The following is a 54,304-nucleotide window of genomic DNA, read 5'->3' on the forward strand; positions in this document are numbered from 1 at the left end:
GAAAACTTAAACAAAATCACATTTTCTATGAAAACTGTACAAAGAAACCTTGTTTTATATCAAGTCTATTAGTTGGCGTTTTCGCAAATATATTTTTCTGTCATTCGTGGACATTCTGTCATATTTTGTCGAGAAAAGTGGTGTATATACTTTACTTTGTTTTGTTTTACGCCACTTCCATTTCTCTTATTAATGTCTTCCGTTTCCAACGGAAGACCTTCTACTGATTCTGATGTATTATTACTTTGAGGCCTCATATTTCACTCATTTCTCAACGGATTTTGCTCAAATTTTCAGAGTTTATAGACGTTACTAAACTCTATCAAAATTTTGTTTAGCATTTAAAAAATTCACTTCCGGTTTTGAGTTATTTCCCTTTAAACGAAAATTTATAGGCTTTCATTTCCATACAAAGGCTCAGAGATGGCAAAAGCTTGAGCAGAAATTTTACTGATTTTACACAATAGAAGGATTGAAGTTGTGCACAGCGGTTTTTGTTTTTCTATTTCTCTATTCAAGATGGCGCTATATTGGGGTCAAAAATTAGAACGCTTAAAAGAGCAAAAATTTACACATATTTTGCTTTTTATCTTCTAAACTAAAAATATTTTTTTAAAACATATAGAACAAAATTTGTGCAGAATTGCAAGATCTTTTGAATGATATCTCAAAAAAGGGCTGACCCCTAAATTAAGGGATCTAGAGGGGCCAAATTTTTTTTCCAGATATCTCAAAAAGTATTGAGAATTTGTAACACGTCCAAGAAGCAAAGTTGTGCAAAATGTCAAGCTTAATCTGTTGAAGACGTCAAAATCCGTCCGGCGACGTCACTTCCGGTCAAACCGGAAGTCGTCAAAAAATGCATATTTTTGCCTTTCTTGACAAGTTTTTGGGTAACATATGTCACTGAAAGCACAAAACTTAATTTTCCGTCCGTCGACATCACTTCCGGTCAAACCGGAAGTAGCCCAAAATTGCTTATTTTTTAGGTTTTGATGCAAAATTGAAATTTTAAAGTGACTGAAGAGGACTTAGATCATTGCTTTCTTTTCTTGACGTCACTTCTGGTCAAAACAGGACGGAAGACCTACTCGTTGCTTTGCTCTAGTTGTATTATCCAATGTAATTTCTGGTGTCATGGATAATTTTTCAATAGGGTTATATGTAGCCATTGCAAACAAACAAATAAATAAAAATAACTTTCAACACCATAATTCGGAGAATATATAAGAGTTTCACAATTATAATAAACTCACTGCTTCCCAAACATTGAAACGTACACAGCCAATTGTGCCTAACGTTAATTTAACATGAAAATAACGTTAACTTAACGTTAAATATTTAACGTTAAATTAACGTCAATCGAGCTTATACATGAATTTAACGTTAAAAATTTAATGTTAAGGTAACGTTATTTTTATGTTAAATTAACGTTAAGCGTTAAATTAACGTTAATTAGTTCACACTTATTTAATGTTAAAATGCAGAAAAATTGTGTGCATATTTTTGGAATTTTCCTTCCTAAAAAAATACATGTTATTGCTTCATAGCAGAAGCTTAACTGATACTACATGTAATCATAATTATTTCTCTAAAGGTACACCAGAAGCTCATCAATTTTGCACTTTTCCTTGTAGCACTGCAGAAAGCTAGGCTTGCATGTTGACTTCATCCCTGGTGTCACTTTCTTTTCAATTTGAATATATCCAAAAGGATGAAGGGACCCATCAGCTTTTTCAACAAAATCTCTAAAATTCTGAGCATTGCCTCCGATTTCCAATTTTCTGAAGAAAAGAGAAAAACACCAATTCATCCATTAATACTTTTAATCAGGCATATTCAATACAATGCTACAAATCTTCTTTCTTTTTCCAATCTGAAAAAGAAGAGAGGCAAATACATATATTATAATAATTATAAAATACATATATTATAATAATTATATGAAAATGAAATACTTCAGCAATACATTAACAACTCAAATTTGTCTCAAATATAATGAATGAAACAAGAGGTCCATTGGCCACATCCCTCACCTGAGCACATGGGCTAGCTAAAAAACACAGATCAGTCAAGTATTGAGAAGCTTACTTTATACTTATTGGGGGAGGGGGATTTGAATTTTCTATTACTTGAAAATGTCACTATTACAATACAGCATACATACATGTATATTATTTTGCCATACTTGAAAAGAAGATTTTTAAAGATTTTTCCAACACATTACCTGATCTCCCATTGTGACCCCTCGCTAACCCCCAATCCCCGGGCATTATTTAAATTTTTACTACTTGCAGATCATGTTAATTCGGAGAAGATTCTTTTTCCTATGTATTCTTATGCAAGTCTGTGATCCCTAATTGTGGCCACACCCTAACCCCGGGGGTCATGATTTGAACAAATTGAATCTACATTTAGTACCTATGGATGCTTCCACATCATGTCATGAGATTAATCATTCCTGTCCTAATGGTTCTGAAGAAGATTTTTAAAAGGTTTTTCCTATGCATTCCTATGTAAAATTTTGGTCGGCCATTGTGGCCCAATCCTACCCCCGGGGATCATGATTTGATCAAACTTGAATCTACACTACCTGAGGATGATTCCAAATAAGTTCGGAGAAGATTTTAGAAAAGAGTTTCCTATGCATTCCTATGTAAAACTTGGGATCAAATTTCAGACCTGTTTACCCAAATCGTCGTCTCTCAGTATTTTTGATTAGATTTCTCCGTGAGATTTGGATTTTGCCAGTAAGATTTAACTTTCCATCGATTTTACATATATTAATGCTTTTCTTATACTCAAAATGGTCTTTGTCATTTTGTTATACCAAAGAGTTTGCAAACCCAACATCACTTGAGTGTTTGAAATCTTTCTCTTTTTTAGTGATTCAAAAGCATGAAACGAAGACAGATCATAAAGAAAACTAACTGCTAAATTCCAAATGAAGTTTTTCCGATTTCTGTATTCTCATAAAAGCAAAACGTGAGACGTATTTTAAACTAAAAATCTGTACAAAATACGGCGAAATCGTAAGAGTAAACAGGTCTGAAATTTGAATCTACACTACAGGGGTCAAGAGGTCATAGATGTGCGTATCGATAAATGTTCAACGGAATTTCTCAGTGACGACATAAAGGGTCGACACGCATTCAGTGTCTTGTATACTGTTTACATGCCATTAGTTTTGAAAAATAATGCATTTCGCATGTTAAAAGCCACAAACAGCGTGATCAGGCAAATATAAAGTATGAATAAGTCATAAATGTAAATATAAGTAATAAGATATCATTTTAAAACATCCAACGGGCTATAAATACGGGTTGGTACGATATTAAATTCATTATAAAGCCCTTCAGGCTTTATGGAATTGAATCTTGTGAGTCATGACTAACCGATATTTGTTTAAAAATACCTTATTTCTTAAGTAAGACTGAAAGTCCATTGGGGCCCCCCTACCCCCCCCCCCCCCCCCGGGTTAAAGAGGCCTGAAAGTACACTATCTGAGGATGCTTCCATTTAAGTTCCATCTTTCCTGGCCCAGTGGTTCTTGAGAAGAAGTTGAAAATGTGAAAAGTTAACAGATGGACAGACAGACGCCGAACAAAATGTACATGTGATCTGAAAAGTTCACTTGAGCTTTCGGCTCAGGTGAACTAAAAAGCTACTAGTATTTAAAAACTATATACTTTCATATATATTACTATACAGTGAGACTGGCAAACAGACATTGTGTTTCCAATATACTTTCAAAAAAAAATTAGGGGTGACATATGAAATGGTTTTTACCGGCCGCCAGGAGGCGGTCGGTTACCCAGATAGCATGAGGACATTGGCCCAACGTTGGCCCAACAATGTCGGTTATGTTGGGCCAATGTTGGCAGTTTTACGTTGGCCCAATGTCTTACTGCTCATTGGCGCGCCGTTGGCCCAACATGTTGGGCCAATGTTGGTACAATACTGTTTGTTCATTTGTCAACATTGGTACAACGTTATTCCAACATACCAACGCCAACGCAATATTTTTTTAACGTTGGCCCAACGTTGGACCTCAGTTCAAAATATAATCATGACGTTGGTCCGACGTTGGTCCAACGTTGGTACAACGCTTTTGTTGAAATGCCAACGTTGGTCCAACGTTATTCCAATGTACCGATGCCAACCAAATATTTTGTAACGTCGGCCCTACATTGGACCTCAGTTCAAAATATAGTTATTACGTTGGTTCAACGTTGATACAAAGCTGTTTCTTGAAATATCAATGACACAATTATTCCTCAATACAAATGTCTTACAAAATTATTTAAATTCTGTAATTTTTATTTCCCAAATTATACGACACAATTAATTTCACCATGTTTGGTCAAATACTTTTTTCCTCCTAAAATGTATCACAATATATTCTTTGCCACTTTCACTTTCATTAAAGTATTCCATGGAATGTAACTAAAAGAAGGAAGAGGTAGAAAGTTCAATGTTTCTCAAGTACACTCCACATCACTATGTCCACTACTAAATATCACTTTGATATAAGAATCTTCAAGTTCTAACTGTAGAGTTTTGAAAGGTCATATTTGCATCACTTATCACTTTTTCTGTTGTTTATCTGTTCTTAGAATCCATGTTTCCCACACATATAAATCAGTCCCTTCCATATACAGAAATGCCACATCAATAGTCTCAGAGTGAAGAGGGTTTTTCCATCCCAGCAATTCCTGCAAACGTTAAGATTGTCATCAATTAAAATAGTATTTTCAAATGTTCATCAGCATCACACATATTTTTAAAGCAACCCTTAAAATTGAATTTCACATTAGTAATTATTAATAACAAATACAAAATAGTTACTTACATTTCACTGGTTAACATTCTTGCGTTCACTTACAGATCCGGACATATCTGCTCTGTTCAAGCCCGCCAATTCCTATAAAAGTTAAGGTCGTCATCAATTACAATTGTTTAGTCAGCTACCTGGTACCAATAATTTGAAAGCCTACATGCAGGCCATTACAATGTTGTGTATTTCACATTATTAATTATTTCAATAACAAAAACAAAAGCTATACTTACATTGAAAGGATTAAAATTCTTGCTTTCACTTAAACAGACACATACGCTTTGAATTGTTAAAGTGCGCGGTTAAAAAAAACTGATTTAAAGATGACGGTTTCCTTGGAGACCTATGAGTCACCTGCCGAGCCAGTGAATTTCACCAGTGACCTATTTATTTTGGAGCCCAAAACTTGCAAAACACAGCACTTTAAATTTGATTCAATGATGCTTAATATAGAATCTACCAAGATATAAAATTACTATATGTATTTCACAGACTTATAAGGATTGTCTCATAATTTCCATTCAATATATAATATAGATCACATGTTTATAATTAGTTGCTTATTACATTACCATCGATTTACAATAGATAAATCTAAATTGATGAATACTTTTCGCAACATTGGGCCAACGTTGGACCAGCATTTCATCTCAAACATTACAGGCTACTTGTACTTGCACTAGTAATCCCAGTATTCCTAGTATTGGACCAACTCCAGTTCAGTCAAGCACGCCCAACACAGAGCAATGCATCATTATATTGTCAACATTTATTAAGCTGGGCCAACGTTGGGCCAATATTGAATAACCAGCAATAATCGGCAATGTTTTGCCACTAACGTGCACTCAGTTAGACCTACGTTGGGCCAACATTTCATATTTAACACACAATGGTCTTAATCCATGTCAACATTTACTCGGTTGGACCTATGTTGGGCCAACATCTTAATGTCCAACACCAAATCGCTATGTTTCTTGTCAACATGTAACTACAATGGGCCAATATTGGGCCAACATCACATGCCCAACACCGTTGGTTTAGCTTTCATGCCAACGTAAATGAACGTTGGACCAACGTTGAGCCAATATCACATGCCCAACACCGTTGGTTTAGCTTTCATGCCAACGTAAATGAACGTTGGACCAACGTTGGGCCAATATCACATGTCCAACACCGTTGGTTTAGCTTTCATGCCAACGTAAATGAACGTTGGACCAACGTTGGGCCTACATCTGTTCCCCAACGCCAACACTTCACCAACCATACAACCAAAAACCAACGTTGGCCCAACGGAGTCATGCTATCTGGGTATATGATATGAAAGTTTTCAGTCGCCGTGCGTTTCTGCGGAGTTAGAACAATTTGAATAAAAAATTTAACATTCATGTAATAGAATATTAGGAAAGAGTTTCTGAATGTAAATTAAAAACGCATGATAATCATCAAACTAAAATTTTATGAATAATGGGTTAAATGTTTCATCCAATCCTGATTGACAAATTCCTACGTAACTGAAGTGCGGAGAAATAAGCACACATGTTGGGCATAGTCTAAAGCAAGGACCGCGTTATATGATTGCCTAAACAAATTTTACTTTCTCTACTTCAACAGGATTTGTTGTATATATAATTTAAAATGACGTGTAAATATAAATACACAATGTACTTTTAATACGGAAAATTTTCAAAATCATAACTTAATCTTAATTTATTATCAGGCAGAATATTAGGAGATTTTTCTCCAACAGACAAGGATAAAGCGCGTTTTACAACATGCCAAGCCTTTTCCCGCCACATCTCACACCAAAACAAGACAGAGAAGAAATGTAGTGGCGGATTTAGAGGGAGCTGGGGGTTTCAACATCCTCTGAGCGAGCGAGGAGCCCCATATAGTTGTTACGTTTTATTTAATGTTAAACTATCTCTAGTTAGATAAGTTTAAACGTTAGTTTTAATGGTTAAGTGTTAAAACTACTTAAACATCAAACTTCCGCCAGAGTTCGTTAATAGTACCAACTTACTGGGTGCGGGGACGCAGAGGGCTAAGAGTAAGTTGCTTAAATACATTGTACATGTAGCAATGTACATGTATTATGTACTGAAGAAAATCCTGGGATGTCGGATTCAAATGTTTAATGTCACAGGGATATATATATTAATTAACAGATAAATATAAGAATTCAGTTTCTAATTTATTATATGAAAGAATTAATTGGTTTGCGGCCGATTTTTGACGCTTGCGTCAATATGTTTCTTGTAAATATTTGATATGTGTTCAGAATAAATGCACTTTACATGGTATTTTGAAGATTGCTTAAGGTGATGAAATATATCCACTTTCTTGTGATTATCATGTTCATGTCAGCAAGACTTTATACTGAGTTAACCTACAATTATAAATAAAAAAAAATAATTAAAAATCATTTATTTGAAATGTAATATCTTCAACATATATGATATTCATAGACAGAAATCAAATTTTATGTGCAGCGTCTGATTCAAAGCAAACTTTTAGTACAGTGAAAGCAACTTGGCTTTAAATTTGTCTCTTTAGCATAAACTCTAGATCAAGTTGTAAAATTTTTCTAAATGAAAATTATGAATAAACTATGTATATACTATTTTATAAATAACCTTTATTCCTGCATGGTTATGATCTGAAAAACATCAATTCAAGGAGGCACCAAGGAATGGTATATTGAGGCTGTAGTCTGCTCTTTTCTCCATGTCTTACATACAAGTATCTTTTCTGTATTATGCAGTAAAAGAAAAAAATCTTTATTTAATAATGCTTATAAAATGTTTCTGAACAAAATATTGACAAGTGTCAAATAATGACAAGTACTTAACTGGTATCTTAAAAAATCAGTTGGGGTGTGTGAATGTAAATTTCACTGTCATTACATTTACTGTAGGAATTGTTTACATTTTGTTCCACTTTCAATACCTGTTTTGTGTTTCACTGGCATAATAATTTAGGCAGCTGGGTTCTTCCGAGTCTCGACGACAAAGTCCGATTTGATCCATTTCAGAAGTGCGAGTCAGATGTGATACCGAGTTCCAGCTGTTTAAAATACAATAAAAATAAATATCAAATCGGGTTTTTTTTCTCGATAATGATGAAACCAATTAAGATGAAATGTTAGAATCAGGGAAAACATCGCTCACATTGCGTGTTTAACTTCAACTTCGAGATGGTTATTGTTAACTTGTACACGATTTCTACTTTTACTTTCGAATTTTTTCCGTATCGTACGTAGGGCGGCAGTACAGATGTACCGGCAGGCTTCAGTGTTCAAACAAATTTAACCAACTGAACAATAAATAGATCTAATAAAAATAGTATTGCTGATATACAAATATACAACATAGCAGAGATCTGGCACGTCGTTCACAGCCTACGACACAGTAATTTCAGCGAGATGTCGTAGGGACTAAAATATTTGGTCGGACGTCCACGTCGTAGTGGACGTCCGACCAAATATTTTAGTCCCTACATCTCGCTGAGATTAACGACACAGTAGCCTGCAATGACTGTTGAGTAATGTTGCTATACAAACATTTAGGGACCTCTGAAATCATGAAACTCTCAAAAACGTAATATTACAAAGACTACGAAATACTTACTTTTAACAGAGACTTGATAAATTCTTTTTCCTCTGTGTTACAGCTGGTGACGTCAAACATGACGTATAGTTTCGTCCGATAAAAACAAAACCGATCCTGAGAAAAGCTACGGACCATTTTTAGCCGGAAAAAAATCCAAATCCAAGTTGACATTTTGAAAGATAGAAATAGAGCTTATAATTTAAGTCTAGATAAATTACTTTTTTAAGAATGTATGAAAAAAAAATGGACGGGGTGAAGAGGGTGCTAACAGTTAGAGCACCTCCCTTTCCCAAACCCACACGTGTACACACCCTTACACACACACACACAGGCACTTGTGTCGGAAATAAATTGTGTCGGAAATAATTTTTGAACCTATGGTAGAATACTAACACAACTGTTATCTTTATATATTGGGGTTAAAAATTTATTTCCGACACAAGTGCCAATACCCCCCCCCCCTCCCACCCGCCAACCGCCAACCCCCAACTCCGGCGGTTTCGAGTATCCACATATGAACATCTTAACTAATTAATTAAATGTCACTAAAATGATTGGCAAGTATTGCTTAAAGTTAGGTCTAAAATTTGAATAATAACATTAATACCATGTTATTCTAATTAACATGAAATTAACATTAAAGAATTAACGTTAAATTCACATTAACATGAAATTAACATTAACTAATTAACGTTAATCTAATGTTAATATTTTGGTTCTAGTTTTTTAAGACAGAACCCAAGCTCACTTAAATTTTAATGTTAATTTAACGTTAAAAATTAACATGAAATTAATGTTAAGTTAAATTAACGTTAAAAATTAACATGAAATTAATGTTAAGTTAAATTAACGTTAAAAATTAACGTTGATTTAATGTTAACATTTTTAATGTTAACTTAACACGAAAGTAACATTAAACTAACATCAAGCTAACGTTAATTTAATGTTAATTGAGATTAACACTAAATTAACGTTAGGCACAATTGGCTGTGTACTGTTCGGATTATATATTGCTATACTGAAAACTCCAATAAGGACAAACAATATCATTATTATCTTCATTGCATTAAAAATATATAATGTTCAAAAATGATTCTCTTCAAAGGAAAAAGAAAATAAACTAAGTATAAATAGAGGCAAAGGAAGATACAATAGAAGCAGAAAACTGTTTGCCCTGCTTGATTTGAAATATTACAGCAGCAAAATTTCAGAAAAAAACATTAAAATAGATATTTTCTCCGAAAAACATAGAAGTGATTTCTCTGCATATAAGCTACTTCGAGTAGACGTATTTTTAATTCCTCCAAACAAAACAGAATTTACCCAACCACACAACTCCAACGTCAATCTATTCAACATAAAAAGAGTCAAAATATTGATTTCCAGAACACAGTCAATCTTAAGAGATTGAAAGCTACACAATGAAGAATTATGTTCCCATTTTACAAAACATTCCGTTCTAATATAAGCATTCCTTACTATAGCATAATAAAACCACAATTTGAAGAAATAAAAAGAAAGCCAAAGTCATTAGAAAACATGTTTCCTTTTTTGATAAAGCTCCTTGTTTTTGGACAACCTAATAATTGTTCTCCCCATTCAATCTTACTTTCGTCCATAGATAGGGAGAAAGTTCTGAAAGTGTCTAAAGGTAGATACCCCTCATTACATCGTATGCGTGGATCAGCACCATGCTGTACCAGAAATTCCACAGCATCAAGGCATTTCGGTACATTAGACATCCGTCCTATAATGGAATATAATGGAGGTTTTTCATAATTATCGGTGGAATTAAGACCCTTCCTAGCTAACAAATTAGTTGCTGCATAAATAAAGCTGAATGATGCAAAGAACGGTAGGGATTTCTTCAAGTTCTTAAACGTAGGAAAATGTATAAATTTTCCATCATGAGATTGTTCAATGTTAGAGCTCAAAAGAATTTCAATCATACTTTTATTATTGGCAAAATGAAGCGGAGTCCTGTCCTTCATATCTTTTGGAAATGAATTAGCACCAACACTTATCAATATTTTTGCAGCAATGACATCATCACATAATGCGGCTATATGAAGCATAGATAGACGTAAAGGATTTCCATTAAAATTTGCCAACGTTTGCGTTCTTGACACATGAAGTTGGGTGCGATAGAAATGTCGCCCTATTCCGTTGAATACGGTATTTTGAGGATAATGTCCGAATTGTTTTTATGGATTTCATTACAGATTTTAACAAAATCTATCCATAGAAAACTCTCAGACGAAACTTTATTAATGTCACTAAAACACAATTCAATTTGGTTCTTTATTACACATTTTGTACATATTCCGGATAAAGGCAAGGTATGAATGAGCTTATTTTTCACTGTGCCTGAAAATAAAAGCATTTCAACAATTTTTTTACTCTTGTTCAATAAAGCAACTTGCAAAACTAATGCTCTGTTAAAATGCACACGTGAATAAAAGACATCATCATAAATATCTGCACCGTAGCGCATCGAAACACACACAGCTTGTTCATTATTTCTTAACACAGCAATGGTAAGGAGTGTTCTAAGCTGAAAATCAACACAATTGGCGTCACATCCCTTGCTTCAAAGCAATTCTAACATTTCAACTTCATCAAACGAGGTAGAAACAAAGCGCAGGGAGTCCAACCTAGAAGCTCATCTGCCTGCTCCAAATCAGCACCTCTTTCGATCAAACAGTTAGCAATATCACAGTTATTTGTTTTTGCAATTTTACACAGCAAGGTTATGTCATAGCGGTCGCATGATTTAATCTTCCCATCTTTCGAGAGGAGTAATTTAATAATATCTAATTTTTCTCCTAGAACTGCCAAATGTAAAAGATCAGTAACCATTGAGAAATGTACAAACAATTATCTGAAGATATTGTTTTGACTTTGGCAAATGTGATGAAATAGAAAAAAAGCATCCGGTGACAACTAACCATTCAATAAATGTACTTTTATTTCTTTGTAAGACTTCTAGCATGACAAGTCTGTTTGTATTTGTAATATTTGTGGAATCCTTTCCAACCTGTTGCATTAGTTGTGGTAAATTGTCTGAGCAAGGCAATTGTTTCAATTTGATTAGAGAAAGTTTGCTTTCTAGAAGGAAGGTCACAAAATAATTCACGAATTCTCTGTTTTGAAGGGGATGACTCAGAAGAACATCTCGAAATTTTCCGTCCATAATCTCTGCCAAAGTTCTCTTCGAAAATGAACTATACAATGAACGCTCTATTATTAAAACATTGTCATCGTCCTCACGACGTTTATGCATTCTAACCCTTGCCATTTGCCATTATAAAACTTGCGATGGAAACCCATAGGTTAAGTCCCTAAGAAGCAGGGTGGTGGGCGGATGATAACTAATCTTTCATATACCCCCCCCCCCTTTAAGGAAGCAGTGTAAATGATTTTTATAGATCCTGATAAATGTTTAGAAAATTTTTCAACGTTTGGTGATGCAACTGCATTGATGCTAGGTGCATTACTAGCAAAATGGATATTTCAAGTGCATGTCGCTTTTTACCTGTTTTCCCACAGTATTTTTGTTTGTTGGGTGTCAAACACTTTGTGGCATATTATATTGACAAGGGTTTGGCGATAGAGTGTTTTAATCATGTACATTATTTTATAAATTTTCTACATTGTTGCATTTTCAATTGATCCGTAGGTCTAATATACATTCTGTTCTTCATAATTTAGATAATTGTGCTAGTTCATTTGAATGTATGAAGTGTATGAGGCTATTCAAAGGTTTGTGGTGAGATTAAAGTGTCCCTTTAGCTTTGAAAAAACTAAAGGGCCTACTCATTGTTTGACAAATTTTAAGTTTGGGAATTGATACTCTTTCCATGACTTTCTTTGCACCGTAGCAAAAAGTTTAAGAGCTTACAGAAAAATATTATGTAGTTTTGGAATCAAAAAGTTACCTTAAATAAATGCAATCATTAGCAGGAGCACTTGCTTTTGTAGTCAAAGGACTGTTAGATGGTAGGATTTATGGTTCCTTTGCAGGGGTTAAGAAATTGTATCATTTTATATGGATAACGTCAGAGATAAGGTCTGATTTGTTAATGTGAGTTTAGCTAGTTTCTCAGTCAGTGTCATGATATCGCTCCGATCCCATGTCTTATTTGGTAGGCATTGGTGCTGTCTCCATTGGCCTACTTGTTGGAATGAAGAAATATACTGGGATATTTCTTCATTAGAACTTATTCCCATAGTGTTAGAAATTATAATATGGGCCGAAATTTCGCTGGATATAAAGCTCGTTCTTCATATAAATAATTCAGTTTTAGTCTACATTATTTATAAATAATCTTCCAAAAAAAGAGAAGTGTTACTTTAGCAGAGCTGCCAACATTCTGAAATGACAAATAGTAAGGCGGGGTCCGGGAATCGCCTAGGCCCCAAGCCGTTGAAGATATTTTTGTAAATGGATATGTAAACGGAGCAATTTGAGGCATGTTTCTATTTTGTTTACTTTGAAACATTGACGTGAATACGATCGGCCTTCTAAAAGCGAGACAACAACAGAAGCAAGCGATGTAAGGATTATGAATATTTAATTATAATAGTAGAAATTGTAGACGGCCAGCTATGGAAATTCCGTTATTATAAACTTTGATCGAGAAAAACCAAAATCGGAAGAATATAGTCTAAGAGAGAAATCGTAAGGCGTAATTTATGTGCTAATTTATTAAGATCAAAATCGTAAGGGTTGGCAGCTCTACTTAGGATGTCGGTTTTGCATACTTTTAATATGCAATATTAGTTCAGTTTAATATTCAAATAAAAGTCGAGAACATTTTTGCTGTTACAAAAGCAATATTGTAGATGCCATTTCTCGGTTTCAGTGGTCCCGCTTTCGACAATTGGCTCCTTGGTCAGATCCATATCCTTTCATGGTTCCTATGGAGGTCATGAATGTTATTCATCAACTATAGACAGCCTCCTACAGGCCAGTGTTTCTCAAAATACAGCTAAAATGTACAACTGTTACTAAAAAACCCTGGTCCTTACAACAATCTTTTGGAATTTAATGGGTACCAATTGCGCCCCTTTACAGCATTTGTATTCATATGAAGTTAAAATTGTCCAACGTCTTCTGAAAAGAGGAAAACTCTCTCTGTGGCCTTCTTTTCTACATTTAGATATATCGACGATTTATTGTCAATTAACAAAGAATAATTCATATTTATTGCGATCCATCATATCCCTGTGAGCTTGAAGAAACAAACCCACAAATTTTGATACATCTATTTCATATTTAGAGATTTTTACCTGAGAAGGTCGTTAAAGGTAATTTTACAACCAAGCTTTATAACAAAGGAAATGACTCTTAACTTTTCAGTCGCCAACTTTTTCACTTGTGTAGCAATATACATGTACCTTCATCACCTGCACGAGGTTAATCTATCAGTTAATTCGAATTGCAATGGCATTCTATATGTACATGTATGAACAATTTTTTTTTAAAACAATATTTTTTACTGACAAACAAGTTAGTGAAAAAAGAATATCAGCTGTATCGTTCAATGTTATTATTCCGTAAGTTATAGGTCGATATAATGAACTTGCCAGTAAAATTTAAATCATCATTAAGTAGAATGCTGACTCTTAAGCTTTTTCTTGTAAGACTATTGTTGGGCCATTCTAAACACACTGAATTGTCAGCGGATATTATCGTTAAATCTCGAGCGTAACAAGGAGCACACGGCGGATGTGACCGGTCGGCAAGGGATCCACCCCTCCATGGCACTTGATCCCATATTTTATGCTTTTGAGGTCCATTTTTAACAGGGAAAGTTTATATTCATCTATAATTAACTATAGTAATAGATTACAATATCGTAAATTACAATATTTTTATGCGCCTAGATCGATAGATCGGAGGCGTGTATTTTTTTTGTCCTGTCTGTTTGTCTGTTTATCCGTTTCTCTCTATGTTTGCTAAAAGCTTTTACCTTCGTCATAACTTTTGAACCATGAGCGATAGAGACTTCATATTTGGAATGCTAACTCCACCTATAAAGTTCTCTTAAAGTACACCGAGGTCGATTACCTGGTGACCCTGATTGTGACCTATTTGCTAAAAATAGCTTTTATCAAACTTTCAACTTAATGTTTGAACCATGAGAGAGAGAGAGAAAGAAAGAGAGAGAGAGACTCCATATTTGATAAACATACCCCACCAATGACGCTCTTTCAAACTACACCAAGGTTAATGACCTTATGACCTTGACTGTGACCTATATGCTAAAAATTGATTTCGCCATAACTTTTGAACCATGAAAAAAAGAGACTTCATATTTAGTGTGCACACTCCACTAGTAAAGTTCTTTCATATTATACCAAGGTCAATGACCTTGTGACCTTGGCTTTGACATATCTGCTAAAAATAGTTTTTTAACTGTGTTGCCTCCGGGCGCATAGTGTTTCACAAACACATCTCATTCACTATAAATTCCAGATTGATATATCCAATTTTAAAACTTTTTCTTTTCTATCTGCATATTGTATTTTAAAAAATACATCACTGGAATCTTTTTAAAGATATATTAAATCTCATACTCCAAAAAAAATTCTTGAGTAAAGATCCATATATTTACTCTAGTAAACTTATAATAAGTAAACTATATTTAAGTTCCGTAAATTTTGTAAAGGGAAGTACTCTGTTCCTTTTTGAAATTTTCTTTGTTTTGAGACTTTTGGGCTCCAGTAGTGTTCGTTATTTCAATAAAGTTCAAATACTAATGAAAGAAATATATAATTTATTCCCTTATATAGGAACGTAGCATCAGGAAAGAGAGGAATCGAGCCTGTTCTTTTTTTTTCAAACATACATATACTTTTTACTATTGAAAATGGTTGTTGCTACGCAAGTTGGCTTTAAATATATTGTAGCATAATGCAAAAATGGTAACCTGGTCTTTTAATAAAAAAGAAATGCAATAAAATATGAAGAAATTATAACCCAGAATTCATTTAAGCAATAATAATTTTTCTTGAATTGTATTGCAACTTTTATTTGTTAACAATAACAAGATTATAAAAATGTATATACTAAAGCAACCCCCCCCCCCCCCCCCCCCCCCCCCCCCCCCCCAAATTAAAAAATATTTATCTTTTCATTTTTTTTTTTTTTTTTTATTAAAATTAGGTGTTAGATCCGCTCGCATACTCGTACACTAACATCTAACAATATCCCATTGAGGGTCACGTAAGAGGTCAAATTCGGAACGGCTCTAGACTTATTCGCTTCAACAATATACGATGATTCTGCCAGCGACGATTTGATTGGTTGATAGAATTTGACTTCTGACGTGACCCTCAATGGGATGTTGTTAGATGTTAGTGTACGAGTATGCGAGCGGATCTAACACCTAATTTTAATAAGATCCCCCCTCCCCCGAAATTCAGATTTCTGGATCCGCGCCTGGTGCATTATTAGTTTCATTCACTTAATTACTTAGAACTACAGTATATTAATTATGTTGTAGCACATTTGTTTAAGTGGCAAGTCAGAGCTCCCTGATTTAATTTGTAGAATTATTAAATGTATAAATGTATACTGAAGCAAATACAATATGTCAATATGGATATAAAGATTTGATTGCTTATTCTTAATTATGTGTATAGAAGATTCTTTTTTTATGGAATATCCATCACACTGTAATGACGATTTTATGAGTTTATACAGGCTAGACCTTAGAAATATTTCATTTCACATGCTGAATACTATCATACACTAAAAAAACGTATTTCGGGAAAAAAGGAAAGAAAATGGATCATATGGGAATCGAAACCGCGAACTCTCACAGGTGAAGCGAGAGGCATACCACTACACCACGGATCTGCAGAACATTCACTATAATACATGCAAAGATGAAGTCACATACATGTATATATTCATGTTCGATATTGTCAAATTTTACACAATGCATGGTGTCTAATTTAACCTTTATTAAACAGTTCTAAAAGACGTAATAAGAATATAAAGTCTCCCGAGAACCTGTATAATATGTAATAACTCTCCTCATGCCCCTGTGCTAAAAATAGCGACATGTAATACAATAAATACTAATAAAACAAACGGTACTAGACACTTTGAGAGGGGTGAGAGAGATCCTAGGGAGTTTTGGTATAAAATCAAGCTCAAAATGCTCTTGAAATATTGCCCGAGAAGGAAAGTGTTACACACAGAGAAAATGTGTGAATTTACGGCCTTGAACTTTGACCTTTTGACCCGAAAATAAACAGGGGTCTTCCTTAGGCCACAGGGAGTTGTTACGTAAAATTTCATTGCAAAAGCTCAAAGCTCTAGAGATATCGTGTGGAAATTAAAGTGTTATAACAGACAGAATTTGTGTATTTATGACATTGACCTTTGATCTTTTGACCTCAAAATCAATAGGGTAATAGGGTTCTCCTTTAGTCCACAGGGAGTTGCTATGCAAAATTTTAATTGCGAAAGCACGGGTTCTCGAGATATCGTGTGAAAACGAAAGCGTTAGACAGACAGAATGACGGACAGAAGAATGGACAAACCCGAATTAATATCCCCACTTTTCAAGCGGGGAAGAAAAATAGATATAGACTGTTCCTTCGCCACGCACTCGGCATCAGATGTAAAAGTCACGGGTCTTTCGGATATGACCTTAAAAATGTAGGTCCTGTGTCACGTTAGGCGCTGGCACGATAAAGAACCCTCACTGCTCAATGGCCCTGAGTGCCGAGTATAGGTCTAAATTTTAAGCCTTTCACCGGCAAACGGTGACGTCTCCATATGAGTGAAAAATTCGAGATGGACGTTAAACAAAATACAATCAATCAATCAACAATTGTTGAAAAATTAGAAAAAAAATTATCCTATACTTTATTCCCATTAGAAAAAATAAGTGTTTTAAAAGGAGAAAATAATATTTACATTGCTTTATAATTCCATGATCAGTATGTACTGGTCCCTGCTGACAAAACGGGCAACAACATTGCCTTCGTTTATGAGGCAAAATAAATAGGAATTGTACTCATGTTATCGTTCCTCCTACTCACTTCGATGATTTTATAATGCATAGTGTATGAAGTGTTTCCTAACACAGAAGAAAACACCATAGAACACTTCCAATTCCATCGTTTGCTTATAAACATTTGTTAAATTGTACATTTGTTAAAAGAGTCTGCATTTTAATTTCACCTTTAAAAAAAAGTCAAAACTACCGTTACAGTAATTTCTCAGTTATAACTTGTAGTTTTCTTAATAGATAACATATGAAATCAAAACATAAGGTAATTCAATTTCCCTTTGCCTTACTACAATGTTAAAACATTATATATATATATATATATATATATATATATATATATATATATATATATATATATATATATATATATATATATATATATATATATATATATATAATAAAATACTAGGCATCCATGGCAAAGCACAATCAAAAATTGCACGTTACATAGTACAATCTTAACAGTTCTTCAGGATTGAGATGTACATTTTAGTGAATGGTGTATTCAAAGAATGATTAATCAACAACATGAACAAAGTGAAATGTTTATCTTTCTATATCTGACATATTGTAATTAATATTGGTGAGAAGACAAAAATTCTATTCGAGTGAAATATCGCATACATACCACATGATTGGCACAGACATTACATCAACTATGAAAAATGATAGTAGCAATCTGCTCAGTATAAGCATATAAGCAGTAACATACCAATGAAAAGGTTGAAAGTAAATGATAACCAATTGATGTATCAGCGTTCTATGAAGGAGTAATAAAAAGAAAAAGAAAAAAATACATTTCATCACAAAAATCATCAAAATATGGATGACCATATACAAAAGATCAAATATCTTATCGACGCTAATCGAACAGGTAAACGGTGTGTTTAGATCGTACACTACTATACGGAAAACAAAAGTTGCGATGAACATTATCATTAAGGCTTTGATTACATTAAAGATAAGTAACTTATATGTAAAAATTGATTTTTTGAGAGGAAACGGATAAAAAATAATGTATAGACATGAGCAAAGAAACAAACAATAGTAATTAAAAATTGCTTCCCCCGTTTGATTCGAAATTATTTGACAGACTATTCTAAGACTGACCATTAGAAAACTTGTTTTCTCTAAGAAATATAGGAGTAATTTTTCAGCATACAACCCATTTCTTAAAGATGTGCTTTCAATTCCTCCTAAAATGACAGATTTTTCTCCGTTACAGAGGATCATTGTTAATCTGACCAAAAAAATAACAGAAAACTCGTTCATATAATCCAAGCACCGAAAACGAAAATTTTGATAATTAATCACAGCAAGTTGCTCCTTCTTCTCAACAGATTCTACTTCTAAACAATCATTGAAAACTATTCTCAAATAAAACCACAACATGACTGAAATGAAAAGTAAGACCAACGTAAACAAAAAGCATTTTTCCCTTTTTATAAAGTTCCTTGTCTTTGGGCAACCTAACATATTTTCTCCTCTCTCCAATTCATTTTCATCTAAAGAAAGAGAATGGGTATTGAAATGGTCGAGTGGAAGAAAACCCCTTTCACATCGTATTCGCGGATCTCCACCGTGCTGCATTAATGATTCCATAGCATCAAGACATTCCGAAACATTTGTCATCCTCATTACCATGGAGTGCAATGGAGTATTTCCATTAATATCAATACAATTTATGCCACTTCTAGAGCTTACTAACATTCTGGTAGCAGAAGGTATAAATTTAAAAGACACAAGAAAAAGTAACAATCTTATTAACTGGTGCAAAAATGACATTTTTCCTTCATGAAAGTGGTCAAATTTACTACTCAAAAGCGTTTCAATCATATTTCTACTGCTTGTTAGATGAAACGGTGTTCTCCCCCTGAAATCTCTTTGGAACGGATTAGCTCCAAATTTTATTAGAATCTTGGCAGCATTTACGGAACCAAATAATGCTGCTACATGAAGCAAAGATAGACGCAGATAATTTCCGTTAAAATTTGCCAAAAGATGTGTTTTGGATACAATTTTGTGCCTACCATGAAGTCTAGTGCGATAAAAGCTCTTCCCACTTTCGTTGAATACTTTTTGTATCATCTGAATATCATTTCTGTGAATTGCCTCACATATTTCAACGAAATCTTTCCACACAGAACTTCCCGAAGTGACTGCTTTTATATGATTTAAAAACAAATTCAAGGTGTCATTTATTAATCCCTTTTTATTAGATAAGCTGCAACGAGGAAATCCAATAACAAGATCATTTTGTCCTCTGTCTGAACCTAAAAGCATCTGAACAATGTTTGAATTCTTATTTAGCAAGGCCTCTTGAAAACAAAAACTTCTGTCTAAATACAAGTCAAAATAAAGAAACTGATCATAAATTGAAGCGCCATAGCGCAACAAAACAGACACAGCTTGTTCATTATTCCTCAGCACTGCAATGATTAGTGGCGTTCTTTGCTGAAGATCAAACCTATTTGCATCGCTCCCTTTGCTTAACAGCAAATCTAACATTTCAATTTTACCAAACCAGGTTGCTACAAAGCAGGCAGTCCAACCCAGAACCTCATCTTTCTGTTCAATATCAGCTCCGTTTTCTAATAACAAATTAGCAATATCACAATTATTTGTTTTTGCAATTTTACACAGCAAAGGTATGCCATAGCGGTCGCAGGATTTAATCTTTCCACCTTTGCAGATGAGTAATTTGATGATATCTAAATTTTCACCTAAAACTGCCAAATGTAAGAGATCAGTAACCACTGAAATATTTTCATACAATTGTATAAAGATATTCTTTGGACTTTGACAAATGTGATAAAATAGGATATAGCATCCTGTGGCAACTAACCACTCAATAAATGTGCTCTTTCTTCTTTGCAAGACCTCTAGCAAGGCAAGTCTGTTTGTGTTTGTAATATTTGCGGAATCCTTACCTATCTGTTGCATTTTTTGTGGTAACGTGTCTGAGCATGGTAATTGTTTCAATTTATTTAAAGAAATATTGCTTTCTTGGAGGAAAGTAATAAAGTAATTCACGAAGTCTCGGTTTTGTAGTGGATCACTCAGAAGAACATCTCGAAATTTTCCGTCTACAATTTCTGCCAGAGTTCTTTTCGAAAATGATCTATACAATGAACGCTCTATTATTAAAACATTGTCATCGTCCTCATGACATTTATGAATTCGAACCCTTTCCAGTATAAATTCGCGCTTACAACAACTAAGCATGATTTCTGGATAACATGAAGCAAAGTGATAGGTAATTGATTCTTCCAGTCTATCATGGATGAACACAAAAGGATCGTCTGATCGGACAAATGAACCCGAGACTGATAAAAGTTTTCTATAAAGACGTTTTCGTGGAATTGTTTCTGATACTTCACATGCGCGTAAAATTTTGAAGAAATCATCTTTCCTTGGTAAGTCACAGGTGATATCAAATATTTGCTGTAGTGTTTTCTTTACAAATATCACGTTCAACACCAAAGCACAATATACCTCATTATTTTTCTTTTGTAGGCGGTCTAATTCTTCTCGAAAAATGATAGATGGATTGTCAAAAAACTTAGCTTTCCTTTTGAAAAATTCAGAATTCGAGAAAAACAATTCACATAACAAAGGAAATGCATAATTACAACGACAGATCATCTCTATTTCCTCTGTACCAATGTCACCCTGTCTGTTTTGTTCCAACATGTATTTTGTAAAGATTCCTTTTCTTTCATTAAGAGATAGCGCTAAATCAATGGAACCAAGGTAAACAATAGTTGAATTAAAAACCGCCGAAATAGAAAGTTCACCAATTTCCTTTTGTAAGTTTCTTCGCAAGGTACATATCATTTTGGCGTCTTTACCCTTAAATATTAATTCAAGCCGATTATTTGTTTTTTCCCATAATTCTAGGGCGATGTTATCAACTTTGTATTTACCAATGATATCATCGATAATAAAAAGTTGCTTTCGGCCACTGAATCTCTGGAAGAAAATATCGTTAGCAGAGCTAATGGGAAAAATTTCATAGCCTTCTTTCTCGAGCAGGAGAGATACATATTTCATTGTTGCTGTCTTTCCCGTACCAGAATTTCCTACAATCATAACATTGTTTTTTGTTTTGATCTTCTCCAATACTTCCTCCGTACCCCTGGTTTTATAGAACACTTCTGTCTCAGTCTTCCATTTTTCTACTAAGTTCATCGTATTTTCTAAGGAAACAAAATAATTCATAATGATTGCAATTACACATACACACATCTACAGAGAGAGAGAAAGAGTTAAAAATACACATGTATATTGTTATGTACTTTATATAGAGAGACTTTTTGGTGAAATTTTAAACAATATGTTTGATATCATTAATGTTTATTTTATGTCATTATTATCGCTCTTTGTTGTAATGTATAGATGTCACTTTAATTTAATCACGTGATCATTATAACTTGTTTATAAATAAAAACCATACGTTTTGTTAATTTGTCAATCTGTTGGCTCACGTGGTCCTGAATAAGAACCAAAGTTCCTGGATAAGGAAAAAGATCCCAAGTGAAACTTCGGAATAAGGCAAACAGATTTCCTATTCTTGAAAAGATTTGTATGCGCCCGGATCGATAGATCTAGGGCGTATATTGTTTTTGTCCTTTCTGTGTCTGTCTATTTGTCTGTTTATCTCTTTGTCTGGAAACTTTAATCTTCACCGTAAATTTTAAACCATTAAAGATAGAGACTTTTTATTTGGTATGCATATTCCACTAATAAAGCTCTTTGAAATGACACCAAGGGCAATGACCTTGTTTCCTTAACCGTGACCTATATGCTAAAATTAGCCTTTTCATTTAAACTTGAAAACTCGCCGTAACTTTTGAACCATTTAAGATAGAGAATTTAAATTTCGTATGCGTACTCTACCAATTAAGTTCTTTCTTGTGATAGCAATGTCAATGACATTGTGACCTTGACCAATATGCTAAAAATAGCTTCTTCTTTTTTAAAAAAAAACCCTTTATCATCACTTTTGAATCACGGGAGATACATATAGTTACTTCATCTTTTATATGCATACTCCACTAATCAAGTTCTTTAAAATTACTTTGTGACCTTGACAGTGACCTATATGCTAAAAAAAGCTTTTTCGAACTTTGTTACCGCCGGGCGCATAGTGTTTCGCAAGCACATCTTGTTTTCTATGTAAAACTTTGATTTTCTATTGTGGTCCCGCCCTACCCCTGGGTCATGATTTGAACAAAATTAAATCAACACTACCTGCAGAGAATGCCTTGTTTTTCTTGAGAAGATTTTTAAATATTTTTATATACTGGTATACTTCTATGTAAAAATTTGATGGACCATTGTAAAGGAAAAGATACAATGAACATGTAGGTTAAGACCGGTTTTGGCCCTTGCATTGATTTGGGTCTTTTGAATTAAATGTCCAAAATGGACATATCCTCCTGCTAGGTTTTTCATGGAAGGTGTAAAGCCTGAAGTCACTAGTACTAGCATTTTATTGACCTTAAAGTTGTTAAAATTTGAAAAATTAATAAAAATAGGGCGCAGCCTCATAAAACATCAATACTAATTTAAATATCGTTTTCCTGCATTGGAGGTTGGCCTTTGTTTTAAAGTAAGGAAGCAATTCTTATCCAATTTTCCTGATCATTATAATTTAAAATTTCAGTCTCATCCGAAGAACCCGTCTCAACGTCTCACAAGGGATCCGAATTCGCGAAGTAAGGATCGACTCCTTACTTCGCTACTCTAAAGCAGACTTTCTGACCATTCATAAAGCAGATGAATTAATCTTTCTAATGGGAACATTTTATTTCAAAATTCTAATAGCTTAAATTTACCTCTTAAGTTACGATGAAATTGCAACTCGTTTTTCAATTCATGGACTTCCTGTTGAATCCTGCATAGTAACTCCTCTTTATTTGATCCTTCCAAATCAAACCTTTCAATACCATGAACAATGGCGTCAGTTTCTCCATCACTTATTTCACTCAAAGCCTGTAGTGGAATAAAAGCCCGAGGCATATGAAACAATCGAAAACACCGATACCCAATACCAGCCTAAACAAATACGAGGGTTGTTAAAAAAGTTAGAGGACACATTGAATTGCGAAAAATCTTTTGTGAGCTGTGAAGTTTGACCTATACTGTAGACGTCTTTAATTTCGCGTGTCTAAAATTTCACGGTTTGTTAGAAAGTCACCTTTCACGGGGTTTTTAATTTCACGGAGAATCGTTTGTAAATATTCAGGTTCTATGACTGTTTCTAGGTAGAAATGACGTGTTTTAAGTTCGCGGAAAATTCTTTAATCGTGAACATAGTGAAGTTAAAAACACCGTAATGTTTTCCACTTCTACAGTATCTGATAAAGAATGATTGCACTTAGTGTACAAAACATGGCCCGCGATAAATTGCGCAAAAATAAGGTATAGAAAGTAGCCTAATGAAATTAATAGAACAATTCTTCAAGGTCTATATCGCAACTTTGCAAAATTACAGAAATTAAAAGTGAGTAAAATTAAAGAACGGGGCTGTGTTTTGCAAAAGGGGTCAACGCAAATCACGAATCTCCATTGTTATTTAAAGTTTTCCCGATTTATAGAGCTGGAATACATAGTGAGCGCATGCTTGCCCAAATTTCTCAAAAGGACAGAAGGTGTAAAACTGTTGGAAATTCAACATATGTAAGAGAAAACTTTGGGCAAGCCTGCGCTCGGGGTAAACTTTTTGAAAACGCCGTCAGTTTTCTTCACAGTTTACGGGTATTCACATGTCATTAACCTCATTGTGACCTGTTTAATATTCCAATTTACCACGTGATCAAATAACTTTGTGAATACGAAAAATCAATAAACTACGTAGTTGGAGATTCCGTCGAAAGGCGTCCAACTTAGGCCGTTACATGTACATGTACATTTTCAATTAATCAACCAAGAACTATTTCTTTTTTGTCAAGTGTTTAAATAGGGTGATGGAATATTAAATTGGAAAAATGTAACGATATTTTATTCTTAGTCCTTGGATTAGGGGACACGTTTGGAGGCTTAACGAGTGTCAAAGATTTAGCTCCCATCTTCGAAGTAGCATCATTCCTCAAAGTTGCTTTTGACTATAAAAATATAAGGACACGAGGTAGAAGTACGTAGATTGTTTAGCACTGGCATGGATTTCTTACTGGTACATATACCCCCCCCCCCCCCCACCACCAAAAAAAAACAATCGCACATACAATTAATAAAAAATTTTTTAGTGATAAAATATCACCACATGCAGCATCACAAAAATTACATTCCGTACACCATTATTTGTAAGAAGTATTTACTGTTCCTTTAAAAGAACGAAGGGAGAGAGAGAGAGAGATTTAAAATGTCAATACGGCACTCATCTTTTAACTGAGGTATATGGTTTTATATGTCTCTGATTTTAGAAAATATAGAAGTTTTTCTTAAATTTATTTTTTTTTCCTTTTCCGTATACAATTAGGCTCAGTTTATTTAATTAAATGTTAAATTTCCACCTAGAAACGACCACAAATTGAGGGATCTGGATTTATAGGGATCATATACATCTCAAAGATCCTCCCAAGTACCATCTTTCCTTTAAAAAAAATTGGTGTAATTCTTGAGAAATTCTTTGTGTTTATTTTTCTGTATACAGTTTGTATTTTGTATTAAATTCCAGGAGACATTGTAACTGGCTAAACATTACATGTGTAACGTGTGCCCAGCCGAGCGGTCTATATATTCAATTGGACACGTACCCGGTTACACCCGGGATTTCTGCAGTGTAACAATTTAAACAAATGATTTGTATTTTGTCCACTAGGACACAAACTTACTCAATATATTTACGATGATTATTTCAACAATTTACCTAATCAATATATTTACTACGATTCGCAGAACAAAATCAAGGGACAATTTGACTCCGGACCACCTGTCTCACCCCTAACCAATGTCCCGGACAACTGGCCCAACCAAGGGTCCAGGTTACTAAACCAAAGGTCTCTAGTCAACTGGCGTCTCCAGTTCTCTTTGGCACTAGGGTACAGACTTATTCAGCCTTTATTTCTAATGCCAGAGCTACTGAGGTTAACCAGTTGACGCAACCTATACAATAAGGCTTATTCAGCCCTAAAGTAACCTTATGGTGACTCGGCTTATTCAGCGTCGTCACTTTATCACCCTTACCTGGCCACTTCTTTGATCGTCTCCCGCAGCTAACATTCACTGTATGGATTCTAAGATGGAATGACTGAATCTGTCAACACCCGCTATATATATAGCATAGGACTGGTCTATTTCATGGTAGGGGAGACAGGTCATTCCAAGTCAAAAACCCTAACATCCCTTGTTACACTGATTGGAATAACCCTGATTCATTACATCACCCACCCCTTAAAGTCATACGTCCCGTATGAAAACAACAATTCAAGGGTAACAAATATTTATGTAGTTTTTTTTTTTTTCATTAAATGCACAGAATATCTTTCTGAATGTCAACAATAATCAAACTCTAAAGCAGTTTCTTCTTTTCAATCTTCTTAATCTGGTTCCCATCTTCAACCCACTTGATGACTACTTTAATACTCTCCGTGAAATACACTGGGTCAGTTTGAGACTCCCTGTGTTCATGTTTTGGTTTTTCCGGGGTTGGATCAGAAGGTGTGGCTTCTGTCATGGGGGTAACTCTAGCTGGTGTAAATACTGGCAACGGTCTGGTCGGTTTACGATAAAGTCTACCTTCTTCTCTCTTGGAGTCATCACCACACGGAAGTTCCTTCTCATTCCTATCTGCGCCTCTTTCATCTTCACTCTCACTTTCACTTATATCCTCCGGGAACACCCCTCGAAGATCTCCTGGATGTTGCTCCACCCAAGATTCACTTTCTGACAAACCCTCCCCATAACTTTCCTTTTGGACTACATCTTGCTCGCCGCCTTTTTCCTTTTCTTCCCCAATGTCATGTTTCCTTTTAAGATGCCTTTTCAAGTTTTTGGACGTTGTGGAATTGAAATCACAATAATTGCAAAACAGCAGGTCTTTGCTACATTTCCCGATGTGGTTGGACAATTCCTCATCTCTTATAAAACGATATGGACAGAAAGGACACTTTCTTCCCTTATTTACGGTTACCTTTGTCTTTGGCATTGTAATCTATGAAAAACAAAATAAAAACAATATTAAACTATCTGTTCACAAAGAAAACTTAATATTAACGATACATATATGTTTTTCTAACAAATTAGTTAATCCCTGACATAGTCTGACATCCATTTTGGTGGACGTCGTTTCCTTTTTGTGAGATCTGGCGACCAAATATTATTTTGATCATCTGATTCTATATTGGTTTCTGACCATGTCTCTTCCACTTGGTCACTTGTATTCCCTAAGTCGTTTCTTTTATCAGAGACCTTATTCTCATTTTCTAGACTTCTCTCATCCTCTAACTCAACAACTTTACTAGAACTTGATTCTCCCCTCAGTAACTGAGGGTGCTGTTTTCTTATCCTGTCTACGTGGACAACCTGCTCTCGACCTTTTTGTCCACAATTAATCTTGTAGGTCAGATCAGAACATTTGCCTAGGATGGTATAGGGACCATGCCAATACGAGGTCAATTTCCCTGATCTGCCTATTTTACGAACCGGAAAGTACATAAGAACATTATCACCGGGGGAAAACGTTTCAAAGCTAAGCTATCTGTCATGATATGTCTTTCGACGACACATCTCTTGCTTAGTTGTTTCCCGTACTATTCTGTGAGCTTCTTCCAAGCGTTCCTGTAATTCCCAAACCCATTGGCTTCTTGGAGTGACTTTCACTTCTCCTGGCAATTCGTACATTAGATCTAGGGGTGTACAGGTCTCTCTACCTAACATTAAAAAGTTCGGTGTATAGCCTGTGGTCTCATGAACTGCAGAACGATAGGCCTGCATAACGTATGGGAGAGATTTATCCCAGTCAGTCTGGTGCTCGTTTACGTATGCACTAAGCATGTTTGGAAGAGTTTTATTGAACCGTTCAACCATCCCATCACTTTGAGGGTGATAAGGGGTTGTTCTGGTCTTTTCAATGTGTAGTAATGCACAAAGCTCTTGAAATAATAGACTTTCATATTGCCTGCACTGGTCCGAATGAAGTATTCTAGGCACTCCGAATTTTGCAAAGACTTCCTCTACCAATATACGAGCAACTGTTTGTGCCACCATGTTAGGCATGGCAAAGCTCTCGGTACACTTGGTAAAGTAGTCAGCGACTACCAAAATATAGCGGTTACCCCTCTCTGTCTTTGGCAATTCTCCTAGAATATCCGTGGCCACTCTCTCCATAGGAATCCCAGATTCCACTATCTTCATGGGCGCTTTCTTTGTAACATTCGGACTTTTTCTCTTGGAACATTTTTTACATCCTGCAACATACGCTCTTATGTCCTTTCGGCAACCAGGCCAATAGTACTTACTTCGCACTCTATCAAGTGTTTTCTTGTGACCTAAGTGTCCTGCCCCTTTGAAGTCATGGCAGAAATAAAGTACCTTCCTCCTCTCGCTCCATGGTATTATAGCTTGAAAGATAGGACTGTCTTTTCCAGGAATCCACTTTCTGCACAGTAACTCATCTTTGATCAGTAACAAGTCCCATTGTCCTACAATATCTCGAACATAAATACTTTTTCCTGCTAGTTCTTCGGATTTTGGTTTCGTCCCATCCTTTAACCATTTGATAACCAATGCAACATCTTCATCGTTTTCTTGAATATTTTTAAGGGACAAACCATCTGACATTTGGGCACCATCCTCATTTTTATTAATTGCATGTAGAGCCCCTGATTCCTCTTTTTGATCCCATGCAGTAAAGAAACCACATTGCTTGCAGGGTATCCTACTCAGGGCATCAGCATGCTGGTGTTGTGCACCTGGCCGGTGTTCAATTAACATATCATATATACTCAATACTTCTAGCCATCTAGCTAGTTGGCCCTCTGGGTTCTTGAATCTCAATAACCACTTAAGGGAGCTATGGTCCGTTCTGATAAGAAATTTTCGTCCCTCAAGGAAATGTCTGTAAACTTTTACAAAATGAACAACTGCAAGGAGCTCCTTCCTTAGTGACGCAATAGCTTCTTTCACTCTTGGACAAGGTACGGCTAGCGTAAGCAATGACTTTCTCATGACCTTCTTGTTCCTGAGAAAGTATAGCCCCAATAGCATCTCTGTTGGCATCCGTGTCAAGGATAAACTCTTTAGTGAAGTCAGGGTGTCCAAACACTGGGCTAGTTATAAGTTTTTGTTTCAGAGGTCAAAAGCGATCAGGCAATCTTCGTTCCAGACAAATGGTCTCCCTTTTTCAGTCAACTTATGTAGGCACTTAGCAATCGTTGCGAAGTCCTTTATAAACTTCCTATAATACCCACATAAGCCAAGGAAGGATCTCACCTCCGTTGCACTTGTTGGTACAGGCCCATTCTTAACACTTTCTATCTTTTCAGGATCTGTCATTATTCCTTCTTCAGAAATAATGTGGCCCAAGAACTTCACAGATCTCTGGAACAAATGGCATTTCTTGGCTTTTAGTCGTAACCCAGCTGATTGAAGTCTGTCAAATACTTTCTCTAAATTGGTCATCATTTCAATGAAGGTTTTACCCATGATGATAATATCATCAAGGTAAACCAGACAAACCTCCCATTGTAATCCTGCCAATACCATTTCCATTAATCTTTCGAAAGTGGCTGGTGCACAACAAAGTCCGAAAGGCATCACTCGGAACTGAAACAAACCCATACGTGTGGCGAAAGCCGTTTTATGCTTGTCCTTTGGATCAAGTTCCACCTGCCAATACCCGGAAAACATATCCAGAGTGGAAAACCAGCTGTATCCTATGGAATCCGGATAGGGCCACGCAGTTCACTATCACATCATCGCGCCATCGAGGTTTGAGTCGATGGTGCGATGACGCGATAATGCGATGACGATGAAGCGATGGTGCGATGACGATGAAGCGATGGCGCAATAGTGCGATGACGATGATGCGATGGCGCGATAGCGCGATGACGATGATGCGATGGTACGATGGGGCGATAAAGCGATGAGGCAATGGCACGATAGCGATGCTGCAATGGTGCGATAGCGATGATACAATAACGCGATAACGATGAAGCGATGCTTTATCGTGTCATCATCAGTGCTCTATCGCACTATCGTCATCGCATTATCGCACTATCGCGCTATCGACTCTTTTGCGCATGCGCCATTGAGAATAGAAATGGCGTCAGGTAGTGAAGATATGAATAGAATATATATCAGAAATAGATCTTACTGGGTTAATAAACTTCATTGGGCATTAAAATTGACTATGTATTTCTTGCCAGACATATAACTAGTTAGAAGATTGTAAAATATAGTTTGATTATCAAGATAAGTTCAACAATATACTCTTCTTGTGACTGATGTAAAAGATATCGAAATCCGCGTGATCTAGATTTTGGCTGGGGGGGGGGGGGTTAATACTGTAGATTGGAAAATAATTACGATTGATTTAGTTCCATTTTGTTCGCGGATCATCTTTTTACCGCAAAATTAAACCCATTGTGAATGCTATCACTAAGTATTAAAAGCGAGTAAATGCTTAAACGAAATTTGAATTAATTTCTTGCATCGTGAAATCAAGGACCTGTATACTAGTATATAGGTCTCTGGTGAAATAAATAGCATCGCTATTGTACTTTCTGAGAAATCGTGAAATTTTAGCACCGTTAAATACAGTATTCACAATCAAGAAAATTAAAAGCAAACACAATACAAAAGTCTTCCTCCCTCTCTCCTCTTGGTACATGTACTTCGTGTTTGTTATTTAAAATATGATTATCATATACAAAATTAAAGTCAGTTAATTATCACTGGGCAATCAAATCTTTGCTCTAATCTTAATTACTAATGGTAATACACATGGAAGCTCTTCTGTATGAAACCAAAGAAGAAATATATTTTCTTTATTATCGTATCCGTTAAAAAAATATTTTTGAATCTTTTCATCAACAAACGCCATGTTATGCAATGACTGCTGGGAATGCCATCCTATCTATATAGTCGATAGACCGATGGTGCGATGACACGATGTCGATAGCGCGATAAAGCAATAACGATGACACGATATAGCATCGCATCATCACTATCGCGCCATCGCATCATCGCTATCACACCATCGCAGAATCGCTATCGTGCCATCGCGTCATCGCATTATCGCTTCATCGTACTATCGCATCATCGTCGTCGCGCTATCGCACCATCGCATCATCGTCATCGCGCTATCGCGTCATCGCTTTATCGTTATCGCACCATCGCGCCATCGTCATTGCATTATCGCGACATCGTACCATCGACTCAAATCTCGATGATGCGATGATGCGATAGTGAACTGCGTGGCCCTATCCGGATTCCATAGTATCCGGACAATTGTTCTAAGGATTCATCAATCCTCGGCAGGGGATAGGCATCTTTAACTGTACAAGCATTAAGACGTCTGTAGTCGACACAGAATCGGAAAGTATTATCCTTCTTTTTCAGTAGTACAATCGGGGAGGCCCATGGATTTGTCGAAGGTTCTATAATATTGCACTCTAGTATCTCATCAATATTCCTTTCAATTTCTATTGACAAGTGTGCAGGAGAACGGCGAACGGGTTGTTTTATAGGTCTTGCGTCTCCCGTGTCTATCCTGTGTTTGACAATATTGGTTTTTCCAAGATCATTGTTACTTTTTGCAAACAGCGATTTGTACTTCCATAGAAAAGATTTCACTTCTTTTGCTTGTTTCTTTGTAAGATGCTTTACAGATTCTTGATACAGATTTTCTATAGCGGGCCGATCTGCTGGTTCACCGGCATAGTTTAAGGTAACCTGTTCAGTTTCTTGAAATGTTCCTATCTCTGTGTTCTTGTACACCACCTTTGGTTCAGCCTCCACGTTCAACAATCTCACTGGCACAATATTATTCTTCATTGGTTGAACACAAGTTCTAGCAGTCAATGGCCTATTAGCATCTTCTTTTTCTCTTGGTTCTACAATACCTTGGGTCTGTAGATACTCCTCGTCAAAGGTACATATTTTCCCTGGTATAATAAGTTCACTCCGGGGTGGTATGCTGACCGTTTCTTCTGCTACAACTCTATAACATCCAATTTTTCCTTCATACACAAAAGGGATACTTTCATCCTGATGTAACAAAAGGTGCCGTTTCGCGTCTATTATCATATCGAAACGTCTGATCAAGTCTAATCCCAGAATCCCTTCTACCTGAAGATCAGCTACCAAGGCCAATGTCTTTATAGGATATTTTCCAATTGCCATCTCGATATTGACTCTACCTTCCAACTTTAATTTATCACCATCTGCAGTGTAAACTTTCATTCTAGGTTCTTGGATTTCAAATCACAATTGGTCTTTCACCTTGTCCCATAAAGTTGTTGACAGCATTGTAACCGTAGCCCCTGTGTCTACAAACATTTTACCCTTAACACCATTTATCATTGCATAAATGAACATTCCAGCTTCGTTTGAACAAGAACCAAGTTTGTCAGTCAGCTGTCCATTCAAACCCTTATCACTGTTTTTCCTTTTGGGATCAGTACCCCCTGAAGTCTTCTGGCTATAATGTGCATCTTTCTTGTTTTTCTCTGGACAATTTCGCTTAAAATGTCCCTTTTTATGACAACTATAGCATTCCATCATATCCATGCTTTTTCTGGATAGAGGTGACTCTTTGTAAGACTTTCTATCCTCTTGGCCTCTGCCTTGTCTGAGCTCTTTAATTTCCTTGGTTATGGCTGCCATATTTTTCTCCACTGATGACATCCAGTTCTTCATTTCCATATTGAAGGTTACGTTATTTGTAGTTACCTCTTCCCTCAATTGGTGTTGAAAACCTTTGTACCCCCTTTTGTCTTCTGCCCTAAGATATGCCTCAAGTTCTACTGCATGTTTAATGGCCTCATTTAGATCTTTTGGGCGCGCTTGCTTGATCCTTATTCGCATGTCTGAGTCAGGCAAGCCATCTAAAAATTGTTCCATGGCCAAAGTTTCCCTGACCTCAGATGGTGCTTTAGGATAGGCCAATTCAAGTTTGCCAATCTTCTGACAGTATGGTCTCTCTGGCTCTTTTACGCCTTTCCCTTGGCTGAACTCTGTATAATTCAGTTTGGTTAGGAGGTGCAAAACGCTCTTCGAGAGCCTGTACAAGGTAATGATAATCAGTGTTGTCACCTGGCAAGTTACCAAGAACCCCTTGAGCCTGACCCCGAAGAGATGCTGCAAGAAAAAAGCCTTCCTCCTCTTCTGTCCACTCATTAAGTTTACTGACCGTGTTAAAATGAGTCTTATAATCCAACCACGATCCACTGCCATCGTAGGTTGCAGCTTTGACTTCCCTTCTACTCATTTTCTTAGTTGCAATCTCTTGGACGACTGGTCTACGGTGACGCCTGTATGTGACATTACCAATATCGACTCTATCCGCCATGCCCTCTCTGTTGGTTTCATCATTTTTATCCTCAATTTCCTCAGGAAACCTTACCCTCGGAGGACAGATAGAACTCGGTCTATTTGGCTCGCTATCTGGAAAATGATCAGCCAAAGGACTCCTGGGAACAACAGACGACGGACCACTGGCAATACCAGAGTCGTATCTACCGCGGTTCTCATATCCTCGAGACCTTGGTGTTGAGTGTATGACACTTTCGTGCTGCCGAATATTTGATTCTAGTTCTCTGATTTCTTCCTTGAGAAAAGTCAGTTCCCGATCTAACTGATCAGCCGACATTATGAACAACAAAACAATGTCCCCAAAGTTTTATTATTTAACTAAAAATAACCACACGCTCCCTCTTCCTAACACTGCAGAAATCCCACCGCTGCCACCAAAAATTCTGTAACGTGTGCCCAGCCGAGCGGTCTATATATTCAATTGGACACGTACATGTACCCGGTTACACCCGGGATTTCTGCAGTGTAACAATTTAAACAAATGATCTGTATTTTGTCCACTAGGACACAAACTTAATCAGTATTACGACGATTATTTCAACAATTTACCTAATCAATATATTTACTACGATTCGCAGAACAAAATCAAGGTACCACCTGTCTCACCCCTAACCAATGTCCCGGACAACTGGCCCAACCAAGGGTCCAGGTTACTAAACCAAAAGTCTCTAGTCAACTGGCGTCTCCAGTTCACTTTGGCACTAGGGTACAGACTTATTCAGCCTTTATTTCTAATGCCAGAGCTACTGAGGTTAACCAGTTGACGCAACCTATACAATAAGGCTTATTCAGCCCTAAAGTAACCTTATGGTGACTCGGCTTATTCAGCGTCGTCACTTTATCACCCTTACCTGGCCACTTCTTAGATCGTCTCCCGCAGCTAACATTCACTGTATGGATTCTAAGATGGAATGACTGAATCTGTCAACACCCGCTATATATATAGCAGAGACTGGTCTATTTCATGGTAGGGGAGACAGGTCATTCCAAGTCAAAAACCCTAACATCCCTTGTTACAGTGATTGGGATAACCCTGATTCATTACACATGTTTTCAATCGATCGATGAAATGCCTCGCCTACTCAGAATATTTATGTGACACAATTGAAACCTAGGTCGGACAAGCGAAAAATTCCGGAATTAACACCCAGTATATGGCTTTTTTAATTACCATTTATAAAACTAAGGCACTGTTTTCAATGTGAGTTTTTGCAAGTAATACATGTATACCACAAAGATAACAAAATATGAGTTACGTGTGAAAAATAATTAACATTTGAGTTAATTAGACAAAGTTAGAGGGGTCCGAAAAAGAGACCACGGCACTATGTTTAAGTGGAAACATTCTTTCCTACATTTTGTTTATTAGTCCATTAACCAAAATCTTGAAAATTTACAAAGATTTTACTATGGTGTCATGGGATTCATGGAGCAATCACTTGACGTAAGGCAACGTGACATCCAGATTTCAACCCGTTAAGCTCTGTCGCAGTTCTATAAATCTTTCATTTCTTCAGATTTTTCTTATCTCTTTTCTACTTTAAAATTGAATATCTATATCGAGACATGTTACTTTTCTAATATAATGTCTTTTGTACTGATTCGGATTGTACTGATTCAGATATTATTGACATCTTTAAAAAGTATTTGTAGTTAATCGAACAGGTATGGAAACTGCGCAAAACCATATAGGCACAACGTCCATGCGATAAGGGGGTATTGAAGAATCGATGAAGTTAATCATTCAAAATGTTAATCCTTCCATTCTTATAAAGCTACAACCATTTGAAAACCTTTGTCCTTTATATGTGTAGGAAATTCCCAGCAGCATCTTGAACATCTTAATCTATTTTTAGACATTTTCCTGTCTGCACACATAATTTTTACGTAGTGCAGTGCCCCATGAAGCTCAATGACGTACCGATTATTAGCTGTGTTTTTTACACGTTGATCATTTATAAATGGCTATAAAACAGTCATATATATACCCTCCAATTAATTTAAAATTTCTCCCAGTGACGTTTCATGAATATTTTAGGGACAGGTAAAATATCGTAAATCTCTTTGCGCTACAATTGTGCAATTTTTAATTTTAATAAAATGTCTTTTGTGATGTAAACCTGCAAAAAATGTAGCATATGCTCCCTGAAGCAAGTTTTATCAAAATAAAAAAAGCTGTATACTTTTCAATGATCACCGGAGAGCAACAAATTTTTGTATATTTATTGGAAAATAGGTTAAGCTTTTATCTGGAAAGTTTGACCGGTTTCGTAAAAATAGTGCGCTCACAGTAGTAGAACTTGTCCGCGAACTTTTCTAACACCCTTCGTATTTAAAGAATCAACAACATTTCAAACGTCGTTTAATTATATACAATGAACTCACAAAACGGTCAAGGGTCATTTTGGCCCTGCTGTTCTCAGATACAGATTTAAACAAATTAGAAAAAGAAATAGGAACAATTCACATGATACATATAATCAGTTATTGTGGAGTGATAGTCTACGAAAGTGAATCCTGATGCATATGTATCCTAGCTAGCGTAGTTCCATCAAATGTATTAACATGCATGAATTAAATAAATAAATATATCTTGAGAAAAAATATCTTACCACTTTTAGGGAAGACCATATCTTGTTAAATGAGTTTTCATTAATTCGACTTTTTGAAGGATGAGATAGTTTGTTCCTGTACACCTTGATTCTGGTCAAATTTGCTCCTAGGGAGTTGTCGCTGTCAGGTGGAAGTCTATCCCATCCGGTAGTAGGTTCTTGCACAAGCTTTAAGTTTCGAAGAAGGCATATCATCAAGGTAGTGTCAAAGTCGGTGGAAGAAGTTGCTAAAAGAGCATCCGAAACAAAGGGTTAGGCATAAGTACCTTAAGCTTTTTGGTGAAAGGGGATAATAAAGTTTTTTATAAAGTTTTTTAAAAATGAGCCACGTGATTTTGGGAAGAAGTTAATTGAAAAGTGTCAAAGGCTAACAAAAAACACCGACAGTCAGGAAAATAGTTTGATCAAAAAGGTCATAAGAGCATTCTGCTATGATCAGGTCCAGTCCAAAGACTATTTCTACCTACGTAGGTATTAATAGCTACCTACTAGGTATTTAAAGCTACCCAAAGTAGCTATTTTTACCTACTTTCTGCTTTACTTGCATTTTGTGGCTAAATGCAGGAACGGCGCAACATGGTGAGAACAAAATTTCTTGATACAGTCACACTGATGATGAATATGACAAAAATTTGGGAAAAAAATGAAAACTTCGTGTATTATCAATTTTGCATAGAAACTAATGTAAAATTGCCGATTCAGGAAGTAATCATTTTTTGGCGAAAATTTTGTCTTATTCATCATTAGTGTGACCGTATCAAAAAATATGGTATTCACCATGTTGCGCCGTTTGGTCTTTTGGTCGCAAAATGCAGAAATTATATAAAGTAGGTAAAAATAGCTACTTTTGGTAGCTTTGAATACCTAGGTAGCTATTAATAGCTACGTTGGTAGAAATAGTCTTTGGACTGGACCTGATGATAAACTAAAAGTTTAAGAATTTACCAACAGTCCAAGTACATACAATTAGGTATCCTTATTCAGGATGAAGGTATTGATATTGAAAATGTAACACGTTTAATTTTTTGTCGAAATAATATAAGAAAATAAAAATCAATTTACTTACAGCAATCTAAAACACGATCTAGTATTGGAAATCATGATATTATATTTATGATAATGACCATACGTATGGATGCATCATTTCTAAAATATAGGTGAGGCTCCCTATATGTTGCATTAGAGTAAGTATTTTAAAAGCATATTTTGTTTAATCTCAAACCTGTCTTCTTCGAAGTCGGTACTGTAATTGCTGCTGGTATACTAAAACCCGGAACACCTTGTAGAATTCCTTGCTGATGTACATTGATGACCTTTTTACTAATAAGATTTTGAATGACACTGATATTACTGTTGAGAATTCTAGCAAGGTCAGCTTGAGGAATAATAACATCAAAACGTTTCCTTACTGCCGTCGGGGCAACGTATTTGATCAATACATCCAGGATCCAAAAATTTCTTTCTTCTTTAGAAAATCTGTAGCTTTTCTTCTCCATCGTGTTTCTAGTTTATTTATAAAATATTAAAAGAAAATGTCTTTATGCCTGCATTGCATTTATTGCCACTATAATCGATCGATATCTATAAATTGATACTACATTTTTTAATCAATGGGGATTTAAAGACCTACATTTGGTTTCCAAGGTCCACGCTTTATTTCACAATAGATAAAGGTGAGAAAATATATAAATCTAAGAGGAAACGATAGTTACTTACAGTGAAATGTTCATATGTCATAGTTAAAGATACACTATTTCTAAAAATATAACATCATTCTTCAATATCTAAAAACATCCATACACTGCACTTATATCATATAAATATTTAAAATCATTATATTAAAACAAACTATTTCTTTTGTTGATTATATAACCTTTTATCTAATACAAGGCACTTAAACACAACTTTAAAAAGTATTGTAATTCATTACCTTATTCTCTTTCAGTTACTTCTTGTCTAATAGAATATTGCCACGTCTACACTCCATTTCAGCACAAGATATTTAATTCAATCTTTAAGTTTAAAGTTTACGGACTAAATAAAAAAACCCATGCTGTATAGATATGTATGATGCTGTATTTATATATCCGGAATACTAAATTTGGCGTTTTCTCGAGATGCATGAAATAAATATATTCATTTTTGTTTATTAAGAGTTGATAGTGATGTTTTTATTTATATGAGCACCACAAGCACATACAATGTATCTCACATTTATGAATCTATTAATCCATAGTCTTCCCATTGACACATGAATCTCATTTACTTAATTTATATTGTAAAGTATTTTAGGTGTGAAAAAAAAATTACCTAAAAAATTCAAAATATTTTTATTCGAGATCACTGATTCTAAACCTTTTATAAATAATACCTAGGACCATTTCACACTAAGTTTGGACTTTCAGTAAGGTTTGACATTCTCGACATTACTGAAATTTACACAACTTTCTTCACTGTATTCACAAGAAACATGGAATAGAAATTCGAGCAAATGTCAATTATTGTATGGAATAACCAATTACATTGTCTCATCCTTCACAGAAGTGGAGCTTAAGTCGTCTCATCATATACATTGTCAACAGCAATTTAAAGTTCCTGATTTCTAACACAATGAGAATCTATTCGCCATTTCAGAGGCGGTAAACATGTAGCGCCGAAAATACAACGCCTCATTTAAAGTCCAAACTAAGCGTGAAATAGCTATAATAGGCAGAAATAGAAAAATATATTGAACGTGCACATAGTGAGTGAATATTTCTCGTGTGGGAATCATTCTTAAAAAATTACAAAACAACTTAATTCATATAACTAGGGAAGAATTTGCTTGAAATTCAATTGTATTTCTTGATTCACTAAAACTGTAATTGTTGGGTGGTGGAAAAAATGAATGCTACGGAAACTCCTTAAATCCTTTCAGAAAATATCCTGTTTAATTGTTGAATATTTTTATAACGAATTTTATCCATGATAATAAATATTGGAATTTGTAATGACGAATAACATTTGTTAGAGTAGTTGTTTATATAGATGGAATTGGTACAAAGTAGTTCAAAATCTTGATTTCACTGATGTCTTTTTTTTTTTCAATGAGTTCTGAAATGTGATAAAGTTGACTTCGATTACCAAATGAATTCTATCAATAAGTACATAGTTTATATAAAAATGTAACAAATCAAAGTTATCATAACTAATTCAAAGACATTAATAAACTTATTTCGATATATTACAATCGCTACATCAAAAACAGAAATATATGGTTTAAATGTCCGAAATGGATTCCTTAGAATAGTTAAAATATCATTTACAACTAGCTCTTGGTGGCGTCTTTTGAGTTTTATAGTTTATTAAAAGCCTTTATAAAAACCAAATAAAAGATATCCGCTCTATTTGCCATGCCTGTTCAATACCAGCACTGTCATTTAAACTCAATATTGTGTATTTATATTTCATGCAGTGGTATACAATTATTTTTAAAAAACTGGTAAGAATCGACAGTGTCTTTTTGAAATGATATTCATGGCAGATTTCCGTTTAAGAATGATCGAGGATCATCTGACCTTCTATAGAGAGGGTATTTATAGGCAATTTTCCTGTTGTCCAATATATTCAGTGTTGTGAATAGATATTGTTTAAACCATGCATTACATAAATAATAATATATAAAACATTTGTTAAAAACATTTCTCTTCTTAACGAGGCTGAGGTGTGGCAGCCATTTTAAGACTATTTTTTATCTCCTTTAAAGGAAGAGCTCCATATAAAGATATAAAAAATGGTCAAATTTTAAAACTAAAATATATGAATTTTTTCTTTGCCAAATGATAGTTGACAACTTAAGATACCGTATGTAAAAAAATAAGTTAAATCTGGTGGTTAATTTATGATTAATTTGTTGACCCCCCAGCCTTCTTAAAAGATCCCAAAGAAATTAGTCACATAAACATTCCTGTGCGACATGGAGTATGTTTTATGAAGTCTAGATTTTTTAAGCATATTGTAACCGCAATTTGATGAAAATATAGAGAAGTTAACTTCAAGAGAACAGCACAGTTTTAAGTTGTCTTGGACATTTGGTAGATATTATCAGAGAAAATACTGGGTTTTTTTTTCCAAGCGATGCTTTTTTTTTTAAATTTTCGCAGCTTTCATCCTTACTAGTCACTGCCTTGTCAAAGATCCTTCAACAGTAAAATGGATACCTGTCCTATTTGCTTTGAACAAATTAAAAATCCTCACTTCTGCAATCCATGCCGACACATCTTTTGTTATAGGTGTATTTCCGCCTGGCGAAATGGTACGTGTCCGTTCTGTCGAGAACAAATAAAATCATACAATCGTGCCCAGCAAGGATCCTCGACTGCTGCAGGTAAAATATTAAAAATTTGATGCTAATACAAAAATTTAAAGAAGTTAAGAAAGATACTAATATGCTCACCTATTCTTTTAACAATTCTTAGTGAATTATCCCATTGTTTGTGATTGTACATTACAATAATTGTAAAATACAAGCCTCGGAGACCAAACATCGGAATAACCTTCCACGATGGGTTATTCATTTAAAAAAAATATATTTTTTTTAAATTATCGTATAATATTTTAAGGATACACAAAAGGCTTTTCTCCAAATTTTCAACAATTTTAATATGTTTTTGCTAAGAAAGAGAAAACACAGTTACTCACTTCTTTAGAATTCAAAAAATACTTGTTGGTTATGATTTTATTCTATTACTTATGAATCAAATACTGTTCTGTTTTGCAAGCACCTGGTTTAGCCTGTGTTCATCAAATATGCAATATATCACTATGACCACTTACAGATTTCTTTAGTAAACAAAGGGACATTACCATTAATTAAACTACAGATAGTCTATTTTTAGAGATTTAAATGGTCATTAAAGATCATTTAGTAGGAGGTATAGGACTAAGTTCTTGTCATTTTTTCTGGGAAATATTTTTTAAATCAGATTTGAATTCGTTATACTTAATTACATGTAAAAGCTTTTCAATACAAATAATGAACCTCCCATTCTTACGAATAAGTATCTTTAAGGAAATATAGATATTAGTGACAGATATTCAAAGCTGAATCTCCATATCATGTAATGTATTTATTCTTTTATAGATTTTATTTTGTAATGATGATAAGTCCTTCACTTAAAAACTAAGGAAAGATTGTGATCCCACTGTGTGACGTATAGTCCTTCAAATGAAACCGTATAAATCGAGATCCCGTAACACAGTAGGTGCTGGCATAAAAAAAAGATCCCTCCCTGCTCAATGGTCCTAAGTGCCGAGTATAAATGTGGGACAGAAAAATGCAGCTCTCCATACAAGCGAAAAAATTTAGAGAGAGACGTTAATAAATACATAATAATTCAATTAAAATTAGGTTAAGAGAGTTTGGGGTAATAGCATTTGAAGACCTTTTGTGCATCCTGAAATGTATGAAATTTCCTTTAGTTAATATGATGATGGTGTATATGGCTTTTACTATAACCCTATAAAAATTCCCCTTCTTCTTTTGGTAAAGAATTGTATTAATTGACTGGAAGGTCTTTCTGATAAATGCATTTAATAATTAATTGTCATAAAATTAACTAATTACACTTCAAAGGTGTCTTGTATCTTTAATAAAATTATATGTAAACCTCTTCACAGAAAATACAACAGACGCACCGAACTACGCTGAGAGAAGCAAAATGCATGTGTTTATCCTCATCCTTGTCTTCATCCTCGTCGACATCCCGAGTCCAGCAGGATTCTTGAGATCCGTGGTGTACCCTCCATACCGTGATATACTTCTTATCATATGGGAAATCTTGTACATTGTTTTGAATACCATCTTTATGCCACTGAAAAGTATTTACAGGTTAATTGTTGAGATTGTGATCTTTGAACTATATGACATTTTATTGCAGCCCGGAGGACCGGGCTGCTCTATACATATAAGTTTAAGTGTTGGTGTATGGGGATTGGGATGGGAGTAGTTATTTAGAATCAAAAGTTTTCTAAACATTGAAAAGATTGTTAATCAGAATGTTCTTTCCGTTTATAAATTACGAGATACATAATATATTTACTTCCATAAAGTGAATCTATAAAAATATATACGCTTTTCATATTTAATATATAAAGTTGCTTATCATTTACTATCAGAAAAACGACAGGTCCCTTTTTTAGAACATCGAATTTTACTTCTCGGATAAAAACGTACTCTGCAAGTTCGTGTTTTATATTCAAAAATTGAAAATTAATACATTTTTAAATATAGGTGATGCGTGTGTCTAACTTCAATTTATATGTTATGCAGCCAACATTTACTTGAGGAATTGATCAAGTTTAAAATGGTATCGTTTTGATTGATTTTTAACCGACTACAAGTTTTCAAAATATTCGCGACTATCGTCTCCATCAATTAGACGCATGCCTTTTCACACATATCGAAGCGGTTTGATGATCAAGACTCATTTTCATTGTTTACTTTGTATATTTCCCGGGCGACAATTGATGGTTACATCAATGTTTTCTTGTTGGCTATTTGTTACATGCCATTGGGTATCGGTAGGATCCTCTTGAACTTTCCTTTCAGTTTCTACGAGGGGTTGAAGACGTACTTTTTTGATTACAGTTGGTCGGCCTTATTCCATAGAACAGTCCATCTTTTACTAGTTATATTGCTGATAGATTCTGCTGAACAAACTATTTGGTTACGGGCATTTGAAAGGATTCAACTTAAAGCCAGATTCTGTAGAGTGTATAACAGAATTCTTGAACGTATAGAACGTATCAAAAGAAACCCCTGACTACTACGTTCGAAGACAGAATAAATATTGAAAACTATATTCATAGCAATACATGTAGTACAGTTTAGTATGCAAATGTAATAAACTTTGGAAAGACAATACTGTTTATTTCATTAAGACAAACAAACAGAAAAAAAACTCAATGTATTTCAATTTATGTTATCTATAGCTAAGAGATGCACTTAAATACCACTGGTACGATAAATAAGTAGTTCTGAAATTTCAGCTTCGTGTGCTCATTATTTTTCGAGAAAACGCTTTGTTTACGAATTTACCGGACAACCCTTGTACAGTGTTATTTTTAAACATAGAAAAATGAACTTACAAATAAATAACATTAATATACGGACGATAAATACATAAAATGCGTGCAACTTAAGGATTTTGATACTAAAAAAACAAATATGGTCGAAAGTCCTAAATTCGACAGGGTCCGAATTCTGACGGTTTTATTATTAGGGTCTTCCGTCTTCAGCGGAAGACCCTTCTATTATTCTATTGTTTCTTTTTCACTTTTATTAGGGTCTTCCGTCTCCAACGGAAGACCCTTCTATTATTGTATTGTTTCTTTTTCACTTTTATTTTTATTATTCCACTTTTTCTTTACAATTTTTGTGCAGACGATTTCTCGTAAACGGTTTGATCGATTTTCACGAAATTTTCGGTGATAATGTGTTCTGATCAGAAGATGATCCTTTTTTGTTCAAATCCTCAAAGTTCAATTCCGGTCGAAAGTTGTCGCCCTTTAGGTGAATTTTAGAGGGTCTCTTTGTCGGCTACGGATCTCATAAACGGTTTGAGCTAGAAAGCTGAAATTTTCAAGGATGATAGAGGACATGTTGCCATGTTGCACCTGGGTTAGGATATTTTCTGGAAGTGCCTAGTATGGAAGCTCGGTAGGGGTCAAAATTTAGGACACTAATCATGACTGATTTTTTGAGACATTTTGCATCATATCTTTTAAAGTAAAATTATTTTGACAAAACATACTGAACAACATTTGTGCAAAATGACAAGATCTTTAATATGATGGCAAGAAAAAAGTGCTGAGTCATGACATTAAGGGCTGAGAGGGGCCAAAAGTCTTCAATCGACAACTCTTTTTCAATTAATATTTTGTAATACATTATTGAAACAAAGATGTTTATCTCAACCATTTACAACTACAGGGTTGGCCCCTAAATACATGTATTAATTATAATATTAATTAATATCTCGAAAGTGAAAAAGATTTTGATGAGTAATGTTGAACAAAAGATGTTCAAAATAATGTGCTGAACAATATGCAACCTTTAATTTTTCGCTAATCGTCCCAATTAGGGAGTTGAAGGGTTGGCCCCTAAATATTTCTTTTGCAAATAACTATAAAACAAAGCAGAATCTATGAATAGTTGTTGAACAAAAAGTGTTCTTAATCTTAAGAGCTTTAAGGTAAAATTAAGAACAAGGGGCTGGGTACTCAAATTAGGGGCCAAGAGGGGCCAAAAGTCTTCAATCGATAACTCTTTATTAGCTAATATTTTGTAATACATTACTGAAGCAAAGATGTTTATCTCGACGATCTACAACTATATATTATGATTTTTATATCGTATGGTACACAATCAGGGGTCATAAAGGGCAAAAATGCTAAATCTTTGACGCTTTATATCTCGAAAGTGAGAAATATTTCGATAAGCAATATTGAACAAAAGATGTTCAAAATAATATTTTCAAAAACAACCTTTCATTTTTCGTTAATCGTCCCCATTAAGGAGTTGAAGGGTTGGCCCCTAAATATTTCTTTTGCAAATAGCTCTAAAACGAAAACGAATCTCTGAATAGTTGTTGAACAAAAAGTGTTCAAAATTCAAAGAGTTTTAAGGTTAAACCAAGAACAAGGGGCTGGGCACTCAAATTAGGGGCCAAGAGGGGCCAAAAGTCTTCAATCGATAACTCTTTATTTGTTAATATTTTGTAATACATTACTGAAGCAAAAATGTTTATCTCGACGATCTACAACAATATATTATAATTTTTATGTCGTATGGTACATAATTAGGGGTCATAAGAGGGCACAATGCCAAATCTTTGACGCTTTATATCTCAAAAGCGGGAAATATTTTAATAAGTAATATTGAACAAAAGATGTTCAAAATCATGTTCTAAACAATATGCAACCTTTCATTTTTCGCTCAACGTCCCTATTAAGGAGTTGAAGGATCGGCCCCTAAATATTAATTTAGCAAATAGCATAAAAACGAAAAAGCATCTCTGAATAGATGTTGAACAAAAAAGTGTTTAAAATCTTAAGGAACATAAGATAACATCCAGAAAAAGGGGCTGGGCGCTCAGATAAGGGGACAATATGGACCAAAACTCTTCAATCGATAACTCTTTATCAGTCAGTATTTGGTTGTAAGTTACTGAAGCAAAAATGTTAATCGCAACAATCTGCAACAATATATTAAGATTTTCATGTCATGTGTTACATAATTAGGGGCCACAAGGGGCCACAATGCCAAATCTTTGACGCTTTATATCTCAAAGTGGGAAATATTTTGATAAGTAATATTGAACAAAAGATGTTCAAAATCATGTTCTGAACAATATTTTTGCTAAACGTCCCTATTAAGGAGTTTGACGGGCTGACCCCTGAATATTTCTTATGCAAATAACTCGAAAAGAAAAAGAATCTCTGAATAGTTGTAGAACAAAAAGTGATCAAAATCCTGAGAGTTTTAAGATGATATGAAGAAAAAAGGGCTGATTCCTAACATTAGGGGCCCTGAAGGGCCAAAATTCGATTTTTTAAGTCTTTAATTTCCATTGTCTTTTTAGAGATTATGGAAAATCATTATTTTAGAATGAAAATCTCAATCAAAATCTTTTCTCGTCTCATCAAGAATCGGACGGAAGACCCACTCGTTGCTCGCAACGACATCGTATCTAGTTTTGTTGATATCTGGTTCGTTCTCGCGAGATCAGGCTGGTCTGTGTAAACATAGTACCCTAGTAGACTTGCGATCATATTACCTATATCATGGATGATAATGCATTTCAGGAAAGCATTCGTTTCATATAGTTTTAGACGAAAAAAATGTCTGCCTTGCGTAAAATCACTTTTTGATACAAATATGAAATCTGATTACTGGTTTATATTTGCTACAAATAACTTGACAAAATGCCGTCTGCATAGACTGACAATTCAGTAATGAAATTCACGCGACAAAGTTATGGAAAACAAGGCCAAGCCAATTTTATTTTGAGTTTATCAGAACTATATTTTTAAAAAAAGAAAATCATGAATTATTCATATTTTGAATTAAAATCATAATGACTAAGTGTGTTGTTATACTTAAATTTTAATGATTTGTTGGTGATCATTTGCAGTTTCCTGATATGTAATGTATTTTCTTTTTTTGAAAATACCTTTCTCCCTTTTTATTAGCTCACCTGAGCCGAAGGCTCAAGTGAGCTTTTCTGATCAAAATTTGTCCGTTGTCTGTCGTCGTTGTCGTTGGCGTTGTTGTCGTTGGCGTTGGCGTTGACGTCGTCGTAAACTTTTAACATTTTCATCTTCTTCTCAAGAACCACCGGGCCAATTTCAATCAAACTTGGTACAAAGTATCCTTGGGTGAAGGGGAATCAAGTTTGTTCAAATGAAGGGCCAGGCCCTTTTCCAAGGGGAGATAATTATGAATTAGAGAAAAATTAATGGCATTTTAAATAATCTTCTTCTCAAGAACCACTGGGTCAGGAAAGATGAAACTCATGTGGAATCATCCTCAGGTAGTGTAGATTCAACTTTGTTCAAATCATGACCCCCGGGGGTAGGGTGGGGCCAAAATGGCCGATTAAAGTTTTACATAGGAATATATAGGAAAAATCTTTAAAAATCTTCTGCTCAAGTACCACTGGGCCAGGAAAGATGAAACTTATGTGGAATCATCCTCAGGTAGTGTAGATTAAAGTCATGACCCCCTTGGTGGGAGGGATGTAAAATTCAAGCCCCCCCCCTCCCAGTTTACTTTCAGTTCTGATCTGATCAGTGCTTTTTCCTAGCCAATTGCTCAGGTGAGCGATGTGGCCCCTGGGTCTCTTGTTAAGTACTAAACTGAATCTTTACACAGGAAATATTTCAATGCTTAGAATATTATGTTTTGTTTCTTTTAAAATATTCCACCATTTCTACTTTTTAAACCAAAATTATTTCCTTCTCTACTTACATTAAAAAGTACTAAAAATGATATTTAACAAGGGTATTACTAGTATATGTAAAAAATAAATGAATAAATAAATAAATAAATAAAATGCAGTTTGTATATAGTAAGGTTATATAAGCTTACCTATTGTTTATATTTGTTGGCTGATCCTATAAGAAGACATCAAAGTACATGTTGCTCACGCCTATTGGTGTGTTTATTGGAAGTTTACGCCACAAGAAATTTTCAACAGTGACATAATTATATTCACAAAATGGGCCCAGTATAATGGAACGAAGAATGGGGTGCCTTGTCAATACTGATTCACCTGAAATACTGTTGCAGCACACAGATTCTCTACCCAGGTAGCACAAAACATTTTCAAAACATTTTATTTGTGTTGTAAAAAGGTTTTTTCGAAACATTACAGACTAAACATTTTAAAAATATTTTTAAAACATTTCCTCTTCTCAATATAACATTTTAAGAACATTTTTAAAATGTTTTCAAGAAGCTTATGATAAAATCCTTTTGGAACATTTTTCTAGAATGTTTTTCAAACATTTTAAAAATGATTTAAAAGGTATGTTTTGCTATCAAATATTAAAAATTTTTATACTACGTTTTAAAAACGTTCTAAAAATATGAAATGATACATTCCTTAACCATAAATCGGAAACATTGCATGCATACGTTTCTGAAACATTTGTAAAGAACATTTTCAAAATGTTTTTAAATATTTTTTTAATATTGTTTAAGGAGCATGTTTCTAAAATGTTTTTGAAACGTTTCGAAAATTATTCAAGGGGTATGTGGAGCTTTCAAAAACGTTCTTAAAACATGAAATGAAACATTCTTTTTCTGCAAATCGGAAACATTGCATATTCCGTTTCTAAAACATTTGGAAGAAACATTTTAAAAATATTTTAAAAACATTCTTAATATCGCTCTTAGTTAAACATTCAAATCCGGGTATTTTTCGGCCTGGGCGGTGAAAATGTTTATTTAATAATTCTTTTTTACTACAACTAAAACATTGTAAATAAAGTTTTTGCTACATTTTTTGGAAACATTTTCAAAATGTTTCTAAAACATTTACATTATTGCGGCGCAATTTTATTCTTTTAGTAATTTTAAGAGTGTGTTTTAGTGATAATGTCTTTAGAATACTAGTATTCAATTTAATATGTTTTCTTTAAATTGTTTTCTTACTGCAACATTTTGTAATGTTACTTTCAAAATGTTCTTAAAACATTTAAATAATGTATGATTGCGTTTTTCCTAAAATTGAGTTTGTGAAGAAAAAAAAAAAATAAAAAGAATAGTGTTGAAATGAGGAATTGTAATTTTTTTAATTGAAATATTTTTTCCCGGTATTTTATAATGATTTTTTTTTTTTTTGGCTAATTGATTAAACAAACATGTATAAAGTTCTTCGATGAAACAAAAGACCCGTCAAAAATCAATAAAGGATAGGCAAACAAACAAATTAAAATATAGATAAATTAATTAACATATAGTAAAACTCTTTACACTGTATGTCTTTTTTTTAAAAAAAAATGTTTTTCATCAAATTTGTGATCCACTCCCAGAGTTTAACTCTGAGGCACTAGATAAGGATTGGCACACTGGTCAGTTTCAGTGTCATGATAACCTTGTTATGCAATTCTCCTGCTGGGCAGCGCGTTACAGTGTATAGTGGTTTGCAGCTTATCTAGGCCAAATTTTGAATTCTGGTAAACAGGATGTGCGCGTTTACTTCTTGCCGATTTGAATGAGAAGACTTTACATCATATGAACAACAAAAATAACCTCGGGATTTATTAACTCTGAATGGTAAGAATTATTCCTTTATCAAAGACTTTATAAGATCGTTTGAAAATGACTTTTATACTACCAGTGCATGATTAATGAGTGTATACAAATGCATGTAGCAAGGACAAAGCGTTAAGGTTACTGGCAGTATATACATGTACATGTATTAGAATTGAATATTACATTCTTAAGGCAACACAATTATATCCTTGATTCTAGTATTCGTTGTATTTGTGAAATGTTAATCATCAAGCAATATGTTTATTTAAAAATGAAATTACTTTGCAGTATGGTGTTGGTTCAATCATCCGAATTTTGTTTAAATTCCCACATTCAAAAGACCCGCCTTTGGTGAAGGCAAAGGTGTACGTATATACACATTTGAACTCTTCAATTATATTATTATCATAGTAATTATTTTTATGCTTTTTATTAATGCAAACGAGGAAAGTACTTAGATTGTGATATAATTATTTAAAATATTTTTTGTATATTTTCATTGATCTTTTTAAGATACCTAAGTATGATAAGATAGATGTAGAACGATACAATTTTCCTTATCTTTACAGGCTGTGCTACTCTTTCCAAGGGGCGGATTCCTTGTAAGCCTTTTCATTGTATGTGATTCTAACTTATAGATCCGCCAATCTGTTCGACCTATACAGTGAACATAGGATTACTGTGATTCTGTGAATGGATAAGACGCCGTTTTCACCCTTTAAAAACCCGGTGACTTGAAAGAAAATAAGTTAAAATGTGTACCGAGAATGGAACTTAAATGTGATTTACATATTGAATATTGGTTTGTATTAAAGGTTTAAAAATAAAATATAATTTGTATTTATTTCTTTTAAAATATTAATATATCATAATTTAATGAGAAAAAGTAAAATTTCAGGAAAAATACTTTTGTTACATTCGACTTAAATGTTTTAAAAACTATAAAAATTAACGTGAATAAATCATTTTCGAAGATGTTTTTGTTACATTTTAAAACAATGTTATGATAACATTTGTTGAAATATTTTGTAAAATGTTTTAAAAACGTTTAAAACACCATACCAAATCACGTGATTAAAACATTGTTGAAAAATGTTTTTGTTACATTTTAAGAAGATGTTCCGGAAACATTTACAGAAATGTTTCACTAAAATGTTTTAAAAACGTTTAAAAAACCATACAAAATCACGTGAATAAAACATTATTGAAAAATGTTTTTGCAACATTTTGAGAAAATGTTCTAACAATATTTGCTGAAATATTTCACTAAAATGTTTTAAAAACGTTTAAAAAACCATACAAAATCACGTGATTAAAACATTTTTAAAAATGTTTTCGCAACATTTTGAAAATGTTTAAAGAACATTTTAAAAATGTTTTTGTGCTAGCTGGGTACCTAGTATGACTAATTCCTCTGTCCTCATTGCATTGAGTAGTGACAAAAGGATGAAATTAAATGTTAAATTTACAACTGTTACCATTAATTAAACTGATATTGCAAAAAATAATCTAATTTCATTTCTACTACAAATTGTTTTGCTTGGCCTTCCTGATTGCTTGCATATTAATCGATGACGTAACCGTCGAAATTAGGACCCGGTAATGGCGGCGCCCATTGTTTACATGTCACTTTTGAACTCATCACCAATAGATGTAGATAAGACGAATTGGATAAATATTTACACAGGAAAGAATACAATTTGAATGATGAATTTACCGCTCAATTTATTTCAATGGATTCTTGTTTACATAAAATAAAATATTGCAACACATTGAAAGACCGTCGAAATATGGGCACACGAGGGTATATTTTATTATCATTATGAGAGATAAAGAGAGAGATAAAGAGAGTAAATTGAAATCACGTATGTTTTGTATATGTACAGCTTGTCTTTGTACAAAATATCTTTTAGTCGGATATTTCGGAAGCCACTTTTGGACCTGCAAAAATATGTTTAAATTTTGAATTTTCTTCAGGTCAAACCTATTTGCAGTTTTCCTGGGGCTAATTTTCATCAAAACATTTAGAAATACAAAAAACCTAAGAGGGGTGCACAAATGAGATAATTGTTATTTCTGTGGTATGCCCCAGAAACAAATATTTATAATGTTTCAAAATTACCAGAACATAACTATAAATTCATCATAGAAAAAAGCTTTGCTGAATAGATGTATAAGAGTTCATTCTTTTGCATAGTGTTATTATGAATTCAGACACTTAAGAAATTTAACACCAGAAACACTCCATGGCAATATTACTAAAGGTATTTAAATGACATTTTATTCTTAAATGCAGTAAGAATTTTAATCAATATATGCGTATGGCTTGAAGGTACCCGACAGCGTGGAAGGAATGCGACAGATAATAACTTTTTAAAAACGTTGACACAGTCTCAGACATCATCAACGGCGGGTAAAGTACTCTTTGATTTGCATTTTTGATTCTTTTTTTTCTTCTGCTAAATATTTATCATGAGATTCAACTCTGTATTTAACTCTGTATACCATAGCAGTTAAACTCTGTATCTCTTTATATACAGTGGAGTCGCCAATTCCGGGTCACTCGCGTGTATTTTATGCCTAGTGTTAAAATTTAAGCGCAAAAAACTTAATGAATACGCTGATCATGAAGAACTGGTCTTTCTGTATGTAATTAATTACAAAATTTTGAATATCAGCTTTAAGAGAGCATCCGACAATCGAAATTATGAAACACACGCATTAAAGACTTGGATGTTTCTGCTTCGGTGACGGGCTACTTTCGTTTTTGTTCGCTGCAGAAAGGCTGATATAAAAGTTCTAGATAAATAATAAGAGCTCGAAAGTATAGCAAATGCATTTAGTTTTAACTCAGAAATCAATCATAATGATCGCTGCTCAAATAAAATTATAATGATTATTAAATTAAACTGCAGAAGTTTCTCCAATTGCGGGTCACGCAATCTCTTGGCATGAACATGTCAAAATTCTACGTACAAAACCAATCGACACCATGTATTTCCCTTAATTATCAAAAGTATTCTAACTGGAAAATATTTTTTTCTTAAAATTAAAATCGAGTTAAACCTTCAAATGCATTTTTTTAAATAAATGAATTTAATTGTATTATTTTTAATCCTAATACATTTTTTTTAATTCTGCATACTGCAATTTGTTATTGTTGTAATTGTTTTAAAAAAAATTAAACATATTTCTGTGGTTGTTTTACTTTTCTTCCAAGCTGCATGAAATGTTTTATGTTTCAACATCATAAAAATCGTGTTCCGAAACGTTTCATGAATATTACACGACCGTGAAGTCACATGACCCGGAAATGGAGAAAATGATTCGTAACTGGGGAAGCTAGGCCTCACTGAAATACCCCTATATATATTGTTCCCATGTAGCTACTTTGAAAACAAAAAGGTGTTTGGATGACTAAGTATTTGTTCTTTCAATATATATATTGCATAAAATATAAATTGAACAGATTTGCAAAATATCAATGAAACACATTGACGTGACCCGGAATTGGCGACTTCACTGTATATTTATATAGTAAAACATTCTTGACCTACAAATTGCTTCCAATTGCTGTTCCTCTATCATGTTTAAATCATGTTTGAATTAAAGTAGACGTTTAATGTTTTTTTAAAATTCCTATAGAAAATGAATATCAAAAAAAGAGTTTGAAAATTTTATAAGAAAAGATTACATGTAGGGATAAGTAAAATCTTCAATTTTTCATGAAATAGAAATGTATTTCTGAAATTTCTTGATAGCTGAGAATCCTTCCCATTTCACATTTCTAGTACACAACACTGGTTTTGCTTTTTTAAAACAGGTGTCAGTAAGTGCACAGGCGAGGATCCAGAATTTTTTTCCAGAAGGGGGGGGGGTCCACCCAGTCAAAAAAAAATTCCAATCCCAGAAATGTCTTGATAAGCAAAAAAAAGAAAAATAAAATAAAATAAAAGAACGTGAAAAACCTATTTCGGTGGGGGGTGGGGTGGTAGTCTTTGACTTCTATTGCCTCAAATTTTTCACTTTTCATACCCATTTCACACATATTCATGTTCACCAGAGGGTTAGCGTATTCCAGGGGGGTGGGGGTCCAAGGTAACTTTTTTCTTGCTTTAGTATATTCATTTTTTATCCGTGTAAATTCTTCCCGACCCCTTCCCCCCTTTTAGATCTGCGCATGAGTGCATTTTATAATAAAACAGGAAGTTTAAATGATGTAAGATTTAAAATACATAGTAAGTGATGAAATATGTTTTACACGTTTTAAATTAAGATTTCTTCAATAATTTAGTGTAAAGACTTGTTTATATCAACCTTCTTCAAAATGGAAAGCTGCACAATTTGTTTTGAGGAATTTCAAAATCCATGTAGCTGCTTACCTTGTGGGCACATATTTTGCCGTCCTTGTATAATTACTTGGAAAAAACAAACAGCCACATGTCCACTTTGCAGAAAATGGATTATGGCATACAAACAAATTAAAAAAGTGTCATTAAAAAGGCACACCCAACAAGAGCCATCTTACAGTCAAACTTCATCTTTATCAACGACAGCAAACAGACAAAGGTTATCTACATTATCAGGTAAAAAAAAGAGAAAATTCATGTGTTTCAATTTCAAACCCTTATAAATCATTGTCTGAACAAACATTTGAAGAACGAATTTCACTGACACAAATTTATAAATGTATAAACCTGGCTTTGGCTTTCGACACTTTAAAAACCGTGAAGCTGTTTATACAAAGTTTAAATTGCGGAAACAAATGGTAAGCTTATGTTTCCGCAAAGATTAAGCCAGGCATGTGTTGTTTTTTTTTTTCAATCTAGTGCCCCTTAACCAGATTCTTCCGTAAATATTTGATTGCTTTTGAATGTATTCTTTATAAATTAATTTTCATTCGATTAAACCAAGTAATTTTTATTGTCCTTAAACATTACATAATTTTTTTTATCCAATCAAACAATGTCTTCAAACCAGATAAATAGTTTAAAATAAAGTTCTTAATCTGATTGTTATATTTACTTTTAAATGTTTAGACTCATTTCTTTTACAGCTTCACAAAGAATAAAAGATTTGAAAAATGTATTAATTGAAACAATTGTAATGTTCTCGATTGTTGTAATCTTCATTGCGGGAATTTTGCTTATATATGCTTTCTTTCATTATATAGTAAACCCACTTTTGTACGCGCTGGCTGTATTCTTACTGAATTTGATATATTATATTATGTTGATTGCATTTGTAACGTTGACTTTCTCTTTAATCTTGAAATTATGTTAACTTTTTAACCATACGGTATATTTCCTCGGCAATATTTTCAAAATGATGTACTATAGTCCGAGGGTATACCTCCCGAGTAAGACTATAATTCGATGTGTAATAATAAAAAGATATTAAACAACTTTGATTTTTTTATTAATTTAGTTTAATATAGATTTATATATAACGTTGAAAGTTTAATGACATTCAGAAGTCGGCCATTTTGTATTGTATACATCTTATAAAATTTTCTTCTGTCTATGAAGAAGAAAATTGAAATTTGTCAAACTATCTGCTGTAAATCGTGCATTTTAATTATATTTTAATGAAGAGAATAATCATGCATAATAAATCAGGAACTTTGAGCAGTGAAAAATCTTAATGGTGAACACCTTCCATGGGAAAGAACAAAGTACAGTTTCAATAATAATCTTACCCTGCGTTTTTCTAAAGAATGAAACTGCCGTAAAAACTGAAAACTCATGCTTCCTGAATCATTTACTCTCTATGAAATACTTGTTTCTGATTGGATAAAAAATTGATTTGATAACTGCATCAATGGAATCTAGAGTGTGCTTGCACTAAGCAGCCGGAACTACTTTGACTGT

The 54,304-nt window shown here is 34.2% G+C and overlaps 2 protein-coding genes and 2 long non-coding RNA genes across 4 annotated transcripts; 1 reads left to right on the forward strand and 3 right to left on the reverse strand.

Moving 5' to 3' along the window:
• Window positions 1-1,470: 1,470 nt before the first annotated feature.
• On the reverse strand, window positions 1,471-8,101 carry LOC134230134 (uncharacterized). The gene is made up of 5 exons (XR_009984284.1): window positions 8,005-8,101; window positions 7,784-7,900; window positions 7,471-7,585; window positions 7,132-7,223; window positions 1,471-1,784 (listed from the first exon to the last, which is right to left on the reverse strand). It is a non-coding gene; the product is annotated as an uncharacterized LOC134230134 (long non-coding RNA).
• LOC134230133 (uncharacterized) lies at window positions 3,818-5,636 on the reverse strand. Its single transcript, XR_009984283.1, has 3 exons — window positions 5,071-5,636; window positions 4,853-4,924; window positions 3,818-4,715 (listed from the first exon to the last, which is right to left on the reverse strand). It is a non-coding gene; the product is annotated as an uncharacterized LOC134230133 (long non-coding RNA).
• A 10,551-nt stretch (window positions 8,102-18,652) lies between the features above and the next one.
• On the reverse strand, window positions 18,653-37,131 carry LOC134230148 (uncharacterized). The gene is made up of 5 exons (XM_062711925.1): window positions 36,855-37,131; window positions 35,633-35,859; window positions 23,321-23,477; window positions 18,795-21,679; window positions 18,653-18,676 (listed from the first exon to the last, which is right to left on the reverse strand). Exons 1-5 carry the CDS (start codon window positions 37,126-37,128, stop codon window positions 18,653-18,655), a joined length of 3,567 nt encoding a protein of 1,188 aa, XP_062567909.1. The 5' UTR covers window positions 37,129-37,131.
• Window positions 37,132-39,801: 2,670 nt separating this feature from the next.
• On the forward strand, window positions 39,802-42,169 carry LOC134230135 (uncharacterized). Its single transcript, XM_062711911.1, has 2 exons — window positions 39,802-39,998; window positions 41,291-42,169. Exons 1-2 carry the CDS (start codon window positions 39,824-39,826, stop codon window positions 41,617-41,619), a joined length of 504 nt encoding a protein of 167 aa, XP_062567895.1. The 5' UTR covers window positions 39,802-39,823; the 3' UTR covers window positions 41,620-42,169.
• The last annotated feature ends 12,135 nt before the right edge of the window (window positions 42,170-54,304 follow it).

Source organism: Saccostrea cucullata, unplaced genomic scaffold, assembly GCF_032062105.1.
Source record: "Saccostrea cucullata isolate Sc308-1 unplaced genomic scaffold, CSIRO_AGI_Scuc_v1 ctg1837, whole genome shotgun sequence".
NCBI lineage: Eukaryota > Metazoa > Mollusca > Bivalvia > Ostreida > Ostreidae > Saccostrea > Saccostrea cuccullata.

Coding starts and splice junctions, on each gene's coding strand:
- LOC134230135 (XM_062711911.1), top strand. CDS start 39,824: ATGGATACCTGTCCTATTTGCTTTGAACAAATTAAAAATCCTCACTTC. Junction 39,999..41,290: donor AGGATCCTCGACTGCTGCAG/GTAAAATATTAA, acceptor ACCTCTTCACAG/AAAATACAACAGACGCACCG.
- LOC134230148 (XM_062711925.1), bottom strand. CDS start 37,128: ATGGAGAAGAAAAGCTACAGATTTTCTAAAGAAGAAAGAAATTTTTGG. Junction 35,860..36,854: donor ACCGACTTCGAAGAAGACAG/GTTTGAGATTAA, acceptor ATGCTCTTTTAG/CAACTTCTTCCACCGACTTT. Junction 18,677..18,794: donor AGAAGAAGGAGCAACTTGCT/GTGATTAATTAT, acceptor CTGTCATTTTAG/GAGGAATTGAAAGCACATCT.